General features: G+C 51.3%; 5 protein-coding genes and 1 long non-coding RNA gene across 14 annotated transcripts; 3 read left to right on the forward strand and 3 right to left on the reverse strand.

The window, feature by feature from the left end:
- The first annotated feature begins 21,067 nt into the window (after positions 1-21,067).
- Positions 21,068-33,751, forward strand: Ubtf (upstream binding transcription factor). 4 transcript variants are annotated; one of them, XM_052194293.1, is made up of 21 exons: positions 21,068-21,213; positions 24,023-24,147; positions 25,497-25,672; positions 26,097-26,180; positions 26,271-26,426; positions 28,374-28,438; positions 28,681-28,801; positions 29,145-29,255; positions 29,601-29,734; positions 29,869-30,010; positions 30,277-30,318; positions 30,410-30,523; positions 30,622-30,777; positions 31,131-31,286; positions 31,370-31,480; positions 31,838-31,926; positions 32,012-32,201; positions 32,904-32,951; positions 33,051-33,122; positions 33,216-33,359; positions 33,441-33,751. In XM_052194293.1, exons 2-21 carry the CDS (start codon positions 24,090-24,092, stop codon positions 33,564-33,566), a joined length of 2,295 nt encoding a protein of 764 aa, XP_052050253.1. In that variant the 5' UTR covers positions 21,068-21,213; positions 24,023-24,089; the 3' UTR covers positions 33,567-33,751. The 4 variants fall into 4 exon arrangements, with proteins under 4 accessions (XP_052050253.1, XP_052050251.1, XP_052050254.1 ...); XM_052194291.1 differs by lacking the exon at positions 21,068-21,213 and adding an exon at positions 21,443-21,661; XM_052194292.1 differs by lacking the exon at positions 21,068-21,213 and adding an exon at positions 22,842-22,934.
- LOC127693642 (WAS/WASL-interacting protein family member 2-like) lies at positions 22,879-23,874 on the reverse strand. The gene has a single exon (XM_052194645.1). The coding sequence runs from the start codon at positions 23,872-23,874 to the stop codon at positions 22,879-22,881; it is 996 nt and encodes a 331-aa protein (XP_052050605.1).
- Positions 33,752-41,699: 7,948 nt separating the features above from the next.
- Atxn7l3 (ataxin 7 like 3) lies at positions 41,700-49,414 on the forward strand. 5 transcript variants are annotated; one of them, XM_052194683.1, is made up of 13 exons: positions 41,700-42,110; positions 43,461-43,571; positions 43,872-44,004; positions 44,208-44,379; positions 44,552-44,649; positions 45,025-45,047; positions 45,357-45,423; positions 45,538-45,623; positions 45,932-46,000; positions 46,232-46,275; positions 46,506-46,577; positions 46,658-46,815; positions 46,907-49,414. In XM_052194683.1, exons 2-13 carry the CDS (start codon positions 43,521-43,523, stop codon positions 47,053-47,055), a joined length of 1,122 nt encoding a protein of 373 aa, XP_052050643.1. In that variant the 5' UTR covers positions 41,700-42,110; positions 43,461-43,520; the 3' UTR covers positions 47,056-49,414. The 5 variants fall into 5 exon arrangements, with proteins under 5 accessions (XP_052050643.1, XP_052050645.1, XP_052050646.1 ...); XM_052194685.1 differs by having other exon boundaries at positions 41,706-42,110; positions 45,378-45,423; XM_052194686.1 differs by having other exon boundaries at positions 41,715-42,110; positions 45,595-45,623.
- Positions 49,415-49,474: 60 nt separating this feature from the next.
- On the reverse strand, positions 49,475-53,750 carry Tmub2 (transmembrane and ubiquitin like domain containing 2). 2 transcript variants are annotated; one of them, XM_052194689.1, is made up of 4 exons: positions 53,602-53,700; positions 52,985-53,039; positions 50,840-51,403; positions 49,475-50,613 (listed from the first exon to the last, which is right to left on the reverse strand). In XM_052194689.1, the coding sequence occupies exons 2-4, from the start codon at positions 53,017-53,019 to the stop codon at positions 50,253-50,255; spliced, it is 960 nt and encodes a 319-aa protein (XP_052050649.1). In that variant the 5' UTR covers positions 53,020-53,039; positions 53,602-53,700; the 3' UTR covers positions 49,475-50,252. The 2 variants fall into 2 exon arrangements, with proteins under 2 accessions (XP_052050649.1, XP_052050648.1); XM_052194688.1 differs by lacking the exon at positions 52,985-53,039 and having other exon boundaries at positions 53,602-53,750.
- A 261-nt stretch (positions 53,751-54,011) lies between these two features.
- Positions 54,012-57,323, forward strand: LOC127694076 (uncharacterized). Its single transcript, XR_007979784.1, has 3 exons — positions 54,012-54,165; positions 56,609-56,697; positions 57,179-57,323. It is a non-coding gene; the product is annotated as an uncharacterized LOC127694076 (long non-coding RNA).
- Positions 57,324-58,042: 719 nt separating this feature from the next.
- On the reverse strand, positions 58,043-65,190 carry Asb16 (ankyrin repeat and SOCS box containing 16). Its single transcript, XM_052195660.1, has 5 exons — positions 64,890-65,190; positions 64,010-64,277; positions 60,872-61,364; positions 60,456-60,569; positions 58,043-59,447 (listed from the first exon to the last, which is right to left on the reverse strand). Exons 1-5 carry the CDS (start codon positions 65,188-65,190, stop codon positions 59,262-59,264), a joined length of 1,362 nt encoding a protein of 453 aa, XP_052051620.1. The 3' UTR covers positions 58,043-59,261.
- Between the last annotated feature and the right edge of the window lie 1,592 nt (positions 65,191-66,782).

Consider the following 66,782-nt stretch of genomic DNA (forward strand, 5'->3'; position numbering starts at 1 on the left):
CCCTGGCTGTCCTGAAACTCACTCTGTAGACCAGGCTGGCCTCGAACTCAGAAATCCGCCTGCCTCTGCCTCCCAGAGTGCTGGGATTACAGGCGTGTAACACACGAGCCACCACGCCCGGCTGGTGTACATGTTTTTAACCCCAGCACTTGGGAGACAGTAGCAGGTGGATCTCTGTGAGTTTGAGGCCATCTTGGGGACGGGATATACAGGAAAAACATCTGGAAAAACCAAAGATCTGGAAGCTAAGTAATGCATTCTTTTACATTTATTATTATTGTTATTGTTATTATTATTATTATTAGTCTGAAAATGTGTGTGAGTCACAGCACAGGTCTGGGTGGCTGAGAATAACTTGTGGGGTCAATTCTCCCTTCCACCATTATATGAGTTCTGGGGTTAAACTCAGCATGGGGATTTTTCTGTCCAGTACTTTACCCGCTGAGTCATCTCCCTGGCCCCAGTGATGTGTCCCTGAAAAGCACTTAAACCAAAGCTGGCACCATAAGTGAAGCTAGAAGATATTTTGAGGGCAAAGCTTGGCCAATGCCAGGAAGATGAGATGCAAAGAGAGTTAGAGGCCAGGCTGGACTACCCAGTAAGTCCCAGGCAAAATTGGACCATGAGTGGGGGAGGGAAGTAAGGGGAGGGAAGAGGGACATGATGGGGGGTATGTAAACCTGACAAGATAGTATACACCTTTAATCCAGCCTGGGAAGCAGAGATCTCTGTGGGTTGAATAGAGACAGCCAGGAACAAACTAATAAAAAATAGAACTAATGAAATTGATTGTCAAAGCTGTAGAGAAAGATCAATAATAAAATATAATGCAAAGTTAGTTCTTTGGTGTGTGTTGGGGGCGGGGCAGGGAGCCAATAAGGAAAACTGACAAAGAAAAAAAAAAAGCCCAAATTTATGAATTGCAAGAAATTTGGAATACTGTTAAGTATTCCATAAAAGGATACCATGAAAGGATAAGGAATACTACAAACATTTACCCATAAATTAGACCATTTAGAAAAATTAAGGAACACCTCGAAAACTGCAAACTGTCAAACTCTCCCAAAAAGAAAAAGCAAAGCGAGCCAGTTCCTGGAGTTTCTCTCCAAGCAGTCAAGGAGTTGGCAAGTCCCTTATCCTAATAAGTCAAAAGGTGAGCCGTGAGCGAGCAGATTGAAAAGTGGCAGCGAGCTGGCAGTGGTGGCGCAAGCCTTTAATCCCAGCACTTGGGGGGGGGGGGGCGGGGAAGAACGATTTCTGAGTTCGAGGCCAGCCTAGTCTAGAGTGAGTTCCAGGACAGCCAGGGAAACCCTGTCGGGGGGGGGGGGGGGGGGAACAAAAAAGAAAAAAAGAAAAGAAAAGTAGCAGAGCAAGCAGCAGATACAAAGAATCCAGAATCTGGAAGAGGGAGGAGCAGCTGGTGAGCAACCTTCAGCTGCTGGAGGCTTGCTGTGGAAGAGTCCGAGCTGAACAACTCCAGGGACCCCCTTCTGTGAGGACCCACACTTCTGTGAGTTGCAGTATCCCCTGGTATCCCACCAAGTGTTTGCCTTCTGTATCTATGGAAACTCCCCTCCTGCTTCTGGCTGGGAACTGTCTGAAAATATGCCAGAATATTCTGTTCCTCACTAAATCTCCTACCGGAGAAGCTGGTTTCCCAGGGTTTGTCTGTGGGATTAAAGAAGGAAGCCCTAGCTAGCCTTCCAAGCATAAGAAAGCAGTGAGACTCTGGACCACAGCCATCCTGTGTCACCCAAGGAGAATAAGGCCTGGAAGTATCCGGGGTGGGGGGGTGGGGGGGGTGGGGAGGGGGAGTGGGTGGGAGTGGGTGGGAGGGGGGAGTGGAATGGCAGGAGAGAGGAACTGCATTCGCCTACCAGAGTAGCTGGGTGAATTTCAGGCCTGCCAGGGCTACATACATAGTGAGACTCTGAGTCAAAACAAGCTACAAAAAAAGCAAATCATTCCTTTTTAACCCCGGTTTATTTATCTTTGTTACAGTTTGTTTGTTTGTTTGTTTAGCTTGTGTGTGTGTGTGTGTGTGTGTGTCTGTTTGTGCACAGCATACCATCTCACAGTGGACCCAAAGAGGCTCCGAGACAGCTCTCCAGCTGACTCCTACCTGGGATCAAAGTCAGGTCACCCGGCTTGCCAGCAACCATCTTCCCCTGCCTGGCCATCGGAGCTCCCTCCCTGACATGTCTTTAATCCCAAAAGTAACTATCTTTCAACATAAATACAAACTAGGATACAGTGCGGCCAGGACAATAGAATGTAAAGGCTGATGGGATACTTAGTTGGTTGAAAATAAAGCTCTAAGAACTGTTTTTTCACAAAGAGATACTTTGAAGAACCAGGAAATGGGACCTGGAGAGACAACTCAGTTATTAAGAGCAGGGCAGCTCTTCCAGGGGACCTGGGTTAAGAAAACAAGGGCTCTGGAGGACATTGTGTGCAAGTCCCTTTCTTCCTGGTCCCCCTGCCCAGTGACATGACAGCTGCCAGCTGCCACAGGAATACCTAGAAAGAAATGTAACAACTGAGCAACGGCTGAGTTGTTAAGAGCACTGGCTGCTGGTGGTGGCGCACACCTGTAATCACAGCGCTGGGGAGGCAGAGGCAGGCGGATTTCTGAGTTCGAGGCCAGCCTGGTCTACAGAGTGAGTTCCAGGACAGCCAGGGCTACACAGAGAAATCCTGTCTCGAAAAAAACCAAAAAAACAAAACAAAACAAAAGTCTGTCTGTCTCTTCTATTTGGTCAAGAACAAAATTCCCACTAGTCTGCAGTTGGCCTGGGGTCATCATTGACTCCCGCACTCCTGAGAAGGAAAACAGATTCAGTTTGAGGCAAGGTTGGGTAACAGATTTGATGGTGCAGATGTTGTGTAGTCTGATCCTTGTGTGTATGAACTCGATTACTCCAGGGGAGGCATGCGTGGGAAGGTTGTGTCTTCTGGTACCCTGCAATGGATAAGTAAAGCAGAGATGCTGGATCACAAAGGTGTGGATTGTCAGCGAGGCCTCATTTTATGTGGTCAGTGGAACGCTTGCTTCCAGGCAGCGGTGTGGAGAGGGAATCTGTTATAAGTGCCAGCTTTGGGGACCTTGCTTCTGAGAGATTGAGGGAGATCAACCTGGAGTTCCTGACAAAGTCCTAAAGGGAAACACACAGAGATTAAGACTAGATAACCATGGGAAGGGGCCACACGCCTCACCAAGCCAGATCCTGATGCCAGAAAGGTTCAGGGAGGTTTTCACTGGCCCAACACCTGCCAGGCCTCTTCCTTTGCATAGGACAGATCCTATGGTTCTTTATCTTAAGTCATTCATTAATTATATATAGGTAATTGAATTTACTGCAGAGAGAGATAGCTGGAAGTGGGGCTGGGTAAAAAAAAAGTGGAGACACAAACTGGATCTGTGCTTCCTATCCCAGGCCTCAGGTCCTTTGCCATGAATCTGTCCAATTGTTTCACATCAAGAAGTTAGTCTTGGAGCTGGAGAGGTGGCTCAGGGGTCACAAGCACTGCGCTGGATAGTTTAGGTCAACTCAAAACAACCTAAAGTCATCTGAGAGGAGAGAACTTCAATTAAGAAAATACCTCCGAGCCGGGCGGTGGTGGTGCACGCCTTTAATCCCAGCACTCTTCGGAGGCAGAGGCAGGCGAATTTCTGAGTTCGAGGCCAGCCTGGTCTACAGAGTGAGCTCCAGGACAGCCAGGGCTATTATGAGAAACCCTGTCTCGAAAAACAAAAACAAACAAACAAACAAAAAACAAAGAAAAAGAAAATACCTCCGGCCTGGAGAGATGGCTCAGTGGTTAAGAACACTGACTGCTCCTCCAGAGGTCCTGAGTTCGTTCAATTCCCAGCAACTACATGGTGGCTCACAATCATCTGTAATGGGATCTGATGCCCTTTTCAGGTGTGTCTGAAGACAGCAACAGTGTACTCATATACATAAAATAAATAATTTAAAAAAAAAGAAAAAGAAAATATCTCCATAAGGCCAGGCTGTGGGCCAGTCTGTAGGGTATTTTCTTAATTGGTGATTGATGGGGGAGGGCCCAGCCCATACAGGGTGGTGGTGTCCCTAGAATGGTCCTGGATTTTACAAGAAAGCAGGCTGAGCAAGCTATGAGAGCAAACCAGTAAGCAGCACCCTCCACGGCCTCTGCATCAGCTCCGCCTCCAGATTCCTGCCCTGCTTGAGTTCCTGTCCTGACTTATTTTGATGATGAACAGTGATGTGGAAGGGTAAGCCAAATAAATATTTCCTCCCCAAGTCATTTTGACCATGGCATTTCATCATAGCAGTGGTGACCCTAATCATATGACTGCCAGCCCAGCAGGCTTTCCGTGATGTCACTTGACTTTGTTGAACAAATGTCACCATTTTTTTTTAATGTTCCAGAGCCTTCTCAGATGAGTTCTAATTTTCTGTTCTTTGGTTTGTTTTTGTTTGATTGTACCTAATTCTGAGACAGGGTATCATATGGCACAGGCTGGCCTAAAACTCTATATAGAAGAAGACCTGGAATTGGATCCTCCTGCTTCTACCTCCCAGGGGTGAGTCTCTGGGTCTAGTTTGTATGTGGTACTGGGGACCGAACTCAAGGCTTTGTGCCCTAGAGGCATAGGCACTACCCACTAAGCCACAAGCCTAGTTGGGGGGGGTGGTATTTTTGTTATGACTTTTTGTTTGTGTTTTTTTTAAAACCAAATATTTTTAATTTTTTTAATAAAGACTTTATGTACCATCACTGTGTACTCAGATACACCAGAAGAGGACGTCAGAACCCATTGCTGTGGTTGTGAACACCCATGTGGTTGCTGGGAATTGAACTCAGGACTTCTGGAAGAGCAGCAGTCAGTGCTCTTAACCGCTGAGCCATCCCTCCAGCCCTTGTTTGTGTTTTTGTTTGTTTGTTCTTGACAGGGCTTTATTTTATTTTTATTTTCAAGACAAGGTTTTTCTCTGTGCCCCAGACTGTCCTGAAACATGTTCTGTAGACCAAGTTGGCTTTGAACTCAGAGATCTGCCTCTGCCCCTCTGTCCCTCTGCCTCTGCCAGGTTCAAAGCCTTGAGCCACCAATGCCTGGCTCACGAGGATTAGAGAAGTCCTTTTTAATGATGTTTAAGTTTTGGTTTTTTTTTAGACACAAATTTTCTACTTTGTTACTAGCAAGAGTCATGTCCTTGGAAGTACAGATTTCTGAGTAAGGACTAGCTAATGCTGGAGAAGAAACAGCCAGGTTGGGTGGTGGTGGCGCACACCTGTAATCCCAGCACTCTGGGAGGCAGAGGCAGACAGATTTCTGAGTTCAAGGTCAGCTGGTCTACAGAGTGAGTTCCAGGACAGCCAGGGCTATACAGAGAAATCCTGTCTTGAAAAAACCAAACCCAAAAAACTAAAAAAAAGGCAAGGGCTGGAGAGATGATGGCTCAATGGTTAAGAGCACCGACTGCTCTTCTGAAGGTCCTGAGTTCAAATCCCAGCAACCACATGGTGGCTCACAACCATGCGTAATAAGATCTGACGTCCTCCTCTGGAGTATCTGAAGACAGCTCTGGTGTACTTACATATAATAATAAATAAATCTTAAAAAACAAAACAAGACAAAACAAAAGACCAGGCTGGCCTCGAACCCAGAAATCTACCTGCCTGTGGATTAAAGGCGTGCACCACTACTGCCCAGCTGAAATGTTAAATTTTAGGAATTTTTGTCTGTTTATACTTGGTGTGCCTTTGCCTCCCAAGTGTTGGGATTAAAGGCATGCACCACCACTGCCCAGCTGAAATGTTAAATTTTAGGAATTTTTGTCTGTTTATACATGGTGTGTGTATGTGTGTGTGTGTGTGTGTGTGTGTGTTAGGTCTACTTGGGTATCTGCTATACCTTATTTGCATGTGTTCTATGATGCTATTTCTGGAGGGATCAGAACAAATACCTACTCATTCCAGAGAAAGAACTGGTATCAGACCAAAGTAAGGATGTCCCCAAAGACAAACCTAGTAAACCAATGAGTTCTTTGGGGATTATTTACAGGGGCAGAAATGGCTCGGACAGCTACTTCAACAAAGGCCCATCTGTATGGCTGATGATTCACAAAAGCTAGAAACCTGGACGGTGCTGCCCAACTTGCTTCGCTCGCAGTTCCACAGTTTAGAGAGTCTCTTTCAGCTCAGCTGGTCTAGGAATGTTCTAGGCTGGCTGGCCTTGGCGTACTGCTCTCCAGCCCTTTCTGTGTATGCATTCAGGAAGGGAGGGGCCTACTGTTTTTTTTGGTCAGTTTCAGGAACTTCCTAAAGCCTTTGAGTTGTTTACATCCGAGCTGAGGTTCTTCCTTGGAAGTTGGAAAGTTCTACCTCTTTAGACCATTCTGTGACTTCAGAAGCTTTTCTCTAATATGGAAGTTTTGCTTTGTTTTGTTTTGTTTTGTTTTTGAGACAGAGTTTCTCTATGTAGCAGTGGCTCTCCTGGAACTCACTCTGTAGACCAGGCTGGCCTCAAACTCAGAAATCCACCTGCCTCTGCCTCCCAAGTGCTGGGATCAAAGGCATGTTGCCACCACCGCCCAGCAATATGGAATATTTCACCTCAGAGGAAAATGTTGTATAACAGTATGGTTCCTAGTTAGGCTATCAATAAGCAAGGGCTCTCACAATGAGAATGGTTAAGTTTGTGGTAGGAACGTCTGTATTTCAGCATTTGGGAGCTAGAGCAGGAAGATTAACCCATGGCCACCCTCAGCTACATTGTTTTCATCAACAAGTTATAAAAACTTGTTCCAAAAAGTCCAAAATTTTAATAACTAAAATAAGAAAAAAATAAATAAAGCTTTTATAATAAAATAAAATAAAAAAGGAGAACCAAACTAGGTGTGGCGCTATCTGCCTTTATTTCCAGCATTGTGAGGGAAAGGCAGGTATAACTCTGAGTTCCAGGCTAGCCTGGGCTACATAGGAGACTAACAACAACAAACAAACAAGTAAATAAGCCAGGTATTACTGGTGTATAGCCTTAATCCCATCCCAGCACTCTGGAGGCAGAGGCAGGTGAATCTCTGAGTTCAGGGCCAACCTGGTCTACTAAGCAAGTTCTAGGACAGCCTGGGCTACACAGAGAAACCCAGTCTCAAGATAGATAGATAGAAGATAGATAGATAGATAGATAGATAGATAGATAGATAGATAGGTAGATAATAAAGGAGAGCCTCCTCCTAAGGATGATACACTCAATGGTAATTGTAGAGAGCCTTATTGGGGTAACTTGCTACCGGGCAGGAACTTGACATTGACCAAGGACAAGGGCTTATAGGAATCTGACCTTAGGGCACTATAGGGAAGTAGGTTAAGGCAGGAAATTTAATCTTAGGGTGGAGTGAAAGGAGCAGGCCCCGGGCTGGATTCTGGGCTTGGACAAGGAAGTAGGCTCTGGGATTTTGGTTAATCCGGCAAGCCCTTGGAAACTGCTGTCACAGGACTTTGCTTATTGCCTTGACTATTTTGTGTTTACTGTCTTGCTTGTTCCTCATTGTAATACTATAGATCTTAATGCCTGCATGCAATTAAATTGGTATAAAAGTGGATTGGAAGCCTGGTGGCACACGCCTTTGATCCCAGCATTTGGGAGGCAGAGACAGGAGGATTTCTGAGTTCGAGGACAGCCTGGTTTACAGAGTGAGTTCCAGGACAGCCGGAGCTACACAGAGAAACCCTGTCTCAAAAAACCAAAAAAAAAAAAAAAAAAACAACAACAAAAAAAAGTGGATTGGAAATTATTAAACCTGCCTTCAGTCTCAGAATTGACCGGGGTCATGCTTGCAGTTTTGTCTAATTGTCTCTTTCTTTTAAATCTTCACTCCTGCACTGGAGAACCTGTTGACTGACTGAGCAGGCTTGGCCAGGTAATATAAAGCAGACAGAGTGGACATCCTACGCCCTTTAGTGAGGCAAAGGGATCAGGCACATGCAGACAAGGGTCTGAGAATAGACTCAGCACTATGCTAGCTGTCCCACGATCTCAAGGGTTTGCTTGGGAGAGAGAAGCCAATGAGTTTCCGCAGTCACCAGCTATACTGGTGGCGCCTTAACCTGCCTGAAACAGGTCGCCAAGAGGACGCCCCAGGGCGCTGGACACAGCCTTCTAGGACCTTTAGTTTTCACTTTCTTAGTTTTCGGGGTTTAATGAGACTCCTAGGGGCCCAGGACTTCAGTGAGAAAAGCCATTATTAAATGAAGACTGAATGGCTGAAGGCTAACTTCAATGTGGCACATTCCGGCTCACATGCCCTCTTTTGGAAATCGGAGATGGAGGGGCGCCAGTGGGCTGGACCCGGAAGCAGAGCATGCTGATGTTCAGCAGGGAGAAAGCCAAACCTGTCCACAGCATGACCACCGTGCAAGCTTGGAGACCTGAGTTTAATCCCCAGTGCTCACATAAAGAGCTGGGTGTGGTGGCAGGCACTTGCAATCTCAGTACCGGAGAGGCAGAGATAAAAGATCCTTAGGACTCACTGGCCAGCCCAGTTAGCAGAATCTGATAGCCCTGGCCTAACCAGGCAAACACCTGAGCAGAGGCTATCTACACCTCTGAGATGTGTAGATTCCCAGTCTCACTAGCATTACCAGGAGTACCCAGGCTGGCTTATTACTATGATTTGTGTATACATTCAATTTTCTCCTGATTTGACTCCTATGTAGTTCTATTTATAGAGTAAAAAGGCCAATGTAAATACTCTAGCTTCTTAACTTTTTTGTTGTTGTTGCTGTTGTTTGTTTTTGTTTTTTCAAGGCAGGGTTTCTCTGTATTGCCCTGGCTGTCCTGGAACTTACTCTGTAGACCAGGCTAGCCTCGAACTCAGAAATCTGTCTGCCTCTGCCTCCCAAGTGCTGGGATTAAAGGCGTGTGCCACCACTACCTGGCGCTACTTAACATTTTTATTTTCCAGGTATACACTGGCTTTCTGTTGTTTACCCCACACAGTACACATTTGAGCTTTTGAAGCAGTTACTGTCAAGGCACTTAGATGCCAAAACATAAGTAACAGAAGTTGCACTAAGAGACCTGTAATTTATGGTCACGTAGGAACGCGGACATCTTTATTTGGCGTTCCTTCCTGCATGCTATCCTATTATCAGTTGATTGTAGTTCTGGGAACTGAATCCAAGGCCTCATGCATATCCAGTAAGTGATCTACTACTGAAATATCTCCTCAGGCTTTTCACTGTAATCCAGTCTGAGTATTTAATACGCTTGCCTCCAATGGTCAGGTTGCTGGGATAATCATCAAAAGCACGCAGACCCAGCAGCCCTGAGATGTGTAATGCAATGGTTCTTGTTATTCTATTAAGCATCTGGCTTCCCAGGAAGGTAAGGTCACCCAGAAGCAAGGAAGAGCACCTAACTTAGTCTGCTATTTTCATTTAAATAGCAGTTGAGTTCTAAAAGGTGAGCCATTCAGGATTGGGGTTAGGTCAGTAGCTATGTATTGTAATGCTAAATTCTCTATGGGAAGGTCTGGGCACCTGAGTGAATTCTTAGGTACGACAGCTTTTGTCCTGCAAACCTTATTCTTTAGTTTAAAACTATTGGTTAAACATAAACAGTTACAGCCAATTACTGGAGGGATTAGAGGTAGGCTTTGAGTTGCCTGGTTGGGAGTAGAGAAGCTTGGTGGAAGAGGAGGAGGAGGGGGAGGAGAAAGAGGAGGAGGAAGGGGGGAGGAGGAGGGAGCACCTTAAGAGGAGATGAACCATCAGCACATGGCCAGGAGAAACAGGCCAGCAGGGGACACCCCTGGGGAGGTAGCCAAGCCAGCAGTTAGAAAAGTAGATAAAGGGTTAGCCCTCAGTAATTGTCAAAGTCAAATAAAATAACTGATGTCTGAATCATTTATTTGCAAGCTAGTTGGGGATAAGTTTAAATTGGTTGTTGCCTTAGTCAGGGTTTCTATTCCTGCACAAACATCATGACCAAAAAGCAAGATAGGGGGGAAAAGAGTTTATTCAGCTTACACTTTCCACATTGCTGTTGATCACCAAATGAAGTCAGAACTGGAACTCAAGCAGGTCAGGAAGCAGGAGCTGATGCAGAGGCCATAGAAGGATGTTTCTTATTGGCTTGCTTCCCCTGGCTTGCTCAGCCTGCCTTTCTCTCTCTCTCTTCCCCCCCCCCCCCCCCAGACAGGGTTTCTCTGTGTAGCCTTGGCTGTCCTGGAACTCACTCTGTAGACCAGGCTGGCCTCGAACTCAGAAATCCGCCTGCCTCTGCCTCCCAGACTGCTGGGATTACAGGTGTGCACCACCACCACCCGGCTCAAGCCTGCTCTCTTATAGAACCTGCGACTACCAGCCCAGGGATGGCACCACCCACAAGGGGTCCTCCCGGCTTGATCACTAATTGAGAAAATGCCCCACAGCTGGATCTCATGGAGGCATTTCCTCACCTGAAGCTCCTTTCTCTGTGATAACTCCAGCTTGTGTCAAGTTGACACACAAAACCAGCCAGTATTGTTGTACTAAACATAGGCTTTTTAAAATGTATTTTAGCTCCAGGATCAAACTTCAGCTGTCTCTGTTGAAGGGGACCTACCAACAGTACAGCTTCTGTTCTTTAGGGGATTAAACCCTCTGGTCTTATCTAAGTAATCAGATGGAGGTCATAAAGCTATGAGTGGTAATGAGCCAGGGATAGAAATAAGTAGGACCTGGGCTGGAGAGATGGCTCAGCAGTTAAGAGCACTGACTGCTCTTCTGAAGGTCCCAAGTTCAGATCCCAGCAACCACATGGTGATTCACAACCATTCATAACAAGATCTGACTCCCTCTTCTGGAGTGTCTGAAGACAGCTACAGTGTACTTACATATAATAAATAAATAAATCTTTAAAAAAAATACCTAGGACCACAGCCAGGCAATAACAACACCTATTTAAGATTAGCTAGGAAAGCCGGGCGGTGGTGGCGCATGCCTGTAATCCCAGCACTCTGGGGGGCAGAGGCAGGTGGATTTCTGTGTTCAAGGCCAGCCTGGTCTACAGAGTAAGTTCCAGGACAGCCAGGGCTATACAGAGAAACCCTGTCTTGAATGGACCCCTTAGTGAAATGGAAACGGACCCTTTATTGACACCGCAATGCAAGTTCAGTAAAGTTAAACAAGCTGAGTCTTCCCAGCTCAGCACCCTCAGGGATGAGGAGCAGAAAGAAGAGGCAGTGGGACAGGAGAGTACCCCTGGCTGAGCAGCTGCTAGCTGCGGGGAAGGGCTGCTCACCTGTGGGGTAGCAATCCCTATCTAGGAGGGTTAGCCAAAGCAGACTGGATCTAAGATGGCGACTGAATGGCGACCAGAGTCACGTAGACAACCTCTGTCTTCACCATCATATCATCTGAATACTGAATGGCACACTCCTTCAGTGTCCCGACAGCTGACAGTCAGAGAAACTGGAAGGACCAGGAAAAGAGGGCTGGGGGTTGTGGTAACAGGTAAAAGCTCTATTTTTACATGCCTGATGACCTAAGTTTGACCCCTGGAACCCATCCAAAAAGAAAGATGTAGTGGCCCAGTTCAGTAGTGGCCCTGTTCTTTAATTCTAGCACTGGGGTGTCAGAGGCAGGTGGATATCTGTGACTCTGAGGCCAGCTTGGTCTACAGAACTAGGACAGTCTGGGCCAGGACAGAGAAAAAACAAACACACAAAAAAAACCAAAATTCATCCCCCCCACTCCCCTCAACCCCACTACCCCCTCGCCCCTCTCCCTAAAAAAGAGAAGCCGGTGGTTGTGTGCAGCTGCCACCTCAGCACTGTGAAGGAGAGGGAGGAGGCAGAGATAGAACTGCCCAGAAGCTGCTGGTCCCCAGCCTGGAGGAGACACAGAGACAAGAGGGACCCGGCTCGACAAGGCGTGGAAGGCTAGAGCTCACAAGAGGGACAATTGTCCTTTTACCTCCATATGGGCAGCACGGTGGCCCACACAGCTTCAGTCACAGGAATGCACACAAAATGAAAACATAAATAAATAAACAAACCAGAAAAAGACGTGAAGAGAAGCCGATTCAGCTTCCAGCAGAAGTCATTTCCTAGGAATGTGCACCCCTTCCCAACTAACCCAGCCCCTCCCCCACTGCCCCCTTGTCTTTTTCTCTCTTCTTTACCGTTCATCTATCACCTTTCTGGCCCTCAAGGGTTGAGAAACTGGTTTGCAAGTAAGTTTATCACCTGCTTCTATTCTTGGCCAAGAATCAACGCTCCCTTCCTGCTCAACTGTCTAGGTCTTTATCGTCTCCACAGTTCTTAGTGGGTGGGTGGGGGGGATTGGGAAGAAGGACCCTGTTGACTAGACCTGGAAACAGAGCCAAGGTAACTGCTGCCATTGTGTGGCCATCAGACTCTGGCTTCCTGGACCCGCTGTGGGTGGGGACTCACCCAGTAAGTCTCCCTGGAGTTTCCTGGCATCCAGATTCAGAGCAGAGATAAGTCGCTGGATCCACCACTCCGCAACTTCTTGTCTGAACAACCCCTGAAGGTTCTTTGCCTCTCCGGAGAACAGATGGGGCCGTTTCAGCCTCATTTAAGTGGTTTTGGTATTTGTCTTGAGTATTTGTTACACGAAACAAATTATTTATCGAGGTGGTGGTGATGCCTTTAATCCCAGCACTTGGGAGGCAAAGCCAGGCAGATCTGTAAATTCAGGCCAGCCTGGTCTACAGAGGAAGTTCAAAAAATGTCTAACACAGGCAGAGGTGTGGAAGGGGAAGGCAGGGGTGGAGATGATCGAGATGCCTTGTATATAGGTGTGAAACTGCCAAAGAGTAAATAAACTATTTTAAATTAAAAAAAAATTTTTTTTTTCAAGACAGGGTTTCTCCATATAGCTCTGTCTGTCCTGGAACTCACTCTGTAGACCAGGCTAGTCTCAAACTCAGAAATCTGCCTGCCTCTGCCTCCCAAGGGCTGGGATTAAAGGTGTGCACCACCACTGCCCAGATCTAGAATCTTTTTTTTTTAAACTTATTTATTTATTTATTGTTATATGTAAGTACACTGTAGCTGTCTTCAGACACACCAGAAGAGGGCATCTGATTTCATTACGGATGGTTGTGAGCCACCATGTGGTTGCTGGGATTTGAACTCAGGACCTTCGGAAGAGCAGTTAGTGTTCTTACCCGCTGAGCCATTTCTCCAGCCCCAAATCTAGAATCTTTTGTAATTAATATGAGGGAAAAATTTGGAGATTCAAATTAGATAAGTTCTGTCTTTTTTTTTTTTTTGAGACAGGGTTTCTCTGTGTAGCCCTGGCTGTGCTGGAACTCACTCTGTAGACCAGGCTGGCCTCAAACTCAGAAATCCGCCTGTCTCTGCCTCCCAAGGGCTGGGATCGAAGGCGTGTGCCACCACCACCCAGCTAGATTAGAGAAATTCTAGACCAGTGGTTCTCAACCTGTGGATCAAGATAGGTGAATGATGTAAAGAGAGCTGAGTGGTCAATTCCTGTGGAGTCCAGGAGAGCAGGGGCCCAACAACAAGGCAGACGGCTGTAACTGAGTTCATGTGGTTTCAGATAGGAATTCAGATCCTACTGAGAATTGACTAGGAGCCCTTCACACTACACGGTGATAAAGAACACACACACACAAACACACACACAGGCTGTAGACCAGGCTGACCTCGAACTCAGAAATCTGCCTGCCTCTGCCTCCCGAGTGCATGAGGATAATTTCTCATGATATTTTGGCAGCTTCTAGACATTTAGTGGACTGGACTGCTGATAAAAAGATTGGGGTCTTCTTAAAGAGCTACATACATCTAAACAGGCCCATAATCCCTGTTTCCTATTAATCTTTCTTTCCCTGCACCTCTGGTAGTTGGGCTAGAAGGAAACTTGAAGCATTGAAGAATCCTTATCAAAGTAGGTTTTGAAAAATCTAAGCCTACAGACAGAGATAGAGAGACAGAGACAAAGAGAAAGACTAAGGAAACTTGTCAGATCCCACTTACAGCAGGCTCAAGAGTTTAGCACTTTTAATTAATTTGAATGACTAATTTGATAAGAGAACTCTAGGGTTCTCTGATCACAGGCCTGTATAGGGAAATATTTCCCACCATGTTCAGCCATTGGGTTCTCAGAGGCTACAATACCTACACGGGAACAAATATAGGTGAAGGACATGGGACATCAAGAACTCCCGTTCAGCCAGACGGCGGTGGCAGTGTAAGCCACTGCGGCTTTTAGTCCCAGCACTTGGAAGGCAGAGGCAGGCGGATTTCTGAGTTCGAGGCCAGCCTGGTCTACAGAGTTAGTTCCAGGACAGCCAGGGCTATACAGAGAAACCCTGTCTTGAAAACAAACAAACAAACAAACAAAACAACAACAACAACAAAAAAGAAAATTCTCAGCTCCTCCTGCACCATGCCTGTCTGGATGCTGCCATGCTCCCACCTGTAAGCCAGCCCCAATTAAATGTTGTCCTTATAAGAGTTGTCTTGGTCACGGTATCTGTTCAGAGCAGTAAAACCCTAATTAACACAGACGGTTATTTTGGGATAAAGCTTCGGTGTGTTTGTGGTTTTTTTTTCCTTTTTTCTTCGTAGATTTTTATTTTATGTGTATGGGTGTTTTTACTTGAATGTGTGCCTATGTACCACATGTACATAGTGTGCTCTGAGGCCAGAAGAGTGAGTCAGAGCCTCTGGTCCTGGAATGACAAAGAGTTCTTAGCTGCCATGGGGGTTCTGGAGAGCCATGTCTACAGCTTCTTATAAAGTTGTTTTTTGGGGGGTGAGGGGGAGACAGGGTTTTTCTGTGTAGCCCTGGCTGTCCTGGAACTCACTCTATAGACCAGGCTGGCCTCAAACTTAGAAATCCACCTGCCTCTGCCTCCCAGGTGCTGGGATTATAGACGTGCGCCACCACCACCCGGCTGAGTTTTTGTCTTTTATCATCTCTCCCAGTTCTCAGGCCTTCAGACCTGGGCTAGATAGACCCACACCATCATTTCTCCTGAGTCACTACAGACCTTGAGATGTCCTAACTTCCTAAAGATTTATTTATTTATTTTATGTATATGAATACAACGTAGCTTCTTTAGACACACCAGAAGAGACCATCAGATCTCATTACAGACGGTTGTGAGCTACCATGTGGTTGCTGGGAATTGAACTCAGGACCTCTGGAAGAGCAGTCAGTGCTCTTAACTGCTGAGCCCCTGCTAACTTCCATATTTATATGATCTAATTATTATCTACCCACCAATCCATCCTGTCATCTATTGTTAGCAATGGAACAGCACAGTTTGGGTAACTTTATAAAGAAAGGGGGGTGGAGAAAGAGGAACATTCCTCCACTGCTGCTGGGATTGCAAGATGGTGCAACCACTTTGGAAATCAGTCTGGCAGTTCCTCAGAAAACTGGGCATGTCACTTCCTGAGGACCCTGTTATACCACTACTGGGCATATATCCAGAGGATTCTTCAGCATGCAATAAGGACACATGCTCCATTATGTTCATAGCAGCCCTATTTGTAGTAGCCAGAAGCTGGAAAGAACCTAGATGTCCTTCAAGGGAGGAATGGATACAAAAAATGTGGTATATTTATACAATGGAGTACTATTCAGCCATTAGAAACAATGAATTCATGAAATTCTTAGACAAATGGATGGAGCTGGAGAACAACATACTAAGTGAGGTAACCCAGTCTCAAAAAATATCAATCATGGTATGCACTCACTGATAAGTGGATATTAGCCTAGAAACTTTGAATACCCAGGACATAATCCACAAATTAAATGATATCCAAAAAGAATGGAGGAGTGGGCCCTGGTTCTGGAAAGACTCAGTGCAAGAGTATAGGGGAATTCCAGTACAGGGAAGTGGGAAGGGGTGGATGGAAGAATAGGGGGACAGAAGAGGGCTTATGGGACTTGCGGGGAGTGGGGACCCAGAAAAGGGGAAATCATTTGCAATGTAAATAAAAATAAATAAATAAATTAAAAAAAAAAGAAAGGGGGGTTGTCTGGGGTGCTGTTTCTCTCCCCTCCCCCTTTCTGAAAGCTGAAAATCAAATATTATAGCTGTTCATGGCCTTCTTGCCAAAGTCGTAGAGTAACACAAGAGATTAGGTGGTAAGATACAAAGTCTGTGTGTGTGTTTGTGTTCTTTCTCCCTCTGAAGAATTTTCTAGGATTCACTAGGTTGTGCTCAGTAATGCAAGAATCCCAACACTTGGGGAACGGAAGCAGGAGACTTGCCATGAGTTCCAGGCCAGCCTGGCTACCGAGTACAAACCTGTCTCCAAAAAAGGAAAAAAAAAAAACTCTTGTTCTCTTGCTCCCCCTCCCTCCTCCCTCCCCTCCTCTCTCCACGTGGTCATGGCCAGCCTCAATTTCTCTACTCTCTCCCTTTCTCTGCCTCTACTATCCCCTTAACTCCCCTCCCCATGCCCTGAATAAACTCTATACTTTTATTATTATTATTATTATTATTATTTTTGGTTTTTTCGAGACAGGGTTTCTCTGTGTAGCCCTGGCTGTCCTGGAACTCATTCTGTAGACCAGGCTGGCCTTGAACTCAGAAATCTGCCTGCCTCTGCCTCCCAGAGTGCTGGGATTACAGGCATGCGCCACCACTGCCTGGCTTATGATATACTTTAAAGAAAAAAAAAGTTTAAACAATTACAAATATCTCACCACTCATGATACTGTGGCAGGAAACTTGAGTGCTCAATGCTACTGTAGACAAGAGGGAGAGGGAGGAGAGAGGGAGGGGGAGGAGAGGAGGGAGGAGGAGGAGAGGAAGGAGGGGGAGAGGGAGGAGGATGGAACTTGGCAATACCTATTTAAGTCAATATAATTGTACCGTGTGTGCATAACATTTACGTGCTATGTATTATATATATATATATATATAATGTTCACATGTGCATATATATGTGTGGAGACAAGAAGTTGATATCAGAATGTTTCCCTCTATAGCTATTTATTTATTTATTTATTTATAGGCAAGGTCTCTAGATGAACCCAGAGAGCACTGATTGGCTAGACCCTACCAATTCCCCATCTTTGCCAACCTATTCCCTTATACCCTAAGTGCCAGGTATAGGTTCACACCACCATTCCCGACTTTTAAAGAGTGCTGGGGATCTGCATCTAGGCCCCCACGTTGCACTGTAAGGACTTCATTGGCTGAGCCACCTCCCATCCCCCATACACTTAGATCCTCTGGTGCAGGCAGAAATTCCACATGCTTCAAAAGGCATTTATATTTACAATGATAAAAATCTGGGGCCACCAAGATGGCTGTCAGGTGAGGACTCTTGTCTCTCTGTAATGGAAGTCTGACAACCTGAATTTGCCCTCTAGAAGCAAAATGAAAGCAGGAAATTGACTCCACAAAGTTGTCATCTGAAGTCCCCACACACATGGTGGGGTGCTGTCCTTCCGTTCTGCATGCACACAATCCGAATGAATAAAAACTGACACATACACAAACCCTGGATCCAACCCAGACGTTCATTAACAGTCGAACGGATAAATTGTAACATATTTATGAAATGTACCAAGCTGTATCTATAGTGATGGAACTCGGAATGCTGAAGAATCTAGAGGAGAGTATTGGCTGTGTTCTGTTGGCCATTGGTTCCAATGCTTTGATTTAATTGGAAATCTGTGTGTACAGACACTGAAGGTCCTTGTCCTCAATTGGTTTTTGGTCAATCAATAAAGATGTCGTCAAGGGCCAATAGCTGGGCAAAGGGAGATGGGATGGGACTCTTAGATTTGTGAAGCTAGGTGTGTAAGAGAGATGGAGAATGGATGCACACACACACACATATATATATGTATACATATACATATATTCCAGCTTCAAGGGACCCAATACCCTCTGATGGCATATACTTATATAGATATGTATGTATATACAAAAAGAAAAAATTCTTTTAAAGATTTACTTGTAAGTACACTGTAGCTGTCATCAGACATCCTAGAAGAGGGCGTCACATCTCATTATGGATGGTTGTGAGCCACCATGTGGTCACTGGGATTTGAACTCAGGACCTTCGGAAGAGCAGTCAGCCCAAAAAGAAACTTTTTCTTCCTTTGTATAACAGAATTCCACTATTACATTTTGCTTAAAGCATTCAAAGAACTCTGGGGATTTCCTAAGAGCCTGGGTTTGAATTGGGCAACCCAGAGATGGGCTGCAACCACCCACAGGGTGCACAGCTAGCATTGTGCTTTGTGGCTAGCCTAGGCTGGGGTTATGGGATGTCAAGGCCCTGCTTCAAGGCGCTGCCAGGAAGCTGAGAAGCGGGAGGCCAAAAGCTGGACCAGAGGGAAAGGGGTGTAGAGTAAGGTCCTAGGGCACTTCTCTCGGCCTGTGGCCAGTAGCCCAAACCTTAGACTCATGACCTCACTAGAAACCCAACAAAGGTAAAGAAACAGAATGGTTTCCAAGTGGGAAAGGTGCCAGCCATGATTTTTGCTGCCCAAGGAATCAATAACAACAATCCTTATGATTCATGTTCATCCTGTTTTATTCCAAAGCACTTTACCCAGAAGCCCCTTGGCCTAGCCAAGAAGTTCAGGGCACGGTGCCAGAATACCTGCACTCCGGATCTGTCCATGGACCATTTGGAACTTTATTGGTGTGTGTTACTCTGGTTTTAATTGTTGAGTGCCATACTCGGAGAAATAAAACTTTATATATATATATACATCATCTCACAATCCCTGATGAGGAAGCGGAGTCTCACTCTAAGCATACACATGTGGAAATGGGATCTGGTTAGGCTGGAATTTGTCCAGACTCACACAGAATCAAGAAAGGGGGGTGGGGGAGCTAGAGAGATGATGGTTTAGCAGTTAAGAGCACTTGCTTTTCCCAGAGGACTGGGATTCAATTCCCAGCACCCATGTGACAGCTCACAACTGTCTGTAGCTCCATCCTAATACAAACGTATATGCAGGCAGAATGCCAGTGTACATAAAAACAAATTTAAAAAAAAGGAAGGGTGGGGAAAGGAAGTGAGTGATCTGGTGGGTCTCGCACTCAGCTAGCCACCTGCCTTTGAAGTGCTAGGATTAAAGGCACAGCCATCAAGGCTCACATCTGGGACCTTAAATTCTTTTACTTTACCTTTTACTTAAAACCTTTTACTTTACTCTTGTCAAAATACATCAAAAGTCCATTAAAAGCTCTGCTTTTTTAGTGTGGTGGGAGATGGCTTGATCCAACACCAAGTGTTTTGTGCATATTCCAAAGGCAGATCTGGGTAGGTGGGGCCGTAATCAAATAATTTAGAAGACTTTTTTATTTTTAGTATAGAATAGAGTTTAGGCCATGGGGAGGGGAGTTGAGAGGGTAGAGAGAAAAAGGCACGCGGGGGAAGGGGGGGAGGGTCGCAGGGGGGCGGGCGCGCGCTGGTCTACAGAGCGATTTCTAGGATAGCCACGGCTAAACATAAAAACTCTGTCTCAAAAAACAAAACGAAACAAAAAAAAAAAAAAAAAACAATTTGAGAACAGATTCTTCAGTAGTCATCCTAGGGAAGAGGCCTTGAAGGCTAAACTTCAGGATCACGGCCAATCTGCCTCTCCTCCATGCCGCGCTTCTAAGCCCAACACATCAGATCTCATTTCTTGCAACGTGGCAGAAAGTGGGATGTGGAAATCCTGGGAAAGAAGTCTCATTTTTCCCAGGAGACATGAGGAATTACACCAACGACGATACTGTGGATGGACAAGGCGGTCTGCCAAGAAATAGTCCGAAGAGACTGTGCGACCCAGCTGAGCAGCAGCAGAGATATCGTGGCAGTCCGCGGAGCCAGGAGTACTGGCGTGGCCCGGGGACTGATGACACAAACCAAGCGTGGGCTGGCCTGGTGGAAGCCAGCCTCCTTCGCATTGCCTTCCCTCAGCTAATCCTGATATCCCTTCAGCAGGGGAGGTAAAGCCCACTAGAGCCGAAGGCAGTGGGAGGTTAGGAAAGCGGTACACGCCCAGGCCTTTCCTCCCCAGACTTGCTGGATGGCGGAATACTGGAGGTTAGACCTGTGGTTGCCGGGCTGCAGATCCAGTCTTAAGACCGGGGTGCGGAGCTCTCCGTCGCCGCCGGGGTGGGGGACAGCGCCGCGGCCTGCTTTCTCAGGGCTGGCCAAGCCTTTTTGACAGGCTGATTGCGAGGAGGGGATTGGCTGATCCAGGCGTGACGCCGGTAACAACAAAGGTGGAGTTGGAAGAAATTAGATTAAAGGAAAGGAGGAAAAAAAATTAAAGGGGGAGCTTGCGGGCGACTGGAAGCAGAGACCGAGGGGAGACGCACGAAGCTCGGTTCCCGGTTCCGACTTCCCCCTTCCAGCTCTTTCGCACAAACGCGCCAGGATTTTGCTCTAAACCCCAACCCCGGCCGCGGCCTAGTTACAGAAGCCAGGGGCAAAGGGATGGCCGCTCCGCTGCGTCTAGAAAAATCTCCCCAACTCCCACTGACACCCTACTACGACCCAGGGGTGAACTTTTTGCTCCTAACTCCTCGGATCATACGACCGGTGAAGATGGGGAGCACTGAGAACAACCCAAGACTCTCTGAAATCCGGAAGGCCCTCGCCGGGCACCGAGACCCAAAACGAGGCGGGTTGCTTCCCGGGTATTTTTATATGTTGCAAACCTAGGAGGCTCTTATTTTTTCTTTCTCGTTTTTGTAACACCCTCCCCTTCGCCCCCACCTCTCTTTAGCTCAGGGTTGCAAAAGCAAAGCAATAAAAAAAAAAAAAAACCTGCGCACACACTCAGACACACACCAGTGGCGACAGGGGAGAGTTGGAAAAACGCAGGAGAGGAGGAGGAGGCAGGAGACAGCAGGGATGGAGCTATGGGAGCAGGAGCAGGCAGGATCCCTCACAGATCCCCCTCCGGTCTCAAGCTGCCTCGCCCGCCCCGGCAGGAGAGCGAGGAGTCGGGCGAGCAGATGGAGCGGAGCTCGCTCTAGGCAGCTGGCTTGGCCGGAGACTGGAGGAGCCGCCAAGCGACCGGCTGATTGGAAGAGAAACGCAGAGCGATGGAGGCGGGGGTAGGAGGACGATTTCTCTGCGGGGACTGGCGGCGGCGTACACGCCCGGGTCGGGCGCTGCAGAGCTTGGCTAGCTTTCAACCCGCGCTCGGCGGCTCCAGCCCCGCGCACCCCCACCCCCAGCCCTGCCGGCGGCCCCGCAGGTGAGTGCGAGCTGGGAGCAAGAAAAAAAAGGCTAAATGCTGAAAACCCGTCTGCCTTGAAGAAAAAAAAAAAAAGAAAAAAATTATTCATTTTTTTAAATTTTCGTGCAGCCCCCAGGGCGGTGGGAGGGAAGGGGTGAGGCTGAGCCACCCGGAGGAGGCGGAGGGGCCAGGCGAGGCCGGGGCGGCCCGGGAGGCGGCGGCGCCAAGGCGGCTCTGACGGGCGAGCGCTCGGAGCGGCGCTGCGCTGCGCCGAGGCGGGCGGGCGGAGCGGGGCGGGCGGAGCGCGGCGCGTGGGGCTCGCCATTAGCCGTCGCTCCGCTTCGCCATCTCGGGCTTTGTCTGGAGACTCGCTGCCCCGGCGTCGGCAGCTGCGGAGCTGCGGCTCAGCTCTTCCGCCCGCCGTGCTGCCTGCTGCCCTCGGCCCTCACTAGCACTCACACGCTCGGTAAGTTAAGCTTCGGTGCCGCGGATTTCGGGGGAAAGGGGTTGCTTCTCCGGCGGCGCCAATCTCCGTGCTCCACGCGCCCGGGAAGGCCTGGAGAGCCACACCGGGCTGGATTGAACCGGCTCCCAGAGCGGCTCTTCCGCTGAGGTCGGCGTCTCCTGGCCGATCCCGGGTGTGAGGAGGAACCAGAGAGATTTTTGTTGTTTGGGGGGCTAAGAATATATTTTAAGTTTCACGGGTGCTGTTCAGCGAGAAGGGGGAACCGAGAGGTAGGCGCCGAAACCTCTCACCGCGATCAGGGAGCTTGGGTCCCAAGCCGGTAGCCACGCTCCGGGGACCAGAGTGGTGGATACCCCGCTCCCGGAGGCGGGAGAGGGGAGCAGATGAGGACCGGGAAACCGAGCTTAGGCTGGGAGAGCCTGGAAGAGAGCTCCAGAGCAGGGCTGCCGGCACCCGCGAGGCTCGCCGGCCACCCCTCTGGGCACCCTCTCCGCCACCGCGCCTCGGCCCTCCCTCCCGCGCCAGCCAAGCCTGCTAGTTCCCCTGCGGGGCTGGCGAGGTCGCTCTCGCCGCCTGCTTGCTCGCCCGCCTCGGCTCGCAGCCCCGCCGCCATCCGGGCGGCTGCGTGTCTCCCTGCCCCGGCCCCCCCTTCCCCGGCGGCAGCAACAGCAGCAGCCGCCGCCACTACCACCACCCCCCTCCCCTCCTTCCTTGCCTCCGCCTCGGCCGCCCCGGGTCCCCCCAGCGCCCGCCCCTCCTCCCAGCTGCCCCCCGCGGAGCCCGCCCGGGCAGGCTGTGGGAGGGAGCGGAGCCGGCGAGGCGGGCGGGCTGGCGCTCGCTCCCCGGGGGTCGGTGTGCGCTCTACGGGGAAGGACGCGCTCGCTGCCCCGCTTCTCCCGCCCCCCCTCCCGCTCCTCCTCCTCCCTTCTCCCTCCTCCCCGCTCCGGCGGCGGAGGCTGCTGCGGCGGCGGGGGGTGTGCGAGCTGAGGCCGGGGCCGGCGGGCGGGCGGGCGGGCGGGCGGGCTGCCTGCAGGCGGAGGGCGCTGTGCTTTGTGCTTTTCGCCGCGAGGAGCAGCAGGCAGCAGCCACAGCCGCCGCCGCCACAGCAGCAGCAGCAGCCGCCGCCCCAGCGCCGCCGCCGCGCCCGGAGGAGGAGCCGCTGCCGCCGCGGGAGGGAGTTGCGGCTGTGCCCGGCCGAGCGGGGGAGGGCGCCGCGCTCAGAGCCGGGAAGGGAGCCGCCGGAGCGGGGAGCTCAGAGGCCGCGCTGCGCCGGGTAACCGAGGCGGCGGAGGACGTGCGCCGGGGCTAGGGAGCGAGCCATGGGTGCGGTAGACGCCGGGCGGCGATACCGGGAGAACTGTAGACGAGTTGATCGGGGCACGGGGAAGGGCGCCGAGAGCCGGGGTTGGGAAGGGCAGGAAGCGAGGCCCAAGTGAGGCCCCGGGTGGAGGAGCCCGCGTTTCTCCGGCCGACAGGCGCAGTTCTCGCCGGCCGCCGGAGGGGGCAGCGGGGCCGGTGAGCGAAGCGCCCCCGCCTCGCGGCCGCCGTCCTCCCGCCCTCTGCTTGGCTCGGCTCCCCGGAGGCCGGGGCGGGGGCGCCGGCAGGGCTGGGCCGCAGGCTCGGGGAGGAGGCGGCCGTTCCCGCCGCGGTCGCGCCTCTGCGCCGGGTTTCTTCCGTGCGTGTCGGGGTGGCTGGGCGGTGGCAGCGTCTCCGGCCCCGGGTGGTTCGGGGGCGGGAGACAAGCTAGGCCGCTTCTCCGACAGCTCGCCTGCCCGGACAGGCGGGGACCACGTTGGGAGGTCGGGAGGGGGGGGAAGCAGCGGGAATCCAGATCTGGTCCCCGGGGGCGGTCCGGCCGCTGCGCTCCCGGGCTGGCGGCGGCTGCGCTGCGTCCGGGTCCCCGCCGGGTTGCGGAGGCGGGGGGGAACCGGCTGGGGGAAAGCGGGAGGAGGAGACTGGGGCGCGTGCCCGCTTCCGTGCCCGCGCGCGCCCTTTACCCGCCCTTCCTCCCCCGCCCTCCAGCCTGGGGCCTCCCCGGGGCGGGCTCTCAACGAGGAGGAGGAGGAGTTTTTTTTTTTTCCCCGGGTGGGGGAAGGAGGCCGGAGGGCGGGCGCTCGCTGCACGCGGGAGCTGGGAGCAGTCTCTCGCGTGGGCAGGGGAGGGCGCATGCGGCACAGCCGGGAGCTGGGGGCTGGGGGAAGAGTGGGGCTCATTCCTACACCCACTGATGAAGTCTGCGAGCCTCCTGATGTGGTCTACCTGAGAGTGTGGACCTATGTCCCCTCCCATGTGTCAGGGGGTGGGATAGAAAGTCCCTCTCTCCTCAGCCTCCCTAAGTGGGTTTGGTGTCTCTTCTCAAAGGGTGAGGTGGCTTTGACCCTGGGTTGCCCGGCCAGCGCGACCGAGGAGGTGGCTGGATAGCTGGAGAATGAACGGAGAAGCGGACTGTCCCACAGACCTGGAAATGGCCGCTCCTAAAGGCCAAGGTATGGGTCCCCAGGTTCTCTCTTCAAACTTGTCTTTTTCCACACATGAGTTCTCCAGCCTCTAAAAGGTTCCTCTAGGCTTCATTCTGTGTACTGGCAGAGAGTCTTAAGTCTTAGAAAGTGAAGCATCTGTCAAATGGAGGTTTAGCCAAATCCATATTACTTGGCCTTGAGCTTAGAACTTGAGTTTTTTATGTTCTCTTGCTGTGTATGAGGGGCAGGGGGAGACTCCTGCAAGCCAGCCTTCTTGGATTCTTAGCCTGAATATACTCTCACCTTAGAGGAAGGGGGGAGGGGGGGAGATAAGATTTTCGTAGAGGCAGGTGGAAAGCAGGGAAAGGTATTTTGGTGGTTTATGGCTCTAAGCCATGGAAATTTTAGATGCCTAGACCCCAGCCACTTCTGTCAGCAGTGTCATGTTTATGACATGAAGGGTGGTATGAAACTGAGCATCTGGCAATGCTCGTGAGACACCGGGGAGAGAGGATTATGGGTCCATGTGACCGTTTTCTGCTGAAACCGGCCTGGGTTACCATATGCAAATGAAGTCAAGAGCACTTTTGCATCCTAGCCATGGACCACCACCCCCAGCCCAGCTTCCACAGCCGCGGCCACCCTCCCTGAGACGCCCTGATCTGTCTCTAGGCTGCACTTTGGCAGCTGAAAATAATTGGGCTAAGATGGCAACTTGGAATTCTGGGGTTCTCCAGAGAGTGAGGCCTTGAGAACTCTGTCCACTTGCTTGCCCTTTCTCAGAACTGCTGTGTATTGTTATAATATTTGAATCCTATCTTTCTTAATTGCCAGAAATGCTGCTTTGGTCTTCCTTAAAAGTGACACGAGGGAGTTAGGTGATGGAGTGTATGCCTTTAGTGTTGGTCTCCAATACCTTCCTGTAGAGCCTTACAACTCACACCTCAGCCTCAGGCCTGGCATGTTTGAGACCCACATAGATTATGATATTTAGAAAAAGTTCCTTCCCTGATCCCCTTTCTTTCTGATGAGCCCTTTATCCACAGTACCCTAAATCTTCCCCCTCCATCTCATACCGTAAACAGGGGCCCATGGCAGCCTAGCATGTTAGAAGCGATTGCTTTAAGGTAAGCAAGACAGGACTCCCAGTGTAAGCTAAGTGTGGTGGCTCTCTCTCTGGTCCAGAGTCTCTGCTGTCGTCTAATAGGGCCACAGTTATTTTTTTTTTCAGGGCTGAGCTGTGTCTAAGGAATGATGCACTGGCTCAGATGAGAAGCGACCAGGGGCTGTACAGAGGAGGGACGGAACTCAGGGGCTGGGGACAGATCTAGAGAAGGACATGAGCCAGGTGTGATGACTTCTCTTATATGTCACAGACCGCTGGTCCCAGGAAGATATGCTAACTTTGCTGGAATGCATGAAGAACAACCTTCCATCTAATGACAGCTCCAAGTTCAAAACCACAGAGTCACATATGGACTGGGAAAAAGTTGCATTTAAGGATTTCTCGGGAGATATGTGCAAGCTCAAATGGGTGGAGATTTCTAACGAGGTAACTGCTTCCTACTCTTTGACACATGTAAATACATATCTGCATATGCTTTTTATCTTGAGAGGAAATGGGGGAAGCAAACTTGTCACTGTGGACAGAAGGTGTTCAAGTGTTCTTCCTTGAGCTCTAATTTATGCCTTCGGGGAGGAAGTTCTACCACAGTCCTACGACAATCTTCTAGGTGGCCTTGGATGCTTCTATTGACCAAAGGGCTCTAAGGGTTGAATGAGATGTGGAAGGCACATTGATTAAAATCAGTCTGGCTGCTCTTAGTGGGTTCCCAACTGCTTGGGTCTCTGCAGTAGGCGGGAGCTAGTTAGTGCCTCTGAGTCAGCAGTTGCCTGTAATGAACTCAGTGTGGTGGAGGGCAGCGATGGCATGGTAACGGGATGCTGTACTATGGAGCTGTGTTTCCTCCCTCCAGGTAAGGAAGTTCCGTACGTTGACAGAATTGATCCTTGATGCTCAGGAACACGTTAAAAACCCTTACAAAGGCAAAAAACTCAAGGTGAGTTACCACAAGGAGAAGTGCATGTTGAGTCAGGGAAGATGGGGTTAAAGAATGGGTGGCATCTAACCCCACTTTCCTTTGTTCCAGAAACACCCAGATTTTCCAAAGAAGCCTCTCACCCCTTACTTCCGCTTCTTCATGGAGAAGCGGGCCAAGTATGCAAAACTTCATCCTGAGATGAGCAACCTGGACCTGACTAAGATCCTGTCTAAGAAATACAAGGAACTTCCAGAGAAGAAGAAGGTGGGGGGAGGGGGGACCAGGTGGGAGGAGGGTAGTTATACTTTCAGGTGGGAACAGCTAGTGTGGGTAGGTCGGTGTGGGGGCAGGCCTTTGAGAAACAAAGGGACTCCACGTCAGGGAGGACCCTGAAGGCATTCAGACTGCTCCTGTACCCCCCAGCCAAACAGCCACACTCCCTGTGCATCTGTGCAGCCATTCTATTGCCCACTGTGATACTGAGTAGACAGGAGACCCAGGAAAGGGATTGCTTGGTTGTCCTGAGCAAGGAATTGGGGCACAGGGGTGCTGGGTGTCTGAGTCTTGCCGCGAATGATGCTGGAGCACGCTTGAGTTGGGACCTCTGCCGCCCTCCAGTGCTCTCCCCCCCTGCCACATTGCACAAGCGACCTTGTTGTTCCCGTCTCCTCGCCTCAGGCGGCTTCCTCCCATAGAAATGGACTGCTGTCCAGATTCTCAGGGATGTATCCCTTTAGGTAAAAGTTGTCTGAGCCTCCTGGGCAGAGATGGGTAACGCCTAAGACAAGCTCAGGGGCTTCCCTGGAAGTCAGGAAGCAGAGTACTGAAGGGATTTCACACATGAGATAAATGGGATGGGAAAGAGCCAAAGACAAAGCAGAGATGGATGCTGGGTGGTGAGGCCAGGTAAGGGTGTCAGTGAGGGGCAGCGGGGTACAAAGGACACACACTGGTGGGCAAAGGCTATGAAGATCAACGAATTATCTGGCCGAGCACTCACATGCCTTAATTGCTAAGTCCAAAATGGAATAGGCTTGGTTGGGTAAAACCAGCTGTCTGTGGCCCAGTAGCAGTCACTGGCAGGGCTGCAGTTGATCCTGTGGCTGAGGACTTGGGACAGTGACTACACACCCCACCACACCCCTGAGGGGTGGGAGGGAGAGGCTAAGCAGCAGAACCAGGGAGGGACAGAGAGACTTCAGTGAGAAAGCTCAGTCATGGGCGCACTGATTTGGGTCTGTCTTATTAGCGCCAGTCAGCTATGTACGGTCCTTCAGGTAAGTCACTGGTGTGTGGAGGGTGAGCCTTGAGATGCCTTTTTAGTTCCTCTTTGAGGAAGACTGAGAGTGCCCCAATGAGGCGGTGCTCAGTCTCTGGTTTCCATTGGGAAGCGTGGTGGAAAGGAGCTGCCTCCTCTGCTGCCTGCCCCTGGTGTGTCTTACAAGGAGGAGTCTGGTTCAGCTGTGAGCCTCTGGTCCTTTCCAGTCCTATCTTGACCTAGAATTGAGAGAGGAAGGAAGGAGAAATGGATGTTATGCAAGAGGGAAGAAGTGTAAAAGGAGGGAAGGGTTCCAAAGGCCCGGGGTTCCAGGGGCACAGAGGAGGGATGCAGCAGGAGGGGGACAGTGCCAGGGGGGGTGAGGAGTACTGGTCGACCCAGAGCTGGTGATGAACTGGAGAGAACCTGCAAATGTTTATTGGGAGGTGATTTGCATTCTAAGAGTTCATTTCATGCCCCTTCAGCGATATCCTCTGCAGCCTTTGAAGCAGAATTTAGCCTTCCTGGTGCTGTTAGCCACCCCAGAGGGGGACAGATCATCATCAGCTGCTTTAGAGGGCTGGGGAGAGGGAGTGACAGCAGGCAGAGCTCCTTGAGACTCGGGGAGTTCTGTGCCATTGGAGAAAGTGCTACCTGGTAGTCCTAACCTGTCACTGTTCACCTAGTGGGTGATGTGATGTCCCCTGGCTTCTGGGACATTCTGTCTTAATATGGAGATGGGTGTCTGGGAGTCTCCCTGTAAATCCCAGTACCTGGCTGTTAGTCACCAAGCTTAAAGTAAGTTCAACTCACTGGAGGAGGCATAGGAACCAAACATCTAAGATCATAGCAGGAAGCAAGGCAGGCAGAGAGGAGGAGGAGGGTGGCTTTTTCTAGAATCTGGGTGAAGTAGGCCTTGGGTCCTGGATGACCCCATCCCCTCCTCCCCTCAGATGAAATATATTCAGGACTTCCAGAGGGAGAAACAGGAGTTCGAGCGAAACCTGGCCCGATTCAGGTAAGGCAGAGGAGGGCTATGGGGCACTGGGTGTGGTAGGATAAACATACTGGCTGGAGACTAGAACTGTCCGTGAAATGTGAAGTCTTTTGTAGACTGTAGTGTCAGGTTCAGGGACAGATTGCCAGCCGCTAACTTCCACCGAGCTCCCGCAGGAAGGCCTAAAAGGCTTGGCTTGGGCAGCTAGCTGGGGTCTGCCCTAGGGCGTCCCCTGCTGACCCTTGCTCCGGTCCCCTGGCTAGGGAGGATCACCCTGACCTCATCCAGAATGCCAAGAAGTCGGACATTCCCGAGAAGCCCAAAACTCCCCAGCAACTGTGGTATACCCACGAGAAGAAGGTGTATCTCAAAGTGCGGCCGGATGTGAGTGTCTGGCCGAAGGGTGGGGGTGGGGGGCACACGGTGGCGGTGGCAAGGGGGGAGCCGCGCCTGGTGGCTGGGTATGGTGCAGGGGAGCAGGAGAGGAGGCCCCTCCCCAGGGCGGGATTGCATGGACAGGGCCTGGGCCAGCTGGCGTGCGAATGAGTGTGTGTGTGAGCCTGTCCCTTGCACCAAGGCGGATCCCTGCCTCTCCACCTTACCCTCCTGGCCTGCGGTGGACACTTGCGTGACCTCCTGTGGCCCGAGGGGGCGGGGCCTCTGTGCCCCTCCCCCCCCTCCCCTGCCCCTGGCTGCCTGTGTGTGTCTGACGGCTTTTGGTTTGCAGGCCACTACGAAGGAGGTGAAGGACTCCCTGGGGAAGCAGTGGTCTCAGCTCTCGGACAAAAAGAGGCTGAAATGGATTCATAAGGCCCTGGAGCAGCGGAAGGAGTACGAGGTTAGGCTTCCGCTGCGCTCCTCCCCGTCCGGCTCTTCACGAGCCTTTGCCCTCTGACTGGTGCCAGTGCATTCTGCACGTGGTAGTCGTTCCCTGACCTTCTGTTGAGGGAGGGGCCTTTTGGGCCCCTCGCCTCTGCCCCTACCATCTCACAAAGCCCCATCCCACCGAGAGATCTCAGGCTAGGGCAGAGCAGGACACCATATTGCAAATGACACAGCAGACACACAGACACGGCCACCCCAGCTTTGCTCCCTGCCTCCCCTCCCCAGCGGCTCTCCCCCTTATGGTGTCCCAGCTAACCCCACACCCCATTACCCTCCGCTCCCATACCTCACTCTGCAGGAGATTATGCGCGATTATATCCAGAAGCATCCCGAGCTAAACATCAGTGAGGAAGGTATCACCAAATCCACCCTCACCAAGGCCGAACGTCAGCTCAAGGACAAGTTTGATGGACGACCCACCAAGCCACCTCCGTGAGCACTGCCCCAGATGGGTGGGCGAGTGGGCAGTCACGGAGTTGAGTTAGTGAAGAACCGGAACCCAGTTTCGGCTTCAAGAAGACCTGTTGTCCCGTTGCTCATGGGCGTGCCTTCCTCTGATTGTCTAGGAACAGCTACTCCCTGTACTGTGCAGAGCTCATGGCCAACATGAAGGATGTGCCCAGCACAGAGCGCATGGTGCTATGCAGCCAGCAATGGAAGCTGCTCTCCCAGAAGGAAAAGGATGCTTATCACAAGAAATGTGACCAGGTGCGCAGGGCAGGGGCCAGGCCACCCTGATCTCTGGGCCTTGACTTGGGGTTCGAAGCATAAGGTTTGCCCTACCTGGGCTCCTTAACTCACTGATGACAGGTGCCTTGGTCTCGTTTATTTAGCCTCTCTGTCAAAATAGCTCAGGCTGTCATCTTAAGGGGGTGAGAAGGTTACACCCAGTCTCTAGGGGCCTGCTGAGGATTACTGCCCCAGTGTAATAATGGAGGCTGTCCCCAACTGACTGAATCCCCTTACTTGCCTAGAAAAAGAAAGATTACGAGGTGGAGCTGCTGCGGTTCCTTGAGGTAAGTAGCACCACCCTGAGGTGGGCAGAGGGCACATTGTGGAGTCCAATGAGCCTGCCTCCTGCAGCCCAGTGCCCTTCTTCCTACCCAGAGCTTGCCGGAGGAAGAGCAGCAGCGGGTCCTGGGGGAGGAGAAGATGCTAAACATTAACAAGAAGCAGACCACCAGCCCAGCCTCCAAGAAGCCTTCCCAGGAAGGTGGCAAGGTGAGTGTCCCAGGACAGTGGGCGTGGGGGCTGGGGTGGAGCGCTCCCCTGAGGCTAATGGTAATTGTACCTCTGATCACTCTCCCTGCTTCCCTTAGGGTGGCTCCGAGAAGCCCAAGCGGCCTGTGTCTGCCATGTTCATCTTCTCAGAGGAGAAGCGAAGGCAGCTACAAGAGGAACGACCTGAGCTCTCAGAAAGCGAGCTGACACGCCTGCTGGCCCGCATGTGGAACGACTTGTCAGAAAAGAAGAAGGTCAGGCCTTGGAGAGACCTCCACTAATCTTCCCTAAGGGTCTCCTAGGCCACTTCCATGCCCGCAGTTAAGGCGGCTCCGTGGCACCCGAAGTGGATCACACGTGTGCCCGGGCTCAGTTGGCTCAGTTGCTGGGGCGGGAGCCGGAAGAAGGGAAGCTTTCAGCTAGGTTGTTGGCTTCCTTGGAGAGCTGCCCCATGGGTGGGGCGGAGCTTCTAGGACGTCACTGCTGCCCTGCTGCCCATGTCTTCTGCCGGCCCCGCCCTCCTAACAGAGCCTGCTACAAATGCTGTGCGGGCTTAGTGCGCCCCCTAGGGGTGGCCCGAATGCTAGAGTCCTTGCTTTTTCCATAGGCTAAATATAAGGCCCGGGAGGCTGCGCTGAAGGCTCAATCTGAGAGGAAGGCGGGCGGGGAGCGTGAAGATAGGGGCAAGCTGCCTGAGTCGCCCAAGAGAGCTGAGGAAATCTGGCAGCAGAGTGTCATCGGAGACTATCTGGCCCGCTTCAAGGTAGCAGAATGGGGAAGGAATTGGTTTATGGTCTCCAGCGACAGAACCCCTCCCACAACTGATAGCCCGGGTTTGTACCTTAGAATGACCGGGTGAAAGCCTTGAAAGCCATGGAGATGACTTGGAACAACATGGAGAAGAAGGAAAAGCTGATGTGGATTAAGAAGGCAGCAGAAGACCAAAAACGATACGAGGTGGGAAGGGCCTGGGCCACCTGCCTCCGTGTACATAAATGGCTGCTGGCCAGAGGGGCGCTAGGACCCCAAGCCAGTTTTTTTAACTTCCGGCCTGTCATAGGCTAGATGGGAAACTACTTGCATTCAGAAAGCATGTTGAAATGGTCCTCTTGATGTAGTCAGTGACTTGCCCAGCAGTTTCGAGAAGGGTCTTGCTAGCCACCACTCCCAACTCTAGATCCTCCTGTCGTGGAGTGTTGGCATTCCAAATCCCATACCCAGGCTGTGCCCTTACCCCCGCGCTGCCACCCCCTCCCTCCCGAACGGGGTGGAGACTGTGGGTGTGAGCATGACCCGCTCCATGTCTCTCCGCAGAGGGAGCTAAGTGAGATGCGGGCCCCTCCGGCTGCTGCAAACTCTTCCAAGAAGATGAAGTTCCAGGGGGAGCCCAAGAAGCCTCCCATGTAAGCCAGGGGTGGGGACAGTCCTGCCCCCGTGAAGACAGGACTCACTTAAGACCCTGACTGTACCTGTCACCCCACGCTGCAGGAACGGTTACCAGAAGTTCTCCCAGGAGCTGCTGTCCAATGGGGAGCTAAATCACCTGCCGCTGAAGGAGCGCATGGTGGAGATTGGCAGCCGCTGGCAGCGGATCTCCCAAAGCCAGAAGGAGCACTATAAGAAGCTGGCAGAGGAGCAGCAGAGGCAGTACAAGGTGCACTTGGACCTCTGGGTCAAGGTGAGAGGACAAAGGCGCCCTGGCAGGGAAAGGGAGGCGGGAGAACGCACACACTGCTGTCAGCCATGGCTCCCACAGGGACTCCCAAGTCCTCCTGCAGGGGAGTGGTAAGGAGAATCTTAAAGCTAAACAAGCCAGGGTTACATAGTAGACCATTCAGGTAGGCTGCATGGTCTCCCTTCCAGCCAGGACCAAGAGGCTTGTGGGGCCTGACTAGGCAGGCAGTCTCTGGCAGTCTCCACTGCTGTGGTCTGTCCAGGGAGAATTGTCTGTCCCTCAGATAGGCTAACCAAAGACCCAGAGAGATGGCTAGTGCGAAGTAAATGAATTTTGTCAGTCTCTCATTTCAACCATGGCTCAAAGCCTGGGGTCTGGGTGGGGTCGATGCTAGGCCTCGTGAGTCACGGAGGAGGCTTTGAGTTAAAGAGGCCCTGAGTGCAGAGCTACCGTTCAGACACAGCAGGTGAGGGTGGGGAGGATTGCCATGAAAACGGATTGTTGCTTCAGGATAACTCAGAGCAGTGCTTGTGACAGAATCAGGAGCTATGTTCTCAGCCCCTAAGAGCTCTCTGCAAGGAGCCAAAGTCTAGGAGGCTGAGTGTAAAGATGAGGTATATGGGACCTCTGCCCAGCGAGCGTTAGCTCGCTGTGGGGATGACCTGTAGGATGGGCTAGATCTGATTCCCAGTTCTCTCTCCCCAGAGCCTGTCTCCCCAGGACCGCGCAGCATACAAAGAATACATCTCCAATGTGAGCAAGAGCAAGGCAGGGGTAGGGGTGGGGTTGGAGGGACTCTGCAGGGGCTGGGACTCACTTCCGCCCCCTTCCCATTCCCATTCTTTCTGGCAGAAACGTAAGAACATGACCAAGCTTCGAGGCCCAAACCCCAAGTCTAGCCGGACCACCCTTCAGTCCAAGTCTGTAAGGAGCCCTTTCGGGTATGGGTGGGTGGCTTTGGGCAGGGTCTGGCAAGGTGCATGTATCCGGCTGCTGATGTGTCTCCACGCCTCCCAGGAGTCTGAGGAGGATGACGATGAGGAGGATGAGGATGACGATGACGAGGAGGAAGAGGAAGATGATGAGAACGGCGACTCGTCCGAGGATGGTGGGGACTCTTCTGAGTCGAGCAGTGAAGATGAAAGCGAGGATGGGGATGAGGTGGGTAGGCGGCGTGGTGGGAGGGAGGGTTGTAGACTACCGGAGGGCCACACGGTGACGGTGGGGTCTTTATTCTCCCAGAATGAGGATGATGATGACGACGAAGACGACGACGAGGATGATGATGAGGATGAAGACAATGAGTCCGAGGGCAGTAGCTCCAGCTCTTCATCTTCAGGGGACTCCTCAGATTCTGACTCCAACTGAGGCTCAGCCTCCACCCCAGGCAGGCAGGCAGGCAGGCAGGCAGGCAGCCAAGGAGAGCCACCGCAGAGCTCACCTCCCCAACTGACAGCCTTTGTCTCTCCCTATGTTCTGTCCCCTGCCCCCTCCCAGACTCCCCTACTTTCTTTCTTTCCTTTTAAAAAAAAAATTCAGTGTGGGGTAGGAGGCTGTGTGAGCCCAGGCTAGGACTCTGCAGCCTTGGAGCCTCGGCTTCAGGGCTTCTCCGGGGACAGCCACCATCAGACTGAGCCAGCGCTGGACTGGCCCACCCCACCCCTCTTCTGCACTTGCAGTTCCGGCATGGACAATGGACCTGGGAGTTTGTGGGTGGGAGCGTGTCCTAAAGAGTTTGGGGAGGCCCTCCACGCCTACAGACTGCAGCAAGGTGGATGTTTGGGGGGGGCCTTTCCTTCCCAGATGGGCCTGCCACCTGGACCCCCGTGCTGAACTGGAGGGAGAAAAGGGTGCTGTCTTCAAGAGAGCAGGCAGTGACCCCGTCCCTCTTCCCTGCCCCTGCAAGGATGGAGTGGCCTGGACCCGTTTGTGGGGGAGGGGCGGAGTGTTTTTTATATATGTGTATATATTTTTTTTTTAAGCTCTGAGCTGTCAACGAGACGTTTCCTACCGATCTCGGCTGCCGTCTCTGTTGTCATTTCTGGGAGTGGGAGGGCTTGGGGTGGGGTGTATTGAGACTTAGAAAATGGTCTTGATATGCATAGAATGTGTGTGAGACTGAGAGAGAGATCGCGATACAGCATGGCTGCACCTGTGGATAGGAGAGAGAGAGAGAGAGAGAGAGAGAGAGAGAGAGTGAGTGTAGGGATCTGTCCTAGAACCCGCCTCTTTGAATCTGGAAAAAGGGTCTGTAAAGGCCTGGGAGATGGGGCCCCAGCAGGGACAAACCAAGGCTGGCCCTCCCTGCAATCTTCCACTGTGCCTGCCCTCTGGGTCTACTGTGAAGGGCACAGGAACCACCTGATGCTTCCTATACTAGCTTGCTTCTGCCAAGGCCATGATTCCCTGAGCTCTGCAGGTCTGTGCTGCCCAGCAGGGACGTGGAAGGGGCAAACCAGGGCATGAGCCTTAACGCTTTTCTCTGGTCCCGTGGGCTTCAGGAAGTGTCCTGACATCTTTTACCTACATGTTTCCTGCCTTGCCCTGTGTCCTCTGGTCACCCCCATTTCCTTTGATTTCTCAGGTCTACTCCCCATCTCCTGCTTCCATCCCTGCATCTGGGGAAGGGGCAGCACAAGATGCTTTCTGCAACTGGGCTTCTCATCTCTTGCCAGCAGCTTCCGAGCTTCTGGGGTCAGTCACTTGACGTTAGAATCCAAGTCACCTCACCTGTAGTGATTTTCATTTTTGCTGTGTTGGCCAGAATTTTTGTTCATGCTGTTAGGTTTTGCCTCTTGAATGAAAGCCAGGGGTGAGAAGTAGGCCCTTCACAGAAAGCAGGCTGCAGCCTAGCCGCCAGTCCCGCTTGAAGGTAAAGACATTTGCCTGGATAGTGTGATGGAGATTCCTAATGAGATCCCACCCTCCATCCCCACTGTCCTTATTCTAAAATTTAGTACCAGGGTTTAAGTTCCTGAGAGGGCCTGCAAAGAGCCCCATCTTGTTTAAACACCCTGGACTGTTACACTTGAGTGAAATGTGTTTTCACTTAGAAACAACTTTGAACACCACATGTGTTCCTCCCATTGCAAGTATTGGAAAATTCTTACAGACAGGGCTGTGGGGGTGTTGGTGCTGTCGTCACAAGTTGCCCAGGGCATATTTTAGCACTGGGACCCCCTCTCCTTTTTCTAATATTTAAGGAGTATTTTGTAGGTTTCAACAACCACACTTGAGTTTGTACCATGGGGTCGGCTTAGCCATTCCTCTCCCAGATTAAGGCCCACTGTGGAGGTTTTGTTTTCCCTTTTTTGTATAATAAAGTGAAAAACAAAGGTTTGACTTCCGTCTGGTCACTGGAATAAGTGGGTGACGGGTGACCCAATAACAGGCTTGACATAAAGTCCTTGAGACAGTGTTTGTCCTTTCTGAAGCCATTTTCCTGAAGATTTCTACAGGTGACCTGCCTCCACCTTGTTCCTGAACTTTCTCAATTCATGCCGTTAACTTGGGCTTGGGAAGTTGCAGAGTAGACACTTCTCCTAGAAGGCAGTATTCTAGGAAATGAGGTAATTAATCACCAGGGTGAAGGGTTCATCCAGGCCTTGCAAGCCCTTTCGGATGGCTTAGGAATAGTTAGGGAGTGACTCCCCTAACTCTGCCCAGACCTCTGATAAGAAGCTGCTGGAACCAGAGGACTTGCTGTCTGGATTAAGACCTGCCTTGCCTGTACAGGTTTGGACTAGGTCCCTGGACAGGGAACTGGGTGAAAGGTATGGATCTATGCAAAAAGCTCCCATTGGTGCCGTGCCACAGTTCAGAAGTCCCCACTCATTCCTCAGTCCATTCTGCAGTCATTAGCATACTTGTCTTTACTTCCTGGGGACATTGGCTTGTGTCCCACTCTCTGACTGGCACTGCCACAGCCCTCACTCTGATTTATCTCTCCTGAGCCGGTAGGAAGCCATTCAGAAGGTATGGTAGCACCCGCCTGTAAACCTCAGCACTCAGGAGGCCGAAACTAGAGAAGAGCCCTGAGTTTAAAACTAACCTGTGGCGGGGCGGTGGTGGCGCACTCTGGGAGGCAGAGGCAGGCGGATTTCTGAGTTCGAGGCCAGCCTGATCTACAGAGTGAGTTCCAGGACAGTCAGGGCTATACAGAGAAACCCTGTCTAAAAAACAAACAAACAACAACAACAAAAAAAACTGTGCTATGGAGTGAGATTGCCTTCCAAATAAAAGGTGGCATCTGCAGGCACTGCTTGCTGTGGCTTAAATGTTTTTAATTCAAACTCAAGTCGAAACCTATAACGGTAGGAGTAAAAGGGCAGGACATTTTAAAAAGTGTGTGTGTGTGCGTGCGTGTGTGTGTGTGTGTGTGTGTGTGTGTATGTGTGTTAGTCCAGAGAACAACTTGTTGGATTCAGTTCTTTTCGTACTGCCTGAGGTCTCATGCATCCAGGCTCTGGGCATTTGCTTGGTAGCAGGTACCTTTACCTGCTGAGCTCTCTTTTCAGCCCCTGAAGTGGGACCTCCACGAGATATGATTACAATAGTCTGTCCCTCAGGAATGGATTAAAGCATTATGGGAGTTGTCGACCTGATGAAAAGGGGTGAGTTTGGTCACATTTCCCCCTGTCCTGTATGTGCTTGTCCATAGATAGTCCCATCCTGCTGATAAGAGGTATGGAAGCTGTTTCCTCCCCCCCCCCTTTGGTTTTTTGAGACAGGGTTTCTCTGTGTAGCCCTGGCTGTCCTGGACCATACTCTGTAGATCAGGCTGGCCTCAAACCTAGAAATCTGCCTGCCTCTGCCTCCCAAGTGCTGGGATTAAAGGCATGGCCACCGCCGCCATCTTCTTTGCACTTCTTGCTCTCTGCCTGGAATTTTGTTCTCCCACCAATCCACAAGGCTGATTTTCTCATTTTCCAGGCCTCAGCTCAAAGTCCCCTCACAGACAACCACCGTCTCTAGAGGCCTTCCTCTCCCTGCTTGTGGACTTACCTGTATGTGGTATCTTTCCCCAAGTTGAAGACAGTTAACTTGCTTGTTCATCACAGTCGTCCAGCATCTAAGATGCTCTTTAATAATTTGACACAGGCCATGCGGACCACAGGCCATGCGGACCACAGGCCATGAGGGCAAGGGTGGGTCTAACACCCCTGCTGGCCACTCCACCCCAGCTCCAGCCATGCCAGTCCTCTATGGTTCAAACACACAATGTATGCTAGAATATATTGTATGTATGTGGAACATCGAGTTCATACCAAGTATGGTTCCTCAGATGTCCCCGACTTCCTTGGAGAGTCTCTCATGTGCAAGTTGCCTGTTTGTCTGGCTGGCCACTGACTCACTGACCTGTCTGCTTTCACCCTCCTAGCTCTGAGGTTCCACGTGCCACCACACCTGACTTTTCACTAGACTTCTAGAAACTGAACTGAGGACCTCATGCTTATCAGACAACCATTTCACCAGCTTAGTAATTTCCCCAGCCTCTCTGCCTAAAATAATCTTCACTTCTTTGATTAGTGATTGCTTAGTTATTCAGGACACTGTTTATTTCTTTAGTTTATTAATCTTTTTCTATTGATTTATTTTTGGTCTTTTTATTTTTAAGTTTTATTTATTGTTTATTTTTATTTTGATTTTTTGAGACAGGGTTTCTCTGTGTTGCTCTGGCTGTCCTGGTACTCACTCTGTAGATCAGGCTAGCCTCAAACTCAGAAATCTGTCTTGCCTGGTCTGCCTCTGCCTCCCAAGTGCTAGGATTAAAGGCATGTGCCACCACTGCCTGACTGTTTATTGTTATATGTAAGTACACTGTAGCTGTCTAAAGACATGCCAGAAGAGGGTGTCAGATTTCATTATGGATGTTTGTGAGCCACCATACTGTTGCTGGGATTTGAACTCAGGACCTTTGGAAGAGCAGTCAGTGCTCTTATCCACTGAGCCATTTCTCCAGCCCTTTAAGAGTCTTTCTAATATTGAGAGTGGTGGTATATGCCTTTAATCCCACAGCAGTGGAGGTAGAGCCATTTAGATCTCTGTAAGCTCAAGGCCAGCCTACATAACGAGATCTTGTCTCAAACAACAACAATTGAAAAAAAAAGTCTATCTGGGGGTTAGAGAGATGGCTCACTGTTGACATCAATGGCTGCTCTTCCAGAGGATCTAGGATCAAGTTCTAGCACCCACATGTGGCCCCCTAGCTGGCTGTAACCCCCGATCTAGAGGATCTAGTTCCCTCTTGTGGGTGTTGCAGGCACTGGATGCAGGTGGTACACAGACATTCAAGCAAGCAAAAACAAAATAAAATTAAATTTAAAAAAAAGTCTTTCTCGGTGCAGGGTGGGGAGGTACTTCCTTCTGCCCTTTGTTTCCTCAGCTGATTGAATGTCTCTTCAATGCCAGGCTTTGCTGGACTGCAAGCTCTACCAAGACAAGGCCTCTGTGTCTCCTTTGCTCCTCACTGTAACCCTAAGGCCTCACATACAGCCTTAGTATTTATTAACTGGTACAGAACCAGGTCATGTGCCCAAAGATCACCACCATACAGCAGCCATGGCCAAGTGTTCAATGAATTGGATGGTCCATTACTTGGAAGTTCTGTGTGAGGACAGCTTCTGGTGGGGGTAAGAGGACTCAGAGAAACAGGGGGGAGCCAGAAGGGTTCTTCTGAAAGTGAATGTGCAAACACCTGAAGGCAAAGGTTTTAAGCACTATTTTGATAAGAAAAAAACAAACAGTATTACTATGAAGAAGAACCCTGAAACGTGGAACAGGTGAGGTCTGAGGCCATACTCTGTCCACTTCCCAAAGTCTGGCTTACTCTGATCCTGCTCTAAGTTTAACCATCTTTAGAGTCTTCACTATCTGGTCCCATAGTGATCCTAGTTTTTCTGAAACCAGATCTATCATCTTGTCACGACCTCCAGCAAATTCTCAGTCTTCAAGATGTTTTCCACCTCCTTCACTCCATACAGGGAGGTCGGCCAGCTAGACTCCAGAATAGAGAGTGATGTTGTATACACACAAGTCTGGCCAGAGGACAGCCCTCCCCATTGTCTGTAAGGCTCAACCCTACAAACCTCTACTTGAACCTGTATGATCTTCTAGCCTGCTCATATCCTGTTGCTGCCTGCCGCACATCTCCCCATGTTCCAGACAGCCCTTAGCCTAATCCATATTCTGTCTGTCTCTGTCCATCCTGCCACTAAGTACTGGGACAGGAAGTGACTCTGACCAGGCCAGCCTCCAATTCCGAGATCAGGCCACCTCTGCCACCACACCTGGCCACATGATTTTTGTTTCCAGTGCTGGTGTTCAATCTGATTTACATTCTTTATGTAGGTGCCACCGTGGCTTTTTCTGATCATTCTCTTCCATCCTTTGATCCTTGATGTCTTCTACCCACCTCTGAACTAGGTAAGCCTCTTTCCTTTTTTTTTTTTTTGCTTCTTTGTTTTTTCAAGACAGGGTTTCTCTGTGTAGCCCTGGCTGTCCTGGAACTCACTCTGTAGACCAGGCTGGCCTCGAACTCAGAAATCAGCCTGCCTCTGCCTCCCAGAGTGCTGGGATTACAGGCCTGCGCCACCACCGCCCGGCTACCTCTTTCCTTTTTTAACCACAGGAATTTTCAATTATTTTCCTTGAAGTCTCCCCACCCCGGGGAGACTGACTCCCTGAGGAAACTCAACTGTCCTATTCCATCATTGTCTCTCAGCACAGGGATTGTGCTGATAACACTTTTTTAATGTTAAGTTTGTAATGACAGTGAAGACATTATAAAGAATCATTTAAAAATAGAAAGAAAACTGAAATAACAGCCAGTGCTGGAAAGATAGCTCAGCCTTTAGAGGCTAGGCTCACAACCAAAAGGACAAACGTTTGGTTCCCAACACCCACACCGTCTCTCCAGTTTAAAAAAAAAGACAGAGTAACAATTGGTATGTCAACACAGTACTATAATCCTGGCACTCAGGAGGCTGAGGCAGGATGGGCTACATAATGAGACCATGAGTCAGTGGAGTAAAGCCAAAAGACAATACAAGTTAAGATTATCTGACACCTTCCATAGCTGACTTCCATGTTAGCTTCTGTTTTGTTTCTGAGACAGGGTTTCACTATGTAGCCCTGAAAGTATGTAGATGAGACCAGCCTCAACTCACAGAAATCCTCCTGCTTCTACCTCCTTAGTTTTGTGGTAAAAGGAGTAGCTGGGCAAAAACTTAATTGTTAGTCTTTCCAATGAGACAGGTACTATGCCCTCTGACAATGGTCAAAAGAGGTATAAGAAGCTTTTTTTGCCTGGTCCACCGAGTTAAATTCAGAATTAACGTGTGGCCTTAACCGCTTCGAAATATCTACCAACGACCTCCATAAATGTTTGCTGAAGATTGAAGAACCAAGTCTCAAAAGTACGTGATTTCGGAGTTGAATTTTCTCTGAGGCTAGAGGCCTGGTACGCAACAGTCTCGAGGCTGTAGACACGGCCACGTAGATGTGAGCGCAAAACTAAACACCTTGGGTGGCTAAGAAAAGGACCTTTCCTCCCGAAGCAAGAGTATGAGGATAAAGCTCCTCCCAGCGAGCAGCATTTAGTGTAGGCAGTCTGGCCCGTGCCAAGCAGCCTGAGTGGTGGAGGGTCCAGCGTGGGCTCCGGAAGCAGGAAAGGCGAGCAGGTGTGGGATCTAAATTAGGATAAGGGCGGGAGCGCGCTCCGCTCAGAAGGTCGCAGTTTGCGCTAGGCAGTGAACCTTCTCCCTTTGGCTCTTCTCCGTTCGGAGGCCTGGGGTGTCTAGTGACCCCCTCGGAAACCCGAAGAACGAATGCAGACCAGCCCCCTTTAAGGGTGTTCCTTCCTGAGCGCCTAACTGCACCCCATTTCAAGCCCAGACTCTTCACACAACTGACTGTATGCCTCGGGGTCAAAGTGGGGAGCGGCCGGGGAGCAGAGCAGGGAACCCCGCGGGAAGGGCGGGGATGCCTGGGCCGGAAGGCGTCCCAGGCTCGGCTGGGAGCCGGCGCTCTCTTTCGACGCCACCCCGTTGCCTCCGCCCCCGAGCCGGCCGGGACGGCACCAAGTCTCCGCCCCTGGCGCACCGCGCACCTCACCTTGAACGCTGCCCCACCCACCTCTAGCCTATTGGGCGTCCTGGGCCGAAGACACTCCGCGATTGGCTAGACTAGTCCACGGAGGCCCCGCCCATCTCCCCGCCCCAGTTCCCGTCCGCCGGTACTTTGGACGGCGGCGTGGCGCCCCTCCTCCCTTCCCGGTCCCCGCCCCCTGGAGCAAATGCTGCCGAGCTGCGGCCGCGGGGCAGATGCACGCGCTCGGGCCCTTCTAGCAGGCGCGAGCAGTCGCTGGGCGCGCGAAAGCGAAAGGAGGAAGAGGAAGGGAGGGCGAGGGCGGGGTGTTGAGGAGGGGCGGGAGGAGGAAGAGGAGGAGGTTGGAGCGCGCTCGCGCCTGGCCTCGCGCCCGCGCCGAGGGAGGGGGGGGAGAGGGGCGCGCGCGCGCACGCTCGCGTCCTCGCTCGCTCCATCCATCCATCCTCCGGTCGCGGCACGCGCGCGCGCTCCGGGCTCGCGCCGCACCCCCCGCCCGGGAGAGGCGGGCTGGAGTGGGGGGCGGGGGGAGGGGCGCGTGAACGGCGCGCGGACTGCGCGCGGGCGGGGTGAGGTGAGGAGGAGGAGGCGGCGACGGGACGAGAAGGGAGGGGAAGGGGCCATGGCCGCCCGGTGAGGCGGCGAGGCGGGGGGGCAGCCCGACCCCCCGGCCCCGGGCCCTGGGCCCCGGGGAGAGGCGAGGACGGACCGACGGACATGGGGCTCCGGAGCAGCCGCCGTCGCCGCCGCCGCCGGAGGACGCGGCCCTGAGAGGCCGCCGGGCCCCGGCGCGGCCCCCCGGGCGGGGTGAGTACGGAACAGGGACGGGGGAGGGGCCTGCGGGGGGCGGGGGGCGGGGCCCGAGGCGGGGCTTGGGCCCCCTCCCCCCAGGTCTGGGTCAGCGCCCCTTCCCCTCCCCCAGGGCCGACGCGGAAACGCCCGGCTTTCCCCGGCTTCCCGGCCGGGCCGGGGGCCCCCCGGTCTCCCCCTGGCTGGGTCCTCCTTGGGCGGGGCAGGGCCGGCCGGGGAGGGGGCGCGGGGCCTTTGTTAGGGAGCCAGGCCCCAGCCCCCGGGACAATAGAGACACCCTCCCGGAATCCTCTCCCCGGCCCGTCCGGGATCTGGGCAGGCGGCGACCTAGAGGGGTCGGGACGCGTCCCACTCTGCTTACTCTCTGGGGGTCGGTCTGTCCCGGCCCGCCGCCGGCCTTGGGCGGCTGGGCTCTCCTCCCCCCAAGTCGGTATGATGCAGCAGCAGTGCCGCAAGGACGGGAGAAGAGCCGCGACACGGCCTGCTCCCCTTCCCAGTGCCCCAGGCTCATTTGTCAGTCCCCACCCCACTCGAGGCCGGCAGCTCCTTAAACTCGTACCCACTGTTCAGTGGGGCCCCGAACTGTGGACACTGTTTCTGAATCCTACGGTTGGGGTTTCTGGACTTTGGGGCTCTTGGAGAGACTTCCGGGCTGGTCCTGAGGGAGGGAGGGTGCGATCTAAAAGAACAGGTAAGGGGAGTGCCCACTCCTCGCGTGCGTACCACGGGGCTCTCCTCTGCTCAGTTCTTGGTAGCTGGAAATGCCCTTTGCCTGTAGGCTTCCGTGGGATCTGTTCCTCTCGTGGAGTGGCAGGCTTATTTTAAGAGAAAGCAGAGTGGGGTGAAGGTTGTAGGGTACTAGGGCCATTCCTACTTCTGGTAGCAGTACCCCCCCAAGTGGACATCCTGGCTGAAAGCAGAGGTGACTCTGACAGCCCTTAGGGAAACGGGGTTGTCTTGAGGAGTCTGTGCAGTTCTTTGCCACACCCTGTGGGTTTGCTTTGAGGCCTTAGAGTTCCTTCTCCTCCCCCTGCTGCATTGCACCATGGGTATCAAAGAGGGGTTTGAGTTTTGGGTACCTGGGATGAGCTGCTGCCTCCTATAGACCTAGAGTCTGATTGGCAAGGCAGTATAGTTCAGGGCCTGGTTCAGCTTAGGCCTGGGAGGGACTAGGCCACCTCTGGTTTTCAGGCCCTGAAGGACCATCTAGACTTAGTGAACGGGGCCTTGGGGAGGGAGACACTCTGATGCCAGGATTAAGCCCAGGGCTTGGAGGTGGGGAGGGGAGGTGGCAGTCTCTGGAGGTGTCTTGGACTCACACCAACACCCCCACCTCCGTGTGTGCAGCCGTGTTGCCGCCCGCTGTGCTATGAGCAGTCAGAGCGCCGTCTCCACAAGAGTTTACAAATGAAAATGGAGGAAATGTCTTTGTCTGGCCTGGATAACAGCAAACTAGAGGTGAGGGCTCCCCCACGTGTGCCTCTAGTTCTTTCTCTTGATGTCTCTGCGTCGCTAAATCTGGCATCTGTGCCAGAGGAAGAATTTGGGTAGTCAGCCTCCCTCCTTAGAGGGAATAATAACCAGCTGAAAAGGCCCAAGGATCTGGGAGGAAGAAGGAACTCAAAAATCAAGGTCAGGAAGGTGGCAAAGAAAGCAGCATGTTTGGTCAGGGCTGGGAGATTGGTTGGTGAGAGTTGTTCAGTCCAGGCGGGTGCTACCCTTGTGACCGTGGTGTCCGTGTTCTGTCCCGGGGTCCAGGCCATCGCTCAGGAGATATATGCTGACCTGGTCGAGGATTCTTGTTTGGGATTCTGCTTTGAAGTACACCGGGCTGTCAAGTGTGGCTACTTCTTCCTGGATGATACGGATCCTGATAGCATGAAGGATTTTGGTGAGCTTCAGGGTGGAAGGGGAGTGGTCTAGCTCTGCCCAGGAAGGGTTTAGAGGGTTCTTTAGAAACTGCCCTATTTGTAGAGCCTAGAGCCCCTGTGCGCTTAGGTAAGAATGAGTTTAAAGAGAGCCTGGGACCATAGGTGAAAACAAGAAGTTAGGGTGCCCTGCCTGCTCTGATCGCCACGCCTCTCCTGTCCCCAGAGATCGTGGACCAGCCTGGGTTGGACATCTTTGGACAGGTTTTCAACCAGTGGAAGAGCAAGGAGTGTGTTTGCCCCAATTGCAGCCGCAGTATTGCTGCTTCCCGCTTTGCCCCCCACCTGGAGAAGTGCCTGGGAATGGGTCGCAACAGCAGCCGAATCGCCAACCGTCGGTGAGACCCTCTTGCTTCCAGCACCAGCAATGCATATCTTGTGCAGTTTGTACGCCGGTGTTGGCTCATGGGGACACTGGGAGGGGACAGAGGGTGGGCTGTACTTGCTTCACTATAAATTCATGTGCAGATGGGTGATAGCCTTGACCCTTTTCTTCTCAACTCTGGGCAGGATTGCCAATAGCAACAATATGAACAAGTCTGAGAGTGACCAAGAAGACAACGATGACATCAATGACAACGACTGGTCCTATGGCTCAGAGAAGAAAGGTGTTTGGGGGTCTGGGGAAACCTGGGAGAAGCTGGGGTGGAATGGGAAAACAGTAGTAGAGTATACATTGCCATAAACTGTCTTGATGGGGGAAGAATGTGGTTTTTGAAAATATGTAAGCCGGGCGTGGTGTCGCACACCTGTAATCCCATAACTTGGGAGACAGAGGCAGGCGGATTTCTGAGTTCAAGGCCAGCCTGGTTTACAGAGTGAGTTCCATGACAGCGAGGGCAATACAGAGAAACCCTGTCTCGAAAAACCAAAAAAAAAAAAAAAAGAAAGAAAGAAAGAAAAGAAAAGAAAGAAAGAACATATAAATGTTCTGAGAAAGACAATGTAAAAGTAACTGTGTTCTTTGTTCTGTTGTCCCCCAGCCAAGAAGAGAAAATCAGACAAGGTGAGAGCCGGGGCGAGCATGGGGAAGTTTGGGTGAAGGACAGATACCCTCTCTTTTGGGCAGGGAGTGCTCAGGTCTATTGACTCAAGTGTGAGGTCACTGGGGGGCATCTCCGGGTTTGGGAGTAAGGGTGTGTGGTGGGCAGGGGAGGGAGCTCCAGAGGTGGTGTTGGAGGGAGGGAGGGAAGGAATATAGACAGGCAGTCTTCTCACCGGGAGGAGTAGTAAATGTTTGAGGTCGTTTCTTTGTCAAATCTTTGTTCCTTCCCTGGGTTCTCGGCTCCCCCTTATCATTGCCCTTTCCCCAAAGCTATGGTATCTCCCATTCCAGAACCCTAATTCCCCTCGAAGATCCAAGTCTCTAAAACACAAAAATGGTAAGTGGGGCTAGACCAACAGGGGCGCTGCTATGTTATTACAGGGCTTGTCTGGGGGTGAGGGAGGGCCTGTGATCCTTCTGTCACCCCCACTTCCTCTCTGGTTATTTTCAGGGTTCTCTGTCTGTACCTCTGCATCAAACACCCTTCCCCTTCTTTTTTCTTCTTCAGGGGAACTTAGCAACTCTGATCCTTTTAAGGTGAGTAGATGCTGCCCTTTCTTTGTGTGCTTCTCCCTGTTCTTGTGAGGTGGTTGGGATTTGGACAAGTGAGGCCAGGATGCTGACAACTACAAGTGCTTGTAGCTCTTTAAGTCTTGGGTGTTCATGTTCTTTGTGGGTCCCGTCTCCGTGTCTATGTGCAGGTAGGCTGGAAGGACTTTTGGAAGATTACTTGGAGGCAGGGGTGAGCGGGACTGCTTCTCCATCCGCTCCTTTTCTGGCTGCCCTCTTTTTACTTTCTGACCTGTTTCTTTTACTTCTGACCTGTACCTCTGCTTCTCTCACAGTATAGTAACTCAACTGGTATCAGCTATGAGACCCTGGGGCCAGAGGAGCTGAGGAGCCTGCTCACCACGGTGTGTAACTGGAAAGGGAGGGGGGTTGGTCTGGGCTGGGCAGTGGGTAGGACCCTGAGGGAGATAGGTGATAATAGTGGCAGGAGCCATAGTTTTCTGTGAAAGTTGGCTTCCTCGTTCTCTAGCTCTGGGGTTGGTTTCTACTTGGTCAGTCTAGTGTTGGTGCAGAGGGAGCATCTAGTGTTTCAAATAGGTCTCCTGCCCCTCCTTTCAGCTGTGTTCTTTTTCCAGCAATGTGGAGTGATTTCCGAACATACCAAGAAGATGTGCACAAGGTGAGCTTGGAAACTTAAAGAGGGGCAAATCCTGGGCATGGGTGGGGAGTACCCCTGGATCTGATCAGTGGGCTCCCATCCTTAACCCTCCCTTCGTCTAACAGGCCTTATTAGGCCACCATCTGGGGATTCACCACTGACTCTTTCCCTGTCCCTCCAGCTTCTGCTTCACCTGAGTTCCTGAAGTCCTTCCCTGCCTTGTCAGGGTCTGATCATTCTGTCCCCACCAGGTCACTACGCTGCCCGCAGCACACAGATGAACAGAGGCGAACCGTACGGATTTATTTCCTTGGGCCCTCAGCGTAAGTGACCTTTCCAGAAGGGTGGTGGGTCAGGTTGCTGATCTCTTTCTCTAACTTGTCTCTTTGACTCCTCTTTCTAGCGTTCTTCCAGAGGTTGAGAGCTCCTTGGAGAACGATGGCTTTGACATGACTGACAGCCAGACCCTCATCAGCCGACTTCAGTGGGACGGCTCTTCTGATCTCTCACCTTCTGATTCAGGCTCCTCCAAGACTAGTGAAAATCAGGGATGGGGTTTAGGTATTCCATGTACTTGATCTCAGGCTCTGCCAGTGGGGCACCCCTTCTCCTTCCACAACTGCACTTTCATCCCATGTCTCTTTCTCTACAGGTACCAACAGCTCTGAATCACGGAAAACCAAGAAAAAGAAATCCCATCTGAGCTTGGTAGGGACTGCCTCTGGCCTGGGCTCTAACAAGAAGAAAAAGCCAAAGCCACCGGCTCCCCCAACGCCCAGCATCTATGATGACATCAACTGACTTGGGTGCAAGGGATAGCCTTTGGCTGAGAGAGCCCTCTCTCCCGACCCCCACCCAGGCAGCATAGCCTGGCATATGGACAGCTGCTGGGGGTTTGGGCTTGGGAAGCTTGGTGGGCCAGGCAGGCAGAGGATCCAATTATGTGCCCCTGGGGGGTGTCAGGGTCCTCTGCAACAAAGCATGACCCCTCGGCGTGCAGGACTCAGACCTGGACATATTATGCCTTGGACCTAAGTTTGGTGGGGAGGCGGTTTTCCTATTTATTCTGTGAGTTACTGGATGTCCAGCTAGGCTGGGGGCCTGACCTGGGCACTGTGCCAGGGCACTGCCTGCTCCCCACCCCAGGAACTGGACTAAGCCCTGCCGAGGGGCATTGTGGCTACCCAGGCGGCTTTGGGTTGGAAGCTGAGCCCAGAGAGGGCCTCCCCTGGCTGCCCTCAGCAATGTGAAAGGGTCCGGTGCTTGGAGCTGAGGGGCAGGGCTGCTGTGTCCTGTTTGTGTGCAGAGTCCTATCAGATGTCCCCATTCCCTGGGGTCAGCAGGCACAGTGCTGTCTGCTAAGGTGGGCATCCAGAACTGCCTCACAGGGGGCAGCCCTTTCCCCTCAGTCCCCATGGGCCTCCTTGGCAGCAGGAGCTGTCCTTTTGTTGTTGGGTGCCGGGAAAGGACCTCCAGCCTCTACAGCTTCAAGGAATGGGAAGGGGAGGGTAGGAAGAGGGAGCCTGTATCAGAGTGGCCCCCTGCCCTCCCTGCCCCAGGGCTGTGAGGAATGGCCCAGGTGAGAGGGACGGTGCTGCTTTATTTGAAATGTTTCTTACCTCATTCCCTGCCCCAGGAAGGGGCCCAGCCTCACCCTCCTGGGGTGGCCCCGTGTTCTCCCTCCCATCCCGCCCCCTGCCCTGCTCTGCTGGGGCAGCCCGAGTTCCCAGCTGCTGCTTGCCCCCCACCCTCCTTTCCCTTGACCAGCTTCGGTTCCTCTCAGTGCTCTCGCCTCTAAAGCCTGCCCTGTTTCCCCTCCCTTGCCGCTTTTAAGTTATTTATTCTGTACTTGTGGTTTGGGGCTCTGAGGAAAAACCCTAACCTTGTGCCTCTCCCTTTGCTCGGAGTAGATGGGATGAGAAGGCAGTCTCTGCCCTGTCAGCAGAGCTCGGAGGGCGCTCTCGCCCCTCTGTGGACTGTCATGCCAGAACACCCATCCACTTGACCTGTATCCCACCTCCGAGCAGGTACCATCACACCTTGGAGCTAGAAGATCTGGCTATGGGTTTGATTGACAGGGATGGGTTGATCCTGAGTCAGGTTTTCTGCCTCTTGCTCTACATGTCCCCTCTCCTCCCAGGAGGAGCCAACTCCTGTACTGGGTAGCTAGTACCCAGGACTGGTTGGACTGATTTGGGTTAGGGACCCAGAGGGTTAAGGGAACAACAGTGCTAGGGTTGCAGTACCCTGTCTGGAAACCCAGTCTCCCCTGGGGGTGGTTCTCATTGTGGCTGATGCCTGGTTACAAATTGATTTTTAACCCAAGTATTGTTGATTATTTTTTAAAAAGTCAAACTAATTTTGGCAGGAGTTAGAATAAATCCTGAAGCCTGGGTCCCTCTGTCCTTGGCCCTCCATAACCTTCTCGCTATGGGGGAAAGAGAAGGTTCTCGGGCTGGCCCCACTACCAAGCACAGCTTGGGAACCTGCCGAAGGCCAGGGGAAGCCGGCCCAGGCCTTGATCCCTTTGGAGAAGTAGCTGCAGCTCAGGCCAACTCACTCTGCTCTCTCCCACCTCTCCCTTTTCCCTCTGGTTGGAGGGAATAGTTTGGGAACTGGTTTGTCCACAAAAACTTCCCCTTTGTTCCCTGGCTCACCCTCAGGGCAGAACCCCCTGCCCAGGCTGGGTGAGAGATGGGCTTGGTCCAGCAGGGACCCCGAGGGAACAAAGCCCTTCCTTCTGGGGAGTATGCCCTCCCTACTGTGTAGTTGAACAGGGGCTAGGAACTCCCCACTCCCTCCCTCTAACAGCAGGCTGTGTGGGTTTCAATTCCCATCCTTCCCACCCTGGCTAGGTGTTGTCCACCCTGTATCCTATCATGTGTCTGTGTGTGGGGGGGTTCTGTACTAATTTCCATGGCCGGTGGCTTTTCCTTCCATGCATCACTCCCCCCCGCATGCCCAGGGGCCACCCGCCTGGCATTACCGCATGCTGGGGTCATTGGGGGAGGGGGGTGGGGCTCACGCTGTCCTGTGGTCTTGAGATTTTTATTTTTGCATATGTAATCCATCCTGTACAGGTAGCTAACTTTGTAAACGCTGTGTATTCCCCTCTGCCCCCATGGCTGCTGGTGTAAATAAACTGCATCTCCCGTTGGTAGCCTGGCCTACCCACTCTCATTACCATGTTGCTAAGGGCAGAGCAGTCACAGAGGCTCCATAGCCACAAAATGGAATTTTATTCATTCATACTGACCATCTAAGGGCCTAGGGGAGGGCAGTCTATACCCAGAGCTCATCCTTGGAACTGGGCAGGGCACTGGATTAGGGCCAGTACTCTTGCAGTCTAAGGCCTAGGATAGCAGCAGCTGGGGCCTGGCCTCTGAATGCTGGGGCCTTGGCCCTCTGCCCCAGTCCCCTTCCTGACTGAGCTCTCTATACAGTCCTACTTAGAAAAAAAGGGCAAGCAAAGTGCTTAAAAGAAAGCAAAATATCCTATTCCTGCTACAAGGGGCAAAGGAGGAGGTGGTGGCAGCTGGGTGCTGTAGGGAAGCTGGCAGTCTTTATCCCTATGAAGTTAGTTTCAAAAGGTCCACACTCCTCTAAGGAGTGGAAGGGATACTAAGGCCATGCTGAGCTGTCCTGGCAGCAACCCTGGGGGTTAGTTAGGGAACAGACATGCAAGATACCGGGCTAGGGCCACAGCCAGGAGGGAAGACCCAGAGGCCAGGCTTCTCACTGAGTTCGGCCTTTGAACTTTGGGATTCCAAAAGAGGGGAGATGATATCCTCGTTTCTACCTGAGTTGTGCTTGCAGAGATATCTGTACCCTATGGACATGAAGGGAGGCCACACACCTGCTTCCTGGGTCCTATGGACAGGGTACCCACCATACCCTTCCCAGCCCTCCCTCTTAGGTCCTTGGGCCCAGCTCTGGCCAGGAAAGGGGGGAAGGCCGTGAAGGAGGAAGACCATGCCTTTCTTTGTCTCCCAATGTCCTTATCTTCCATACATCCCAAATACTAGAAAGCTGAAGAAGACTGTGACTCCAACCAAGGAGACAGTGGCAGGTGCTGTGAAGAACTGGCGGTAATTGATACGGAAGTACCAGACCACACCCAAGAGCACCACAAACACAGGCACCATGAGGCTGCCCACGTTGACACCAAGGTTGGATTGCTCAGTGGTTGGGGTCAAGGAGGCTGAGGGGCCAGAAACTGCTGCCCCTGGGGGTGAACGGTGGCAGTGAATCACACAGTTGTTGGTAATGTTCAGGGAACTCAGCGTGCGTGCTGGGTCCTGCAGCAGCCGACCCTGGTAGATCAATTTCATCTGGCTCTCTTGTCCAGGGAAGTATTTGCTACAAAGACGAAAGGAAAGACTAGATAAAGGATAAGGATATAAATATAAAAGCCTGGACCAACAAGCAGGGCACAGAAGACACTGAAGTCTACAGAAGTCTCCCATTTCCCCTTAGTAGAGGCCAGCTCTTAAAATTTTGCTTACATATATGCACCAGCTTCTTCAGAGAAACCATCACCTGAGGCACAAGTCATGAGCAGCTGCCCTCTTTCCAGCCTGCTCACCTTTTTAGGGTGCCCACGGTGTCCTCTGGCCTGGCCACAGCTAGCTCCTCGGTGTCATTGAGGAACTTGAGGCGAACACTGATGAGGCTAGGGCTGGGAGAGAGGCAGGTGCCGTCATCTGATTGTGGTGGGGTCTCTGCGTGGCTGCTCCCCAGGCCTGCTTGTCTTTTAGGCAGGCCTTGAATGTCGAGGAGATGCTCAAGGCTGGGCTCCACATCTGCCCTAGCTCCAGGTTCTCCAGTGGCATCTCCCCCACTGTCACTGGTCTCTTCGGCCTTGTCATCATTGCCCCCTGATGGATGGGGGTGTTCTGTCGGCTCAGGAGCGCCTTGGTTTACCAGCTGGTCCACATGCCCCAGGTGGAGAACAGATGTGTCACCTGCTGACACTATGGTGCCCAGCAGCTGGTTGTTACTGCTGTCTGCTACATAGGTAGACAGCCAGGCTAGGACCAAGGCTAGAGTCAGCACCACCACACCTGCCACCACCATCACCTCGTTACCCACACCCTCAATGAGGGTGACATCAGAGCGCTCCATGGCCGGGCTGCTGACTGGGTCCACACTGCAGGGACAAAGGGGGACAGCATCAGCGGGGTCGAGGGTTATAACCAGGTTTCTAGTTTGTTTAGGTTCTGAGGCAGGCTGGGGTTAAAAAAAAAGGAAAAAAAAAAAAAGGAAAAAAGGATGGGGGTTTGGTGTTCTGTAGGAAGGGCAGCCAGCCAATCTAACAGTAGTAGACCCTCAAGCTTAGGACTTCCCCTTGGCCCCTTGGCCTCTATTATGAAACTCTAGCTTTCAGATTCTGTGCCCATAAGGAGCACGGGTCACCAGAAAAGCCTCATAACCTTGTCCCCAGCTGCTGAATGCTTGTTTTTTTGGGTTTTTTTTTTGTTGTTGTTTTTTTTTTGTATTTGGAGAATAATAGAGAAAGGACACCTGCTGCTTCTCTTCCAGACAGGGTTTCTCTGTGTAACCCTCGCTGTCTAGGAGCTACCTGCTTTGTAGACCAGGCTAGCTTCAGAATCACTTGCCCCTGCCCGAGTACTGGGATGAAAGCCATGTGCCACCACTGCCCAGCTTACATTTTGCTTCAAGCCTGACGTTTCTCTAGGATTTCTAACATGTGATCAAGCACACATGCATACACACACACACCCCACCCTCAATGGTAGCTTCAGAGAACAAAAAGACTCCTTCATAGACATTGTGCAGCCACCCTTGCCAGATTCTCTTTTGATTACATCTCATTCATGGCCATACACCCATTCATGCCCAGATGTCAAGAGCCAGATACATACACTTTGATCTACCAAGGACAGAATCAGATCACTTCAAATGGACAAATGTACTCAGACTAACATGTTTGCCTGTTAAACTGTTCTGGCAAATTCTGGAGAGCCACATAGGACAGCCACCAGAAATACTACCCTCTTTAGTCTCCATGGGCTTGGCTTACAACTGCAAACCCACTGTTCCAGTATATACTACAGTTATCCCAGAACTTGGGGAAATAAAGGCAGTAAAGATACAAGGTTCAAGCAAGCCTCCACTACTTTGCAAGTTCCAGGCCAGCCTAGACTACATGAGACAGCTTCAAGAAAATCATTGCCCAAATAGAAATTATTGGGAAAAACTTCCCAACAGTTCCTACAATCCTTATTTCAGTCTGTCTTGTGCTATGAAGGTTTTCCCTCTCTGAGGAGTCTGAGAAAGCATCGGAGGCTCTCTGCATATTCCTCGGAGTACCTTCTCTTTTCCTTGGAGAATCTACTTTCACAGCTGTCTCTGGGCAAATCCATCTGGTGATTATCATTATCAGACTATTCTCACAGCACCCACAAAACATTACACTTATAACCTGTCCATCTCTTCACTGACTCCTGGAAGATAAGAACCAAGGGTAGCTCTCTTTGTTTGAAGCTCTTAATGCAATGCCACAGTAACTGCTCAGGGAATATTTGTAGAACACACCAACATTCGAAGAGTTTCCACAGCCTTATTTACACAGATTGGCCCTGGAGTCAGGAAAGCAATTACAACAGATCACTGTCTAGCCCCTCTTCTAGCTATGCAACTTCCAACAACATTCTCAAAACCTCAGGTTTCTCTCATCAGTAAAGTGGGGTTTAAAATGGTTACCTACCTCATAAGGTTGTTTTGAAGATGACGTGAAATCATCGAAGCAAATATAATTAACACTGTTCAATAAACAAATGATAGCAATTACGTCTCACTCCCACAACTAAACCCTGATGGTAAGGTTAATGTCAGGAACCGTGATTTACACAAAAGGAAACTGTGGCAAAGACAGATGGAAACGGAGGACACGAGGAACTGCCGGGGGTAGGGGCCAAATAGGGGCCCTGCATCTGTCTGATCCAAGGCCTCAGCTTTCTCCTCAGCCTGTGGACGACCCAGACCCTGAAAAGCACTGTGGGGAGCCGTCCCCGACCGTGCTTTTTTCTGAGGTGAAGGTTCTGCGTCTGAGAGGTCCTATTCCCTTGGCAGTGGAGTCCATCAGCCCCCCAGAGCCGAGGGGCTTCCGGGTTTTGGTCGCAGTGCCCAAGCCCGACTCTCCCGGCCAGTTATGGTTTACGGTCAGGTGAGGAAACGAGGGTCGGGATGTAGGGGGTCACAAACCCTCCACACCCCTCAAACTTCGGGGCGGGGCAGAGGAGAGGGGGCGGAGCTTGAGGACGCGAGGAGTCATGGGAGATTAAAGGAGTGTTACTATGCCTCGATGGGGAAGGAGAGCCTCACCTGACAAAGCCAGGATAAATGTTTTGACTTCGCCAGGACAGTCTTTGTACTCCTCTTTCCGTAGGGGTCAGGGGAGGGGCTGGCAACTCAGGATTCTGTCCAGGGTCCGATCTCTTCCGGCTTTGCTCGGAAGCTGTTAACATCCGGGACAGGAAGTCCCGCCTCCCCGCCTTGTACTGATGACGCAAAGCTACGTAAGGCGGACTGACGTAAACGTAATCTTTAAATAAAAGGGCCAGGTTGTGCAGCAGCAGGAGGGGCGGAGTCATTGTTGGCGGGATTTCGGACCTCCGACAGTAAGCCACGCCTATTGGGCGTGGCTTCTGGCCTCCTGGAGGTCAGAGGCGGGGCCAAAAGAGAAGAGACTGGGGGAGGTACTTGTGGGAGGGCGTGGTTTCATGCTTAGAAGATCGCCTTGGCACGCTCTCCTGCTCTCCTGGTCTACCCGCCTCTAGTTTCCTTCTTTCCCGCGTGGTTTTCCTTCCGGTTTGGTTCTCAAGCTCCAGAGCTAATGGGATCCATTACTGTTCCACCAATGTGCACCGGGCTCCAATGATGGGAGCGGTAAGATCTGGTATTTCTGACTTCTAAGACAGTTGTTACTCGAGGAGACAGGCAAGAATACAGTTTAAAGTCTTAAGTACTTGAAGATTTCTGCCTCATATAGCTTTGATAAATAAAGCGGGAAGGCATTTTAGAGAGATACAAATACAATGCACTCTTAAAAATTATGTTTTTCGCCGGGCGGTGGTGGCGCACGCCTGTAATCCCAGCACTCTGGGAGGCAGAGGCTGGCGGATTTCTGAGTTCGAGGCCAGCCTGGTCTACAGAATGAGTTCCAGGACAGCCAGGGCTATACAGAGAAACCCTGTCTCGAAAAAAACAAAAACATATTTTCTTTTGTTTCTATGTGTATGCCGTGTGTGGGTGCTTGCAGAGGCCAGAAGAGGGCATTGGATCTCCAGAAGCTAGGGTTACAAGAGGTTGTAAATCGCCAGTCTTGAGTGCGAGGAAGAGAACTCAGGTGTGTCTTCTGGAAAGAACAGCAAGTGCTCTTAACCGTTAAACCATCTCTCCATTTTTGTCTGTTGATTCTCTCTGTAGTATAGCAGCCATTCTCAACCTTTGAGTCTAAACGACTCTTTCAGAGGTCGCTTATCAGACCTTTTTATATTTTTATATTAGAGTTCATAACAGTAGCGAAATTACATTTGTGAAGTAGCAACAAAAATAACTTTACAGTTTGGGGTCACCACAACGTGAGGAACTGTATTAAAGGGTCTCAAGTTGAGAACCGGTGTAGTGGATGATCTTGAACTTCTGATTTTTCCATCTGGGCACCACCATGAGTGTTTTGATGGTCTTGGTCATTTTAAAAAATGTATTACATTTTACTTATTGATTGAATATATGTAGATGTGTGCACCGCAGCCCCAAGGTAGAGGTCAGAGGCAACTTGTGGGACTTGCTTCTCCTACCCTGTGGGTCCCAGGGATCGAACTAGTGTCACCAGCCTTTGTGGCAACTGCCTTTCTCCAATACCCTCTCACTGGCCCCTCCTTAATCATTTTTCATGACACTGTAGATGTTCTCTTTATCTTTTCTAAACTATGAACTTGGAGGCGTAGGTGTTTGTTTTTGTGAGGCAGTCCTCCAAGTAGCCCAGGCTGACTTTGAACTCCTGACCCTCCTGTCTCTGCCTTTTAGGCATCTGCCACTATGCTCTGCTTTTTCTGGTTTTGTTTTGTTTGAGTCAGGATCTCCTGAAGTTGGCCAGGTTAGCCTTGAACTCTTTCAGACTCAGGAAGACAGACCTTAAACTCTATTGTGCCTGACTCAGCCTCTGGGGTAACTGGAATGAAATGACTCTGCCAAGCAATCTTGCAGCCTCTGCGCACGTGTGCGTGGACACGTGTATATATACAGGTACAAATGTATGCAGGCCTCAGGAGTCTTCCTCAGTCCTTCTCTCCACCATACTTTCTGAGACAATTCCTCTTACTAAGCCTGGGGTTACTTAGGCTACACTTGCTGGCCAGCAAGCCCCAGGGAACCACCTGCCTTCACCTCTTAGCACTGACATTACATACATACAGCTGTGTCTGGCCTTTTTTTTTTTTTTTGAATATTATAAGTTCATTTATTTACTTTGAGACAATGTCTATGTAGTCCTGGCTGTCCTAGAATTTGCTATGTAGATCAGGATGGCCTAGAATTCAGAAAGATCCACCTGCCCCTTCCTCCCAAGTGCTGGGATCAAAGATGTGTACCACCAAGGCTTGATTTATTTTTATTATTATTATTGTTATTATTTAACGTGGATGCTGAGGATCAAATAAAGGCCTTCATACTTACACTTTACCAAATCTCCCCAGCCCTTAGAATGATATCTGATGTTTTGTTTTATCGAGACAGGGCTTCTCTGTGTAGCCCTGGCTGTCCTGGAACTCTCTTGTAGACCATGCTGTCTCAAACAGAGATCTGCCTCCTGAGTACTGGAATTAGGCATGTGCTACCTAAGAATGACATCTTTAACTACAAATAGCTTTCTAGTATTTTGCCTTGTACTTGTTTATAGTGTAGTATTCATCAAGGAAACCTGGGATTTGGGAGGATGGCTCAGTAGTTGCTGCCCTTCCAGGTTCTGACAACCACCTGTAATTCTGGTTCCGGGGTTCCTGTGCCATCCTCTGGCCTCTGCAGGCATCCCCACACACAAATAGGATGTAAAACAAAGCAAAACCGCTTATAACCTCTGATTCTTTTAATATGCTCTTTGCAACTGGAAAATCTTTGCCTATTACAAAACTAATACCTATAATCCAGTATCTTTTTTTTTTTTTTTTGGTTTTTTTGAGACAGGGTTTCTCTTTGTAGCCCTGGCTGTCCTGGAACTCACTCTGTAGACCAGGCTGGCCTTGAACTCAGAAATCCGCCTGCCTCTGCCTCCCAGAGTGCTGGGATTACAGGCGTGCGCCACCACTGCCCGGCATATCTTTTCTTTAAGAGAACAAAACCCTTGGAGGCTCCCAGAGACGGAACCATGACCCAAAAAACAAGCATCGGGTAGAACGAGGCCCTACACGTATGTAGCAGGTGTGTAGCTTGGTCTTCATGAGGGTCCCCAACGCGTGGAGCAGGGGCTGTCCCTGAATCTGTTGCCTGCCTGTGCATCCTGTTCCCCTAACTGGGCTGCCTTGTCTAGTCTCAGCAGGAAAGGATGCACCTAGTCAGTCCTACAGTGACCCAGGGGGGACCTCCCGCTTCTCAGGAGAAGGGGAGGGGCAGGGGGAGGAGCCTGGGGGGACTGATATTGGGATGTAAAGTGAATAAATAAATGAGAAGAAAAAAGCAACATCGCACTGGGAGGGCCCTCTTTCCTCTCTAAGACCCGTGGTTCTCACCCTCCCAATGCTGTGACCCTTTAATAGCTCCTCATGTTGTGGTGACCTCCAACCATAAGAATATTTTCATTGCTACTTCATAATTGTGATTTTTCTGTTACGAACTATAATACAAATGTCTGTGGGCTGGAGAGATAACTCAGCGGTTAAGAGCACCTACTGCTCTTCCCAAGGTCCTGAGTTCAAATCCCAGCATCCACATGATGGCTCACAACCAACCGAAATGAAATCTGATGCCTTCTTTTGGAGTGTCTGAAGACAGCTACAGTGAGCGAGCAGGGCTGGAGCGAGTAGAAAAAGTGTCTGAAGCCAGCTCTTGTGTACTTACATATAATAAAAGAATCTTTTTATATATAATGTCTGTTTTCCAGTGGTCTTGGGTAACCCCTGTGAAAGGGTCCTTGGGGTCCCCAGAGGGGTCACGACCCACTGCTTGAGAGCCACTGTCTTGGATCTTTTGGCTCTGTGGAACTAAAGCAAACCTTCTATCCAGAAACAGGTGGTTCCTGCTCTGCTGAACCAGGGCAGAGGCTGTCTTGTGCCAGTGAAAGGGAATCTGCACAGACAGAGCTCCCTGGAGGAGGGGACTGGACAGAGGCCCAGGAAGCAGGCCCAGGCCTTCTGATGTGTCTCTGCTGTCTGCTTGGTAATGCCAACTGGTGATTGAGACCCTAGATCCCCAGCAAAAGGTCAAACAAGTCCCTCTATTCTCTGCTGGGACAGCTACTTCAGGCTCTAAGCTGGAGGCGGCACTGGGGGCGGGGCGGGGGGGGGGGGACTGGTGGGCTATAACTTTTTTCATGTCACCAGTAACACCTGTTCAAGGTAGAAAATTTAGAAACCCCAAAGACACAAAGGAGAATAAAAGTAGAGCAGTGGGCTCTCTAGTCACATTTAAACCTGACAATATCCATACATTTGCTCTGTGCACAAATTATTTATTTGTATTCATAGAACTGACTTGCCTTGAAAAGCTTTCTCCTAAGGGTGGGTGGGCACCTTTTGTCTCTGGGTCCAAAAGTAAGGAAGGGCAGCTTTCTAGCTTTCTGGGCCCCCGAAGCCACTCTAGAGCGACTGCCATTTAAGATTCTATGCAGCTTTTGGGCAGAAGGGAGAACACATCATAAATGCCTCTTCAAAGGCTACAGCCCCGGCCTCAGACTCAGTAGTAATTGCATAAGCACAGAGGTAAAGGCAGGCTACCACGGGAGTGGTCACAAACTAGAGTTCTGTAGATAGAGTGTTGTCCAGGCCAAAAAATGGGGAAGACTGTGCCAAGCTTTATTCACCGGTACTGAAAACAGTTTTCCAAGAAGGGCTCAGTTCTGGAAGTGGTAACCAGTTTCCTGAGCCTGCATTTCTGGGCCTGTGTATAGAGGAGATGAGAGAATACGACAGAATCTTGCCTACATCTTGCTCAGGCGTTTCTTCTCATTTTGTTTTGGAGACAGGGTCTTACATAGCCCAGGCTGCTTTGTGAGCTCTAGCTTCTGCCTCCCAGATGATGTCACTGCTCCGTGGAGGGTTAGAGTCTGCAAACCTAGGGTCTCACACACACCGGGCAGGTGCTCATCTCGAGCTCCACCCCAGGCCCTGCTGAGGTCTCACTTTAGCCAGAAGGTTGGGAAGAGCCACTAAAAGGAACTGTCAGAGTTGTGCCTTTAACAGAGGAGAAGGGGATGGGGGAGAGGGACTCCATGACCGGGGGATGGGTGTTGGGGGGAACCACAGTGATCTAGCTATAAAATGATAAATTAGTGGAGGAGAAAAAGATCATTCCCGCATCTAGGATGTGGGTTTCCTTAAGAGCTAGAGGTGTGTGACTCTGGAATGGGTCACTTGCTCAGCAAGGTGTCGAGCCTGGGGTTCTGCACCTAGTGCCGAGAACTTTCCTTGAAGTTCTATCCAGAGTCTGTATAGAATACACAGGCCAGGAAGCAGGGTCTCCCCTCCGCCCACCCTCAAACCCCCAAGATCTTGCTAGGTTTGAACTTAAAACTACTGCCTCAGGCTCCTGAGAACTGGGGTCTGAGGTATAAGCCATCAAATCTAAAGGCCTGTCACCATGAAACGGACAGAGCAGGCATATAGGTGACAAGGAAAAGCTGCACAAGGGGTCAGTTGCTTGTAGCTTGCCATCTACTTATGGGCAGAGAAGGTTTGAAGGTCAGCGGGTGACTTAAGATGTCAGTGGAGGCCTGCAAAGTGCAGAGGAAGCGGGCCTTGTGTTTCCAGGGCTGCGTGGAAGGTCAGTGCTCACTGGATTCGCCCCTCCACACGCAGCAGCAGGTAGTCTCTGAGCAGTGGAGGCAGCTGGAGCTGGGTGGCACCCTGCCGACAGTTGCCACCCAACTGAGTGCGGACAGCCAAGCGGGCCAGGTGCTGCAGCCGTCTTGGCTGGTTTTCCATGCTTACGGCTGAGCTGTAGAAGGCTTCATGTTCCTAGGCCAGAAGGAAGGGAGGATCGGGTGATCTAATACCCCTGATTTTGCCCTTCCAGAAGATAATTCAGTGATAGAGGGCCAGGGCATTTTATCTTTTTGGGGGATAGGGTGGGGAGGGTTTCAAGATAGGGTTTCTCTATGTAACAGCCCTTGCTGTCCCGGAATTCTCTTTGTTGACCAGGCTGGCCTTGAACTCACAGAGATCTGCCTGCTTCTGCCTCCCAAGGGCTGGGATTAAAGGCATGCACTACCACATCCTGCTTGGAATTTTTTTTTTTTTGTTTTGTTTTTTGTTTTTTTGGATTTGGTTTTTTCGAAACAGGGTTTCTCTGTGTAGCCCTGGCTGTCCTGGAACTCACTTCTGTAGACCAGGCTGGCCTCGAACTCAGAGATCCACCTGCCTCTGCCTCCAGACCAGGCTGGCCTCGAACTCAGAGATCCACCTGCCTCTGCCTCCCAGAGTGCTGGGGATTACAGGCGTGCGGCACCACCGCCCGGCGGAAATTTTTTTTAAAGATTTATTTATTTTATGTATATGTGTAAACTGTAGCTATCTTCGGGTGCACCAGAAGAGGGCGTCAGATCCCATTACAGATGATTGTGAGCCACCATGTAGTTGCTGGGAATTGAACTCAGGACCTTTGGAAGAGCAGTCAGTGCTCTTAACCACTGAGCCAGCTCTCCAGCTTCTGCTTGGGAATTTTTTACTTAGCACCCTGCCATAGACTGATTTCCATCATGGGCCACTCCCACCCCAGAAGTGCTGGTGGGATTCCCACCAAATCATAGCTGACTGATTTATAAATGTCTGTCAGCAGGGAGCTAGAAGTATAGAAGATCAAACTTCTGTCTGCACTGTTCCAGACAGGCCAGGAACCCAGGAGTTTGACCCTCTTTTGCCTGGGGTCTGCCTTCCTCCTCTGGACCTGGTCTTGAAGCTCAAAGGGAGAGGCCTCTGGCCCCTCTAGCCCCCTAGTAAAGAACTTGGTCCTTGGAGAAGACATACCTGCCACAGCTCTGGGAGCACTGCCTCCACCCAGGTGTCACAGGATGGGACACATGGATAGACATTAAGGAGGACTTCCAGGGCCCGAGGAAAGTTGGCACAGTGTTTCAGCATCTGGAAATCAAAATAGGTGTTTAGTAGGAGTCCCGTGTTGCCCCAACTAAGGCAAGCCCAAGGCTGGCTAATACAAACGGCCCCAGACAACGCCTCAGCCTGCCCTGTCCACATACATTCCAAGCTCCTGGCCCCAGTTTCCTTGACTTCTTTTGGATACCCTCTCCCCTCTGCAAAGATGGGCATAGTCCTCTAAGTAACTAAGAGAAGCTTTTGATCTAGACCTTTCCAGTCGGGGCATTTCTAGCCTAGGATTCCCGGTTCCGGTTGGCACCTCCTTCCTCCGGCCCTCCCAAGCACACCTCTGGGCGAACCGGCTGAGCTCCATAGTCCAGCAGCGCTGCAAAGAGGACCTCGGGCTCCCAGTTGGGGGCGTCCTGTACCGCTTGCAGCGCGCAGTCCATTGGTGTGTGGCCCGCCCCATTGGTGACTCCAGGGTTTGCCCCGTGGCGCAGCAATAGCTCGGCCAGACCTCCGCAACCATTAGCACAGGCGTTGTGCAGTGGTGTGTGGCGCTTGCGACCTGCAGCCTGGGGATCCGCCCCGGCTTCCAGGAGCTGCCGCGCTGCAGCCTCGTGCTGCCGGCTGCTGCCCGGCCCCTCTGCTCCAGCGCACGCTGCGTTCAGCGCCGTCTCTCCCTGGCTGGTGCGCAGGGCCACGTCTGCACCGTTCTGCAGGTAGAGGGCCACATGTTTTTCCAGGCCACGAGCTGCAACCACATGCAGGGGCGTGACTTCGCTCCCTTGCGATGCCACATTCACAGACGCTCCAGCCTCCAGCAGCAACTTGGCGCACCTACGGACAGGGTGCAAGGCTTGGAAGACATCCTAGGGACCCCAAGATCTGCTATCACTACACATATCCTTCCGACACCTCTGCTTGGAGGTCTGGCCTAGTGTTCCCCATCTGGTCATAAAACCCCCATTACAAACAGCAGAGTTATGGGGCCAGCTGAAACTGTCAGAAGTATCTTGAATTTTCAGATATAAAAAGTTATGCCCCAAATAGTCTAGTCAGCAGCCAAGAGCACATACATAGCCTTAATGGATGTATATGGCAGAATCCAGGGAGTCTACCATCACCAGAACGGATTTACTTTTTTTCTATAGACAGGGTTTCTCCATGTAGCTCTCTGACTTTCCTGGAACTCACTCTAGACCAGGCTGGCTTCCAACTCACAGGTCCGCTTGCCTCTGTCTATCCTCCCTTTTCCCCCAGTGCCAGAATTATTTCTTTTGTGCTAGGTGTGAACCCCAGGTATGCTAGGTAAGCTATCACTGCTACACCTCTCTTCTGCTAGCCTCAAACACTACATAGCAGCCGAGCGGTGGTGGCACACACCTGTAATCCCAGCACTCTGGGAGGCAGAGGCAGGCGGATTTCTGAGTTCGAGGCCAGCCTGGTCTACAGAGTGAGTTCCAGGACAGCCATGGCTATACAGAGAAACCCTGTCTCAAAAAAACCAAAAAACAAAAAGCAAAAACAAACAAGCAAACAAAAAAAACAGTACATGGCAGAAAACGACCTTGACCTTCGGATCTCTCTTCTTTCTACCCACTTGGATTACAGGCGTGCCCCGCCATGCCCATGTGGTGCCAGTGACCAAAGTCAAGGCTCCATGCCTGTTTGTTAGCACGCTACCAAATGAGCCACAACCCCAGCTTCTGGTCTCCTAACATGTTAATAAGGCAAGATTTGGAAAACTCATATGACACATGGAATATTAGGTATATTAGAAAAAAAATTTGACTACCCTTCCTCAACAGGCTTTGTTCACTTGGTCAAGGAAAGCCTTTAGGGACTTCTCTACTTTTCCTTAGAGAAAACAAGCAAAATCAAAGAAAGCATTTTAGGGAGAAACTGTTTCTCAGTCTCAGAATTCTTAGAAAAAATTATAGGCCAGCACATTGTTGTAGCAAATGTGCTACAATATGTCGCACAAATGTACCTACTGTGGTGACAGAACATGAGCTGCACTAAATGGCCAATGAAAGAAAACCAATGGTAATTTATAACAGAAAAGGAATAAAACAGAAGCAGCCACTGGGAAGCCAGGGACAGATCATGTTAGTGGAACCCAGATAACTGGAGATCCCAGGGGTAAAGTGCCCAGGGCCAGGAACTGGGAACCATCACCTCCGGCAAACTACCTAGTGTAATGCTTTGATGTTGTTGTTTTGAGACTAGGTTTTTCTGTGTAACAGTCTGGCTATCCTGGAACTCTCTTTATAGACCAGGCTGGTCTTGAGTCCACAGAGAGATCTACTTCTGTAGTAAATTCTTTTTTTTTTTTTTTAAAGAAGTTTTTATTTATGAGTGCATTGTAGCTATATTCAGACATACCAGGACACACCAGGAGAGGGCATCAGATCCCATTACAGATGGTTGTGAGCCACCATGTGGTTACTGGGAATTTTTTTTTTTTTTTTTTTTTTTTGAGACAGGGTTTCTCTGTGTAGCCCTGGCTGTCCTGGAACTCACTTTGTAGACCAGGCTGGCCTCGAACTCAGAAACCCACCTGTCTCTGCCTCCCAAGTGCTGGGATTAAAAGCGTGTGTCACCACCGCCCGGCTAGGGAATTGAACTCATGACCTCTGGTAGAACAGTCAGTGCTCTTAGCCGCTGAGCCATCTCTCTAGCCCTCTGCAGTACATTCTAAATGTTGACGTATCTTGACTTTATTATTATTATGATGATGATGTTGACATATCTTGATTTTTCTATTATTATTTATTTATTTATTTATTTTATTTTATTTTTTTTGAGACAGGGTTTCTCTGTGTAGCCCTAGCTGTCCTGGAACTCACTCTGTAGACCAGGCTGGCCTCGAACTCAGAAATCTGCCTGCCTCTGCCTCCCAAGTGCTGGTATTAATGGCGTGCACCACTACCGTCCGGCTATAATTAAGTCTTTTTTGTTGTTGTTGTTTTTTGTTTTTCTGGATTTGTTTTTTTTGAGACAGGGTTTCTCTGTATAGTCCTGGCAGTCCTAGAACTCACTCTGTAGACCTGTAGACCAGGCTGGTCTCGAACTCAGAAATCCACCTGCCTCTGCCTCCCAGAGTGCTGGGATTACAGGCATGCGCCACCACCACCCGGCTAATTAAATCTTAAAAAAAAAAAAAAAAAGGAGTGTGAGGCTAGCCTTGGCAACATAGATTCTGTCTCAAAGTAGAAGGAAAACCAGACACAGTACTGTAGTTCCAACCACAGGAGACCCGACACCCTACTCTGGCCTCTGCAGGCCCCTACACACGTGCATGTACACATACACATTTATGCATAAGAAATAGTTAGACCTCCTTCTACATGTGAAAACGTAATATGCAAGGTGCTTTGAAGACAACGAAGCTTGGTCAAGTCACCTTTGCACCTAGGCAGGGGAACTGTGCACACAGATATACATTTCCCATAAAACCATTCCAGGCCGCGGGCACTTACTGCAAAGACTCAGGAGCTGTGCAGAGGTGCAAGGGGGTCATGCCCTCCTCAGACAATACGTTAGCCTTGGCACCAAATGTAAGCAGCAGCCGGACACAGTCGGGATGGGCTTGAGCACAGGCCTCGTGCAAGGCAGCGCGTCCTCCTATACGGGCATCAAGCTCAGCTCCCTGCAGAATGAGGTGCCGGGCGCAGTCTGTGTAGCCTCGGGCCACAGCAATGGTAAGAGGTGCTGTCTGTTTGGTCTTTGGAGTCAGCACCCAGAATCCTGAGGAGGAAAAATGGGACTGTGGAACTTTGTATGGGGGATGTGGGGAGAGCATCTGTCTGTGACTAACAGTGGGTGCCGGCCTTCCCAAGGTCTAGCTTACTGAGCACAGAGCCAAGCTGCACCCGTGCTTAGGGGTCCACTCCAGTCCTGAACTGAGAGTATATATCGGAAGAGCCTTTTAAAACACTTTCTGTTTGGTGCATACCTGTAATCCCAGCACTTGGGAGGCAGAGGCAGGCAGACCTCTGAGTTCGAGGCCAGCCTGGTCTACAGAGTGAGTTCCAGGACAGCCAGGGCTACACAGAGAAACCCTGTCTCGGGGAAAAAAAAAAAAAAAAACCCAAAACAAAACAAAACAAAAAACTTTTGGAGACTGGGCTTAGTGGCTCACACCCTTAATCTCAACATTAAGGAGGCGGAGGCAGGTGGATCTCTGTGAGTTTGAGGAAAACCATGGTTGGCCTCAACTGTTTAGGAAGGAGCTAATACGGGTGGCTATGAGGGAGAGTCCATTCTGGGGTCTTTATGGAGAAGTGGGGTATGGCTTCTTCTTCCCTTCCCAGCCCCCACTCCTCTCCCTCTTCTGCCCCCCTAGATGGTGCTCCCTACCCTGCTCCGCTGACCAGGCCAGCTGGTTGCTCACAGTCTCCACAATCATGTTGGCAGCTTCTTCATCTTGGAACAGGATCTGGACCTGCTGGAGGTCCCCAGAGAACAGGGCACTGTGGACAGCTGGGTCCCGGCAGGAGCGACGGGGCCTAAGGAGCCGGGCCTGGGGACTAGGGAGGTCCCTGTGGCTGCGGCACTGATGGGCTGCAGCCCTCCTCCGGTCCTCCCAGTCCAGCCACTCCCTCTGTAGGCGGAGAGCACGCAGTGAGGAGGATGTGAAAGGAAAGGTCTCCCGTGCCATGAGGGGCCCAGGGGTCTGGGCTGTGCTGCCAGGCAGAGGACCGGTCCTTGTCCCAGCTCGCACCTTGCTCTGGGGAGCCACCCTGCCCCCTTCCTGGTAAGCTGGAAAAGCAGCTGAGGCTATAAATAGACCCCTCACTGCATTGGTAAACAGTTTGCCTCGAGTCATGATCTTAATGCAGATAGTATTGGGCCAGGCCCTGACTGGTACCCTTCCCACTGACCCGCAGGTCCTCAGCCAAGGTCACATCTGGATCCCACTTCTCCAGAGGGAGCCTTCTAGTTGAAGCAGTCAACCATGAGATGGGTGGGCAGGACAGGGCAGGGTGAAGTTGGCAGAAGCCCAGGATGGCCCACAGACCTCAGGGGAGATGGAGAGAGATTCCGAGAAGCCAAACAACTCTTCCTGAATTTGAAGTAACAGTAACCACTGTACACATGCACTATGCTTTCTAGAATTTAACTCACTTTCAGTTCTATCTCCCCTCAGATGACTAGTCAGTGATGCAATACAAGACAGATTTGGTCAGGAAATGAGAATGCCGCCGGCCGGCCGTGGTAGTGCACACCTTTAATCCCAGCACTTGGGAGGCAGAGGCAGGCAGATTTCTGGCTCACAATCGTCTGTAATGAGATCTGACGCTCTCTTCTGGTGTGTCTAAAAACAGCTACAGTGTACTTACATATAATAATAAATAAATCTTTGTGCCAGAGCAAGCAGAGGTCCTGAATCCAATTCCCAGCAACCACATGATGGCTCACAACCAATATGAGTACATACAGTGTACTCATACACATACAATAAATAAATCTTTAAAAAAAGGTAAAACAGACCCGAGTTCATATAGCTTGTAGGGGTGTGCCAAAAACTCCAGTGGGCCACACTTTAGATTAAGTACCCTAGAGGGTACTGCTCTGTGGGGTAGACAGTTGAGCGAGCCTCTTCTGTCCCCTCATGCCCAAGCTGGACACCTTCTCTACCTTCGGTGACTAGTTTTTTTCTCCCAGGTTTCTAAGGGGACTCCGGTGCCTGACTGCCGCATCAAGGGATTGACCTAGGAAGTGAGACTGAAGGGATGAGGCCTTTAGGACACTGTACACCATTCACTGTAGGAGGAAGTAGCTGTGCTCCCAGGAGCCTCTAGGGGGAGGAACGAGGCCGGGGGACCCACAACAGCTGGCGGACTGGCTGGCAGGGGAAGAGGGTGGAGGGACGTTAGAGGGCCCTGCCTCCAGGGCTGCAGGCTCCTGGGTGTCTCAGCAATGCAACGTGGGTCCCTCCTTGCTCCCAGTGGGTGCTCCTACCCACTGTCCAGCAAGCTCCCCTCCTCTGTATCCTCCACTTCCCCCTGGCCACAGGCCCCCACACAGAATCTGTCTCTCCTACAGTTCTGTCCTCTGCTTCAGTTCTTAGCCTGGACCAGTCTAGCCTGTGAGTGTCTCCTTCCTCTGACCACAGGCAGCACTGTCAGTCACCTATCCAAGAAGGTCACTTTCCTTAAAAACGCCTGCAACTTGGCTCAGGCTCTTCCACAGAAGTCCCAAATCCCTGGTCCGGCCCTACGCCACACAGCACTCTCACCAGGCTCTTTA

Source organism: Apodemus sylvaticus, chromosome 10, assembly GCF_947179515.1.
Source record: "Apodemus sylvaticus chromosome 10, mApoSyl1.1, whole genome shotgun sequence".
NCBI classification, from domain to species: Eukaryota; Metazoa; Chordata; class Mammalia; order Rodentia; family Muridae; genus Apodemus; species Apodemus sylvaticus.

Excerpts from the sequence above, each read along its gene's own strand:
- LOC127693642 (XM_052194645.1), bottom strand. The coding sequence starts at position 23,874 with ATGAGCCCCACTCTTCCCCCAGCCCCCAGCTCCCGGCTGTGCCGCATG.
- Ubtf (XM_052194293.1), top strand. The coding sequence starts at position 24,090 with ATGAACGGAGAAGCGGACTGTCCCACAGACCTGGAAATGGCCGCTCCT. Across the intron at positions 24,148-25,496 it reads GGCCGCTCCTAAAGGCCAAG|ACCGCTGGTCCCAGGAAGAT; the intron begins GTATGGGTCCCC and ends TATATGTCACAG. Across the intron at positions 26,181-26,270 it reads ACAAAGGCAAAAAACTCAAG|AAACACCCAGATTTTCCAAA; the intron begins GTGAGTTACCAC and ends CCTTTGTTCCAG.
- Atxn7l3 (XM_052194683.1), top strand. The coding sequence starts at position 43,521 with ATGAAAATGGAGGAAATGTCTTTGTCTGGCCTGGATAACAGCAAACTA. Across the intron at positions 44,005-44,207 it reads TGATAGCATGAAGGATTTTG|AGATCGTGGACCAGCCTGGG; the intron begins GTGAGCTTCAGG and ends TCCTGTCCCCAG. Across the intron at positions 46,001-46,231 it reads TGAGGAGCCTGCTCACCACG|CAATGTGGAGTGATTTCCGA; the intron begins GTGTGTAACTGG and ends TTCTTTTTCCAG.
- Tmub2 (XM_052194688.1), bottom strand. The coding sequence starts at position 53,744 with ATGTTAACAGCTTCCGAGCAAAGCCGGAAGAGATCGGACCCTGGACAG. Across the intron at positions 51,404-53,601 it reads ATTTATCCTGGCTTTGTCAG|TGTGGACCCAGTCAGCAGCC; the intron begins GTGAGGCTCTCC and ends TTGTCCCTGCAG. Across the intron at positions 50,614-50,839 it reads ACCGTGGGCACCCTAAAAAG|CAAATACTTCCCTGGACAAG; the intron begins GTGAGCAGGCTG and ends TCGTCTTTGTAG.
- Asb16 (XM_052195660.1), bottom strand. The coding sequence starts at position 65,190 with ATGGCACGGGAGACCTTTCCTTTCACATCCTCCTCACTGCGTGCTCTC. Across the intron at positions 60,570-60,871 it reads CTCAGCCGGTTCGCCCAGAG|ATGCTGAAACACTGTGCCAA; the intron begins GTGTGCTTGGGA and ends TTTGATTTCCAG. Across the intron at positions 59,448-60,455 it reads TGCTCCCAGAGCTGTGGCAG|GAACATGAAGCCTTCTACAG; the intron begins GTATGTCTTCTC and ends CTTCTGGCCTAG.